We start from the raw sequence: 72,089 nt of genomic DNA, 5'->3' as shown, positions 1-72,089 counted from the left end.
GGGGGGTGGGGGAGAGGAATAGCAGAGAGAATAGATAGAAACAGGGAGGAAGACACAAGAAGAAGGGAGAATGGAGGGCATCAGGAGTTAGAGGTTTTAATATCCAGTTTGATTTGTCAAATATTTTTCAAATGTTGTTTTCAAAATAAAGTATGTAAAGATCCTATTTATAGAACAGGAAGCTGAACAAGTTTAATATCTTTGACAGCTAAGACTCTATCTTTAACTACTAAATAAGACGTTATCTCTAACTAAGGTTAAGGATAAATAAAACTAAAGATAGTGATATAAAGTAATGTCAATGATGTTTTTGATGAGTATCAAGCATTAGTAACACTATTCCCTTTATTTCTCAAATTATCCGCGCATCGCAGGTACTAACACTAGTTATCACTACAAACGGGAGGAATGTAATGTTACATTGTCAAAAAAAAAGGGGGAGGAATGTACGATAAGGGTGTGAATAGTACTTGGGAAAAGCGCTCTACATATTTAAACTTCAATTGAACTGCATTGTTACATGACTTGCACATTTATGTGAAAGACTACTTTGCTGAGATATTTGTTATGCAACATGCTAGTGCCCATCATTTTCCTTAAAATAAGATGGTGAAACCAAAAGAATGCAGATTTGGGATCTTAAGTATGTTTCTGATTTCGTGCCCAAAAAATAAGTATGCTTCTGGATTTGAATTGTTTGGTGTAATACTTATTTTACCTCCTTCATGATACTAATTATAATTATCCTTATATGTGTCCTATTCATGAATTAGGCATCTATTCGCGAATTTGCTGAGGCTGTCCGTGCTTATCGAGCTATTTTCCATGATTCAGAACAGCAACTCTCTAGACTTGCACAAAATTTACCTAAAATGTACGCACTTCTTATTCACCACCCCCTTTCCTGATTTTGTTCTCTCATCATCATTTGTGCTGAATATTGTCATATCTGTGACTAATATTACAATTCCACCTACTTCCAAATTTAGGCATTTCGAAGCTGCCCAGCAGCACATCAAGAAACGACTTGCTTCTTCCAATCTTGTTGCCATGTTAAGTAAGTTTCACTAGCATTTGCCTCATGAACAGATGTAATATTGGCTTCTAGTTTATTTTGCATATTCAACTTTAGTTTTGCATTTCAATTGCTTCTCTTTACCTGCTTCGTCAGACTTCATTTTCATATTTACCTTACAGCATTGCTCCTTGCAATAGATGCTTGATACTATTGATTTCTTTCTTGGTTTCAGTCTTGCTTGTTTATTTGTTTCTTCGGATTTCTAAAATGTCAAGTCCACTGTTTCTATAACCAAGCTTTTCATGGATAGCACTTGTATGAGGACACTGTAACGAGGTCTAATTGTATCTTATGACACCCGTATTTCATCAGGGATTATTTGGACCGATGTGCTTCTGATGGATGAAGTGTTGCCTGAGGCTGGTCTGCGTGATTTTACTATGGAGGTTGCTTATAATAGACAACTACCTCTTATTAGTCTGTAATGTTCTATTGTCGTTGGTGACTGACCGTGTTGTTTCAGGCTGCTCATGTTGCCGTTAAACAATACGTTAGTAGCAGATTTAGCCATCTTTTACTTGATATTTCAGGTTTGTACTGTTAAATTGCAATAAATAGATAACATGTAACTTTAAAAAATATGGATTCAACTTATATGTTGTATTTCAAAAGATATAAGAGTGGAAAATGTTCTTCAGAAGTTTGAGTTCTATCCTTACATGTAAGATGCAAAGCTCAATTTACAATGGATAGGAAACTTACTTTACCAAAGAATTTTGGACTATCCAAATAATTAACCTTCAGAAAATAAATTGTCTGTCAATACTATGACCTTAATATTGAAATAACATGTTTTGGAGGAGTTCTATTCATCTTAATTTTGACTGTTCTTTATTCTTTTGAACTGGCAGGTGCTGTCGTAAAAGTCGGTAATCAAATGGAGGGTACTGAAGAAGAATATTCTTTGGAGGCCACCCTTGAGGCCAGTAAAAAGGCACTAGTTCATGGCAGCATGGATGTCTTACTGGTAAAATAAGTTGCTGTGCAATTATACAGAGTCCTTATATATCCTTGTATCAAATAGTTCATGTATTTGTCCAAAGGCTATTAAAGCTGTTATTTCACTGGTTATAAGAGTGCAGGCTGAGAGATTGTTAATTTGTCAGTATATGATGATCAATTCTACTTCTGCCCTCTAGAGTGTTCAGTATTTGGAAATAAGTTAAGAAATCTGCATGATATAGAAGTAAAATACTGAAAAGTTCTTAAAAGTAATAGGTTGAGAACTTCCGATCAGTAAAATCCATCTCCATGTGAGTTAATTTTCTTGTGAATTATTCTCTGGAATGCTTTTAAAATTTTTGGAATAGCAATGGAATGTATACTGAAAGATTCTACTGATGAAGTTACATTACCTAAAATATAAGCATGCTTTAACAAATTTGTACCGCTATTATATTACTGAAATGCGTCTATGCTCTCTGTTGTAAGAGACATCAATAAAATTGATCTCAAGTAACTGACAGATAGTTACTACTAATTAGGCCAAAACAACTACCTGGAATATAACTCAACTAGACAAAAACTTGCTCCCTATGTCACAAGGAATCCTACTGTCCAACGGACAAAAAGAAGCTATAAAATCACTATCTACAGGCACTAAGTTCCAAGTCAATTGTGTTTGAGTTGCACCTTTGCTTTGATTTCTTATATGACAGGATTTCCGTCAACTTCTTGATGAAAACTTGGAACTGCTTTCTAAGTTGAGAGACTTGATCGTTGACTGGGTACAAGAAGGATTTCAGGACTTCTTCAGGAAACTTAATGATCATTTTCACTTACTTTCTGGAAAGAAATATTCAGCCAGTCAAGACCTAAGCTTTCGGGAGAGAATACAGGGAGACAAAATACTTCCTGGGCTTGTTCTTTTGCTGGCTCAACTCTCTGTTTTTGTTGAGCAAAATGCTATTCCCAGACTTACCGAGGTAAGGAGTTGTCTAATAGTTATAACCAGTGTAATTATATAATCCGCCCCATTTAACTGGGTATTTCTGAACTTTTAAAATCTTTCAGGAAATTGCCTCCTCTTTTTCTGGTGGTAGGTCTCGGGGCTATGAAAATGGTCCAGCTTTTATTCCGGCAGAAATTTGTCGCACCTTCAGAGCAGCTGGTGAAAAATTCTTGCAGCATGTATGTACTATAGATTCTGTGCATTTTCTTTACAGAGGTCCAACACCATTATTCTGTTCCAGTGACTGGCTTAACTACAGAATGTGAATTATTGTACTTAACTACTGAGAAAGTTTTAATGTCTCTGCCGTGGGTTGTCTTATATTGCTAATATGTCAGTATGTAGTTTCTTTAAGAACCATGCAGCCATTCAATGGTAAGAGTTCATGGGCAGTTAAATAGGAATAATGATAATAAGAATAATAAGCTATGTTATGAGGCAGGAGCATACATGATATGATTGTAGTCTAACATCCTAAGGTGCTGGTCTTAAAAAACAGTCAACTTAATATAAGGTGAAATGTATACGAATAAGCTAGAGAATTTCTAACTAAAAATTAGTAAATACATCTACAGTAACATGATCTACTTTTTATTATACTGAGTATCATCTTCTATGACCAAATATAGGTAAAGCATTGAATCAAAAGCATCTTTTTGACATGTTTGCCCATGTACTGCCTTTTTTTATTTTATTTCATTTGATCAGCTTGTTTCGTTGTGTCCGGTTTATGGATATACATAACCTTAGCATCTCTGGGAAAAGTAACATCTTTTTATAATTCTATCTAATAGAATTGCTGAATGTTGGGCTGAATCCATCTTTAAAAAAGAAAAAACAAGAATTGCGGAATGTGATTTTGGTAGCGGTAGGTTGTCAGGAACTCTTTTCTTCTATTTAATTATTTCACATTTTCCGAATGCTTGCTTTTGAAGGTTCTTGATAGATAATGTGCTGCATGATTGCATAGTTATCTTTGTAGCATGTTTGTCTGTTTTGAATTTTAAATTATCTTCTTAGCTTGATGATAATTTTTATAAATGAAACATGAAGCTTGTAGTGTTTGTTTTATTACCTTCATTAATTGATTATGAAATCAAATTCTGATTCTCTTCATCTCAATTTACTCTCAGTATATTAACATGAGAACTCAGAAGATATCAGTTGTGTTGAATAAAAGGTTTACCACGCCAAATTGGGTCAAGGTAAGCAGAACATACGGTGAGGTAGGAGTTCATTACCCGAGCAGACCAATGTGAATGGTTTGTGCTAATGTTTCCCTACCCTTCCTCTTTGTACAGCATAAAGAACCCAGGGAAGTTCATATGTTTGTTGATCTGCTTCTTCAAGAGGTAAACCTTGGTTTTTATCTTCTTTTCCTGTTCTAAGAATGGGAAGTTAAAGTGCAGCGTGGGACAAAACTTAAATCCTCGTTGTAATTATGTTATTGATTATACTTCTTCTCGGAGAAGAGACATGAAATAAGATTGTAGAAGATTAACATTTTCTATTTGATCTCATTGCCAGCTAGATAGTATCGTCAATGAAGTAAAGAGTTTATTACCTGAAGGGCTCAACCGTAAGCATCGCCGCACTGACAGCAATGGGAGCACCACTTCCTCCCGTAGTAATCCATTAAGAGATGACAGAATGGTACGGTCAAATACCCAGAAAGCTAGAAGTCAGCTTCTCGAGTCCCATTTGGCGAAATTGTTTAAGCAGAAAATGGAAATTTTTACAAAAGTCGAACATACACAGGTTAAGTGCTAGTGCTTGTCACTTGGTAAACTGCATTTATCTTGAAACAATTGATTATAATGCCTTTGATTTGCAGGAATCAGTAATAACTACCATCATAAAACTTTGCTTGAAGAGTTTGCAAGAATTTGTCCGACTTCAGACTTTTAACCGTAGCGGATTTCAACAAATTCAGCTGGACATTCATTTTCTTAAAACCACTCTTAAGGACGCTGCCGATGATGAAGCTGCTGTTGATTTTTTGCTTGATGAGGTAAAGAGATAAATGCCTACGCTATTGTATTCTAGAGCTATTATGTCGAAGGAACCTTGGCACTAGTAATATGATAGTATCCTCTTTAATGGCTTCTTTTTCTGCAGTAAGAGAATTACCTAAAAAATTCCTTTCGTCATTATTACTTGCTATTGTTTATGTTACATCTCTCCCTGACTCCCTCAGCAGCATCTTTGTTTAGTTGCTTGCAATTGTACATGATATACTGAATGCTTCTAATTGTTCTCGCCTAACAAGAGTCAAACTGAATTTATCTTTCTAAACAGGTAATTGTTGCTTCTGCTGAGCGTTGTCTTGATCCCATTCCATTGGAACCTCCTATCCTGGACAGGCTTACCCAAGCAAAGTTGGCAAAGACTTCGGAGCAGGGTAATACCTCATAATAATGTGACGGCCGTACTATTGTTGAGCTTGCTGCTATCTGAAAGCGTTCACAGGATGCTGGCTAACAGGTTATGCGCGTATATAAGGAAACACTTTGCCCATGTAAGCCTTTTGTGGTGTACGGATTATATACAACCTATTAAAAAGACGTTAAGTTCCCCCGGAGAACTTCTGTTTCCCGAATTCCTGAAGATGCTGTGTTGCTAGAAGCTACTCCGAACGATTAGAAGGGGAAACCAAAACTTGTTGTTGTATTGAGCAGACTCTTAACATTTGTCTTTGTTTGCCTTTACTGGAATGTAATGAGACTTGTATCCAGAAAGGGCTAGTCAAGCACACCTACAATGAAAGCTGTTTCTTCTTCCCCTTTTGTGTTAATATATGACATTACCAAATAAAAGATGTGTTTAGATTTTAGCTGGTAGCAAGAATAATAGTGACAATTTTAATTGGGCAAAAATCACTTTTAGTCCGCGCCATAAACTATTGACATCCGTTAGCCACAAAAGTATATAAAATTTGTATATTTTTTGTATATGACTTACAGAAATATATATATACAAAAAATATAGTTTTTCCGGCTATTATTTTGAGAGCGGCTATACAGTATCATTTTTACATTGTAATTAGCTTACAGTCCATCTTTATGATAATCAACAACTTAATATATATGAACCCTTTCTTGAGCAATTTCTGGCCTGCCAGAATTAGGTTCTTATTTTTTTAAATCAAGAGGATTGGACTCCTGATATGAGTTAATGATCCAACTTTGAGAATAAATAATGATTGAGATGATAACAGATTTAGTGAGTGCATCAATTAAGGAGGAGAAGACAAGAGGGGTTGCTCCGAGGGTCAGCACACCCCGCCTACAACCCCAGGGTCGTGGTTTCGAGTCACCAAAGGAGCAATTGGATGGCATAGAAGCAGCTAGTCACAAAAATTCAAAGCATACGCAATCTGGCAGAATTTTAATTCTTTTAACAAAAATTGACTCAGTGAAATCGTTGGCCTAGTCAAAGTTATAAATTAATATTTTTAAGAATTAATTCTTTTAACTATGTCTTTTAATGAGAAATAGCACCAGCTTATTCATAAAAATTGAGTAGAAAGTAAAAAATAAAATCGTCATAACCCGGAAAAAATGAAATTGAATGAATGTATGCGAAGAAGGAAAAACAAAAACCAACGAGGTACGTATATTTACAAATGAATAGAGATAGAACTTAACTTAATTTACTCACTCGTTTGAACAACCACAACCAAATCTAGAAATTGAAACCTTTTTATTTATACTAGTCTCATGGTACATGATTTGCGCGTAAATTCTATATTAATGTATACATTTTAATAAAAATACATATATATTATTAAAAATAATGTGTTTTGTGTTATAAAATACAAATTAAAGAAAAAATTGTAAGTTCCTAGAAAGATAACGTTGATTTATTTAGGTACCTCAATATAGGAAGATATTCTGCCCTCAATAATAGTCAGATGTCTTATTTTAGTTACTCGGAACCTTTGTGGGAATATCAATGAAAAATTATTATTATTTTTATAACCTAATAATATTAAAAGATTATATATTTATACTTTCAATAAATTTTTATATTTTAATTTTGAAACTATTTTACTAGACAATCGTAACTCAAAAAATGATATTCGCAATAGAGAATAAGAGAGAAGGTGAAACTTCAGAACATACTTAAAATAATAATCATAAAAAATAACAGTAGATTTTATAACAAAGTCATAAAAGAATTATGCTATTTATAATTTGAATGAAAATTATTATTTATAATAAAATATATTATAATTTATTATTGGTAAATCATCAAAGTAAAAAGAATAAAATATCATTCAAAAATATTACATAGAGAGAGGCATTGGAGATGTGAACAATAAAATATATTCAATATTGCATATGACAAGAGGGAAGAATGTTTTATTTTCAAAGTTAGAGGAAATTTTGTTTTTTAAAGCAAATTGAGGAGTATAAATGTTTTTAACTGTTTTATCGTTTAAATCTTTATTTGTGCTCTTTTCCGTTTTTGTTGGACAGATTTGTCCTCCTTTATTATCTTTGAAGAAATCGAATGAAAGACGGCAAGATTAGATTCATGAGTCAATAAAATATGATTTGTTTTGTAGAAAGCGAAAGCTAATTTGAAAAAAAAAAAAAGAGCCGGAGAAGATACATTTCTGTATACAGTTATTCTATTTTACTGATTTATCGAGAACGGTGTGAAGGATCGAAGATCGATCCCGTAATAGATCAAATCGAGGCACGAGGATAAGACATCGAATTCAGATTCGAGGTACCTAGCAAGATCGAAACCGATAATGATCGAGGTTGAGCAGGACAAACATCGAGCAAGACCGAATGGAAATGCGAGATATCCGTGACTGGTCGAAGATCGTGGCGGAAATCTTGAAAAAGATCAAATCAAGGGCAATTGTTTAGTTAATCATGGAATTTACTACTATAATTAGAATTGTACCATAGATAAGATTCCTCTACTATATAAAGAGGATTCTAACCATTTGTAAGACACATGGTTCTCACGTATCAAAGCAATATAACACTTTCTCTTTAGCTCATATTCTTGTTCATCAGCTTGTTATATTTTAACTGTTCTTGCACCAATAGGTTCGAGGGTATTCAAGCTCGAGGGCTGAATTCAAACACTGGTTTGCTTTACTTTATTATCAATTTCCGTTTTTAATCTTCATATTCATCAATTGGTATTAGGTGAAATCACGTGTCCTTAAAATCACATTATAAGTTTAATTGTTGTCCAATTTTAGGGTAAACAGTTTGGCGCACACCGTGGGCTAAGAATAATAGTGATTGCCTGGTATTAATTCCCATAACACACTGCTTTACGCTTGTTCTCATAAGTGTCTTTGATTTAAGGAATTAACATGTCAAACTCTCAAGTAGCACCCACTCACACAGATAACATCCTTGGTCTTCATGAAGAGAACGAAAACATAGTCGCCCCGGGAAATAGAGTACCTCATGTCAACCCGATAGACCACCGGCCGTAGACCCAGTCGATGTCAGCTCCCATATTGCCATTAATGGAAATTTGGGCGTTGACCCTGAAAATAGCGTCTGCAGAGATGCCCGAGCAGCCGATCAGAACGCTCAGAGCGGTGAAGAAGGCGGAATTAGCCTTCAAATGATATTCGAAATGTTGCAGATTCGACAAGCTGCGATAACGCAATTCAAAATCAGAATCAAGTACCAAGCAGAATTGAGCTCGAAATATCACAAGAAGTTGTTCATAGAGCCGAATCTGTACCGGAGAAATCAAACACCAATGAATCGGGGACTGACTCCGCCATCATGAAGATGCTCGAGGAGCTCACTAAACGGATCGAATCAGGTGAAAAGAAAATCGAGGCTAATGACAGAAAGGTAGAAACATACAACTCACGGGTTGACTAAATACCTGGGGCGCCCCCGATCCTAAAGGGTTTGGATTCGAAGAAGTTTGTGCATAAGCCTTTCCCTTCAAGTGCTGCTCGAAGTCAATCCCGAAAAAATTTTGCATGCCAGAAATCCACAAATACAATGGGACCACTGACCCTAATGAACATGTCACTTTTTATACGTGCGCAATAAAGGGGAATGACTTAGAAGATGATGCGATTGAATCTGTTCTATTGAAAAAGTTTGAAGAAACTTTAACGAAAGGGGCAATGATATGGTACCACAATTTGCCGCCTAATTCCATCGACTCCTTCGCCATGCTTGCAGATTCCTTCGTGAAGGCATATGCCGGAGCAATAAAGGTTGCGACTAGGAAGTCAGGCCTCTTCAAAGTAAGACAAAAGGACAACAAAATGTTAAGGGAATTCGTATCTCGGTTCCAGATGGAACGCGTTGACCTATCCTTAGTCACAGATGATTGGGTTGTTCAAGCTTTTACTCAAGGTTTAAGCGAATGAAGTTTGATAGCATCACGATAACTAAAGCAGAATTTAATTGAATATCAGCTGTAACCTGGGCCGATGTACATAATCGATACCAGCCGAAGATCAGGGTCGAGGATGATCAATTGGGAACTCCTTCCGATTCTGTTTACCCAAATAAGCCCGTCAGTAGAATTCAACGGGACATCGATAGAGAACCCCGATCGAACAGAGATTGGTATTAACCATACAACGCAGATTAGAAACAGCGACCCAAGATGTAACCCTGTTCGAAATGATCGATGGAATGATCGAGGACTAAGCTCTCGAGGGCTCATGAATAAAACTGACTTCGATAAATATGTTGAGCCCACAGAAGCACCACGAATGTCAGAATACAACTTCAGCATCGATGCATCGGGTATTGTATCGGCCATTGGACGGATCAAGGATACTAGATGGCCCAGACCCCTACAGACCGATCCAGCTCAAAGGATCCCTAATCAAATATGCAAATACCATGGTATCCATGGTCACAAAACCGAAGACTGCAGATAACTGAGGGAGGAGGTAGCTCGTTTATTCAACGAGGGTCATCTTCGAGAATTCTTGAGTGACCGAGCTAAAAATCACTTCAGAGACAGGAATGCCAATAGGAAAAGCGAACAGGAATAACCACAACACGTAATTCATATGATCGTTGGTGGGGTCGACATTCCTTATGTACCGGTGTTTAAATGCACCAAGGTAACAATCACGAGGGAAAAGCGAACTCGGGATTACTTACCAGAAGAAACCTTGTCTTTCCACGACGAGGATGCAGAAGGGATCGAACAAACTCATAATGACGCACTGGTAATATCTATCCTTATGAATAAAATTTAAGTTAAGCGAGTGTTGATTGATCCAGGTAGCTCGGCAAGTATTACTCGATCAAGGGGCGTGGAGCAATTCGGTCTCCAAGATCAAATTGTGCCGGCAACTCGGGTACTTAACGACTTCAACATGGCAAGTGAAATCACCAAAGGGGAAATCATTTTCCAGTAAATATGGTCGGGACTATCCAAGAATCAAAGTTCCATGTGATCAAAGGTGACATGAGGTATAACGCGCTGCTCGAAAGGCCTTGGATTCATAACATGAGGGCAGTGCCCTTGACGCTTCATCAAGTCCTGAAGTTCCCAACATCGGAAGGAATCAAAATGATGTACGGTGAACAATCTGCTGCCAAAGAAATGTTTGCAATCGATGAAGTAGTACTGGTATCAACACTTTCATCAACAAAGGGATCAGAGTCAAAGGGAAAGAAAGAAATCAAAAAGCAACCACAGTCACCAGCCCCGGCCCGATCGGAGGAGCAGGAAACTTTCAAGGATGATGATTATATGATACCTCGAACCTTCATAATCCCCGACGATTCTGATGCAACTAGGTCAACGGTCGAAGAGCTAGGACAAATCATACTGATCGAGCACCTGCCCGATCGAAAGTTATACCTGGGCACAGGGTTAACCCCCGAGCTCAGATAAAAACTCATTAAATTCCTTATAAAAAATATGGATTGTTTTTTTTGGTCCCATCTTGACATGACAGGGATCCCATCGGAGATTACTACCCATCGATTGAGCTTGGATCCAAAGTTCCGACCGGTAAAGCAAAATAGAAGGCCCCAGTCCGAGGTTAAGCATGCATTCATCAAAGACGAGGTAACCAAACTTCTCAAAATAGGGTCCATTCAGGAGGTAAAATATCCCAAATGGCTAGCAAACATAGTCGTAGTCCCTAAAAAAGGAAATAAAATTAGAATTTGCGTAGTCTACAAAGATTTAAACAAAACATGCCCTAAAGATTCCTTTCCTTTGCCGAATATCGATCACATGATCGATGCCACGGCCGGCCACGAGATCTTTAGTTTTCGCGATGCCTACTCCGAGTACAATCAAATACAAATGAACCCGTAGGATCAGGAAAAGACTTCAGTCATCACTAAATACGGCACCTATTGATATAATGTAATGCTGTTTGGACTAAAAAATGCTGGTGCTACTTATCAATGCCTAGTAAACCGAATTTTCGAAGAACAAATAAGTAAATCAATGGAGGTTTATATTGATGATATGCTAGTTAAGTCCTTACGAGAAAAGGACCATTTAAAATATTTGCAAGAGACCTTCTACATATTGAGAAAGTACAACATGAAGCTCAACATGGAGAAATGTGCATTCGGGGTCTGTTCGAGCAAGTTCCTCGGCTTTATGGTATCAAATTGGGGGATCGAAATTAACCCCGATAAAATCAAGGCAATCGAATACATTACAATTATTGATAATTTCAAAGTTGTACAAAGGTTAACAGGGCATAGCCGCCCTAGGTCGGTTTATTTCGAGGTCTTCAGATAGGAGCCACCGGTTCTTCTCACTGCTTAAGAAGAAGAGCGATTTCGCATGGACCCCGGAATGTCAACAGGCCCTAGAGGAACTCAAACGATACTTGTTGAGCCCGCCATCGCTTCACACCCCAAAAGCAAACGAGCAACTTTACTTATACTATGCAGTCTCGGAGATAGTAGTAAGTAGGGTCTTAGTTCGAGAAGAGCAAGGTACGCAATTTACTGTTTACTATGTTAGTCGGACCCTAGGCGAAGTCGAGACCCGGTACCCACACTTAGAAAAATTAGCACTTGCTATAATAAGCGCCTCTAGGAAAGTAAAATCGTACTTTCAATATCACCCAATTTGTGTTGTAACCACCTCTTCCCTTCGCAACATTTTGCATAAGCCCAAACTCTCGGGTTGATTGGCCAAATGGGCCATCGAGATCAGTAGGTATGATATCGAGTATCAACCCCCAATGGCCATTAAGTCTTAAATCCTAGCAAACTTAGAGGTCGACTTCACGCCAGCCCATGTGCCCGAGGACGAAAAGGAACTATTATTAAAATCGGGTACATCATGGGGGTGTGGACCCTCTTCACAAACGACGCTTCGAATGTGAAGGTGTCCGGGCTAGGCATCATTTTGAAGCCACCCACAGGTAGTATAATTAGACAGTCTATCAAAATTCAAAATTAACTAATAATGAAGCCGAGTATAAGGCCATGATTGCAGGTCTCGAGCTGGCTAAAAGCTTGGGAGCAGAGGCCATAGAGGCCAAATATGACTCTCAACTTGTGGTAAATCAAGTCAAAAGAACTTTCGAGGTTCGAGAAGATCAAATGCAGAGGTACTTGGATAAAAGACAGGTGTCTCTACATCAATTTAAAGAATAAACCCTGCAGCACGTACCTCGAGAAAAAATAGCAATGCCGATGCCCTTGCGAATTTGGGGTCATCAATCGAAGACGATGAACTTAGCTCGGGGACTGTCGTACAACTTTCGAGGTCAGTAATCGAAGAAGGACACGCCGAAATAAACTCCACAAGTCTAACCTGGGATTGGAGGAATAAGTACATCGAATACCTAAAGAACGGGAAGCTTCCATCGGAACCTAAGGAATCGAGGACTCTATGCACGAAGGCCGCACGATTTCACTTTGGCCGATGATAGAACACTGTACAGGAGAATGTTTGATAGACCGTTGGCGAAATGTTTGGGACCAGGAGACGTCGACTACGTTCTACGGGAAATTCATGAGGGCACTTGCAAAAAACATTCCAGTGCCGAGTCATTGGTTCACAAAGTCATCAGAGCAGGGTACAATTGGGCCAATATGGAAAAAGATACAAAAGAATTCATTCGAAAGTGCGATAAATGCCAAAAGTATGCGCCGATGATTTACCAACCTAGAGAGCAACTCAACTCAGTCCTATCCCCATGGCCGTTCATGAAAGGGGGAATGGAAATTGTCGGCCCTCTACCATCGGCCCCAGGTAAAGCTAAATTCATTTTGTTTATGATTGATTATTCTTCTAAGTGGGTTGAAGCATGGGACTTCGAGAAAGTTAGAGAAAAAGAAGTCATATACTTCATCTGGGACCACATTATATGCTAATTCGGGATGCCTGCCGAGATCGTATGCGACAATGGAAAATAAATCGTCGGTTTCTCAAAGACCACAAAATAAAAAAGATCCTGTCGACACCGTATCATTCTAGTAGGAACGGACAGGCCGAATCGACAAATAAGACCATCATACATAATCTAAAGAAAAGATTGAACGACGCTAAAGGAAAATGGAGAGAAATATTGCCCGAAGTCCTTTGGGCATATCAAACAACGTCAAAATCCAGTGTGGGGGTAACACTGTTCTCTTTAGTCTATGGTGCCGAAGCTCTGATCCCGGTCGAAGTCGGAGAATCTATCTTTAGGTTTCGATATGCAATAGAAGAATCAAATAACGAGGCTATGAATACGAGACTCGAATTTCTATATGAAAGATGGGAAGCCGCCTTCGTTAGAATGGCCGCACAGAAACACCAGATAGAAAGGTGTTACAACCGAAGAGCCAATCTTCGACACTTTAAGATCGGAGACTTAGTTCTGAGAAAGGCCACCCTTAATACTCGAGACCCAAAATGAAGGAAAACTTGGCCCGAACTGGGAGGGACCGTATCAGGTCCTCGATATCATCGGAAAAGGATCCTACAAACTTGGCACGATGGACGACGAGCAATTTCCAAACAATTGGAATGTATCACTCTTCAAACGATATTATTGTTAAGGTATGACCTTCTCTATTTTCATTTATATTTTACACTAACCAATTACAGGTGTTCAATCGGGGACATCAAAGGATTCTTTATCATAAAGTCCTTAGGTCTAAAAGCACGCGTTGCACTCTTTTTCTCTTAGATCGGTTTTTATCCCAAATGGATTTTTCCGATGAGGTTTTTAATGAGTCAACCATTGTTTGTGCTAACTTAGAGAAATTCAACAGTATCTGAGGATTCTTTACAATCAACCTCGAATACTGGGGGGCATCACCATCGGATGCCGTGTCAACTTTGTTACAAGGAAGATACTTCGTGCTAGTTGGGTTTCGATAGGTTAAATTTTGTAAGGGCCAAACGGTCAAACGAACCGTGCCCATGTAGATTACTCGATCCCTAAAGGCAAATATGTACGCATGTATAATCTATTGAGAAAAGTATTTTTCCTTGCCAAATATTTCATGCCTGGGAGAAATTTTTACTTTAAAAATTTCATAATTTTGTTCTATTGTGAAAATAGGCTTAAGAGACGATCACAACTGAAGTTCAAACAACTTACCCTATACTCGGGGACTACCGTCCGAAAATTCAGCGTAATCAAATTATTAAAGTCTCGAGATCATAAGACCTTAAAAAGGCAACCCTCATTTTTATAGGCCACGACCACCCCACTCGGGGACTGACACTTCGAACAAGTTCGTAGTATAATTGAGAAAGCCCAAGAGTCAAATCTCAAGTTAAAGGCTACACTCAAACTAACACGGTTCGGAGATGTTCGAATTCCGTAATAAAGTAGGCCTTCGATATTTTCATAAAACCGATTTAAAAAAGGCTACCCTCAGCAAAATTACAAAGGATTTTGATTACATCAACTCTCGAAAACCCTAAGGGAATACCGAATTGTTCGAACTCTCGAACCATTTCCTCTATTTCATACTAAAGGCATTACGAGACAAAGGGTTTTGACATCATCAACCCTCGAAAACAGTGGAATGTGAATACAGATTTATCTCATGCTAAGGCATAATAAATTTTTTAAGCCAAGAGGGTAGAAAGCCTTACGTATATTAAAGTGATCATTCTACAAAGGCCACATCGTCCTAATACAAAAATCTAAGGGCAATCTTTTGCTTTGAGCTTGAGGGATCATCCCCACTCACTAAAAACCTAAGGGTTACCTTACTTCAAGTTCGAGCAAATACTCACTCGACACCAATTCGGTCTTGGTCTAAAATTACTTAGACCTCGAACTTATGAATGCGAGCTCGTAAGGCGTCAATAAAACAAAGATAAAGCAAGGGAAAAGGAAAAAATGACAAATTTAGAAAAGAAAGGAAAGTTTTTACATATACAAAAGTTTTTTTACAAGGTCCACATGGTCCAATCAAAAACTTTTTACAAAGGCCAAAACAGCCTTAAAAATAAACACTGCTAATCCTAAAAGCCTAGTCTTCTTCGGGAGCAGCTTTTTCGCCCAATGAGTCATCTACGCCGGATCCGCCCTCACCCTTGGAATCCTCATCGAGAAATGCTAACTTCCAAGCCTTTTCTTCCTTAGCCTTGGCGATCTCGAGTTCAGCAGATATGTCGACATTTTGAGCAAGGATCCCCTCGAGAACCTCCTTTCGAGCCTGCCACTTCGAATGATCAACCATGACCCTGGCCTGCTCGAGGGTAGCTTCGGCGTCAACTTTGTATTGATCTGCAGTAGCCTAAGACTTATTATTGGCAGCGGCCACTTCGGATCTGGCAAACTCGAGCTCCTTGGCCAGATTGGCTAAATTGGTTTCGAGCTCCTCGACTTTCTTCACTTGGATCAAGGCATTGTCCCTTCCAGATCAAAGTTGTGACTTGGCAGAATCCAGCCTACTTGAACAGTCTCCTTTTGTGCAGCCAGGATGTCCATACATCCCTTGAACCAATCAGCTTCAGCTCGCACTTCGTCTATTTTCCCTTGAAAACCCTTAATCTATTCAAGCCTCTGTCGAGTCTGCAGAATAGGATTGTTAGTTGTTATCTCCAAATCGTCATCATTATCATGAACAATTTGGAATAGCAGCTCGGCCATCTCTTCATGCGGGTTTCAAGCCTCCACTAGGTCCACCTGAAGCTTCTCACTGAGAATCTTGTAGGTGTTGCACTTTTGGTGAGGTCCTGGACCTCGACCTTGCGTTCCTCTCAGGCTCGAAGAAAGGCCTCGTGGTGCAACACCGAAGCCTGAAAGAAAGGAAGAAATATTAGAGATGTCTACAAGTAAAAAGTCAAAAAAAGACAATGATTATTAAAGCTTACCCGATTCAGAGACTCAGCGCTCCAACTGAATCTTTCCTCGATGCCTCCAAGTTGCTCGAGCCAGTGATGTCTTTGATCCTAGTAAAGCAGCCACGGAAAAGGTCTTCCCCTACGAGGGCGCCTTCCATGTGAGGAATCTTCAGGGCCCGAGCCTCCCGAACTTCTTCTTCTGAGAATAAAGGAAGCGAAGGGGAGTCTCCAATCACTATTGCCCCAAGTGGGTCTGCAGAGGCATCATCTTCGTTCGGGGGAGCCTCGAGCTCGATTTCTACCCCAACCTCGACTGCCTTCTTGATGGCCTCCTCATATCAAGGTGAGGCATTTTAAACTCTTGTTGGTTCGGGCTCATCAGACCGGGACAAAGCAACTTTGGCTCCCCCTTGTCCAGTGGTTCTTTGAACCTCGATGCCAGCCCTCACACGAGGCACCAATCTGTAGTTTTCTTCTTCATCCTCGTCTTCGGTCTCATCCACCATCTGGTGGACGCACTCTAGAGTTACGGGGATAACGTCCCCCTTTGACTTGCAGGGCCTCCCGGCCGGCTCTTCTTCTCGAGGCTCGAGGAACTCGGAGCCTCTTTACTTTTCTTCTCTTTGTTTTGCTTTGGGGAAGACTGAGCAAGATGTGCCATTTCTTTGGCAGAGGGAGGCCTCATTGGCACGTCCTTTTCGAGGCCTACAATATGTAAAAAATAAGTGAGTACAAATAATAGAGTCTACATGGAAACCTTGCCAAGGGAGAAAAATTACCATGGTTTCGAGTCTCCCATCGGCCCCTTGACAACTCGTTCCAAGCGTGCTCGGAATAAGTTTTTTGTGACACCAATCCCTCGACCTATTACCTCATGTCGGGGATCACTTCCGATACAACGACCTTGGATGCAACACAAAAACTTAGATGAGGGGAAAATAAGAAAGCTGAACGGCGATAGTAAATACACGAAAGGTCAAGCAATGCTTACGTTTCATGTTCCACCTTTCAGGGAACGACATATCTTCGACATGGATTAGATCCGAAGTCTTTATTCAGACAAACCTGCCCATCCAACCTCAGTCTCGGGCCTCGTTTATGCTTGAGAACGGGGGTTTAGTGGCTCAACGGTAAAGTTTGATCATGCCTCCCCGATAAAGGCGAAGGCCATAGAGGCGCATGAAGTGATCGAGGGTAAAAGGATGCCCCTTGATCTTACTGACAAAGAATAGGAGGAGGAGCACGATCCTCTAAAATGACAGGTGGATTTGGCCCAGAGTGACATTGTTTTTCTTGCAAAAGGTGACGATGATGGGATCCAAGGGACTTATTGTGAAGGGATAGGTGTAGATAGTCAGATATTTCTCCTTGTAAGTGGTGATGGATTCTTCAGGTCTAGGCACCATGACGTCCTTGCCCACCCAGTTGCACTCCTCTTTTACCTTATCGAGGAGGCGCTCAGTAATCGTACACATATACCTCGACATAGGTTCACATCGGCCCGGTGTCAAGGGTGTGTTCTCCCCCTTGAAATAGGCAGTAGTGGCACACTTCGTCGGAACGAAGTCTGCAAGAGGATATTCCTCCGCGCAGCACCGGTGGACTTTGATGAAGAGGCAGTTTCTTTCTGCAGCACGGTTTTTGATGTTTTTGCCATTTTTTGGTTTGAGATTGAAGAAGAAGAAGAAGATAATAAGACTTGGTGTTTTGAGGGAAGGTTGACAACAAAACCTGAAGATTTTGCAGAACGGGAAAACTTAAAAGATGCAAAAAGCTTTGGAGATTGGAAGGAATTGAAAGTAAAATTTGAATTAATAAGAAAAGGGCTTATTTATGGGTTTCACGGTGACAGTTCGAAACCACTAGTGGACGACCATCAACTGCCACATATTAAATACATGGGAAACTGCACCAACTGGATGTTTCGGTCACCTATGTCGCTTACGTCACAGAGGTGACGTCATGATAGATCGAGATATAGGTCGAAGGTTCAATTCATTTCTTGTCATTACACTCCAAAAAATGAGAGGATTATCTGTATACAGTTAAAATCGGGCTCACCTGATTTTACTTATTCATCGAGACCGGTGTGAAGGATCAAAGATCGATCTCATAATAGATCAGATCGAGGCACGAAGATACGACACCGAGTTCGGATTCGAGGTACCTAGCAAGATCGAAACCGATAATGATCGAGGTTGAGCAGGACAGACATCGAGCAAAACCGAACGGAAAGACGATATATCCATGACTAGTTAATCATGGAATTTACTACTATAATTAGAATTATAATTCCTCTACTATATAAAGAGGGTTCTAATAATTTGTAAGACACATGGTTCTCACGTATCAAAGCAATATAACACTTTCTCTTTTGCTCATATTCTTATTCATCAGCTTGTTATATTTTTAACTGTTCTTGCACCAATCAGTCCGAGGGTATTCAAGCTCGAGGGTTGAATTCAAACACTGGTTTGTTTTACCTTATTATCAATTTCCGTTTTTAATCTTCATATTCATCAATTGGTATTAAGTGAAATCACGTATCCTTAAAACCACGTTATAAGTTTAATTGCTATCCAATTTTTAAGGTAAACAATTTCTACGTACTTTTTCCGATTTCAGATATCAGTTTCTTAATTTAAAAAAAAATATAACTTAGCATGTTTAAAAGGTACATAAAAGTACTATATGTTGCATTTTCTATTCTTAAAAATAATTTATTTTATAAAATTGTAAGTTAAAAAAATATTGTTTGGCTTCACATATAAGTACTAATTATGTCCTATAAAATGAGGGTTCTTTTGCAGTAATACTCACACATGCTATTCTCCTTGCTTTGCATGCCATTATTTCCTATCGTCTGATCTAGGTGTACATAGGTCGGGTTGGTTCGAACTTTACAATTACCAAACCAAATTAACTGTGTCGGGTTATTAAATTTAAACACCAAACCAAACTAATAAAACTCGAATTTTTCAATCTCGATTTTCTCGGTTTTTCGGGTTATTCAGGTTTTTTCGGATTTTTTTTTTCGGTAAAATCTTCGTAGCACAAAATATATAACTTATGCTCAAAATATTTCGTTAATCCTAGTAAGATAAAACTATATAAGGAATGTTTCAAGAAAATAATACAAAATATGAGATGTGTCATGGAATTATCCTAAAATATTCGACAATAAAGAAAATAAATTATGTAATATAGATATTGCTAATTAAAAAGTCATAATAAAAATAAATATAATCTAAAAGTACTAAGTCATGCTAAAATAAGTAGATTAATAAGGGAGTATTAATTACATGATTAATCGCTAAAGAAAAATAAAAATAGGTTATGCATTTTTATCTATATTATTGCAAAACAAAAAAATAGATATTCAATACATTGTCGTTCGTAGTATTGAATTGAATGTCTTTTGTTAGCATTAGTATTCATTTGATTTTAGTTTGGGCTTTTATTAGAATTATTTAAGTTACTAATATTAATAACTATAAAATTTATTGGAACATTCAAAAGTTCTAAGTCCAACCTTGAAATAATACTTTAAAAGATAAAATTATGAAAAAGTTTAAGAATTATTTATAAATTACATCACAATAAGTATATTTATATATTAAATATATCTAAAATTTCTATATATGTTATGTCGGGTTGGTTTGGTTTCGATTTGATTTTCTTTAGTCAAAATCAAACCAAACCACTTATGGTCGGGTTTGTTTTTCCAACACCAAACCAATCATAGTCAAAAAATTTTCTCGGTTTGACTCAGATTATCGAGTTGGTGCGGTTTGTCGGTTTTCTTTGTACACTCCTAATCTGATCTATCAATACAACAAAAGTGAGGCAGCTTAATTGTGACTATATCATTTAAAATCATGAGGACATGGATGTTAGATCAAACTCAACCCTAAAAGTTCGCTTTAGAGATTAGAATGGTTCAAGTTATATAAGGAGACCAACCGTCCAAATTTAAAGGCCTGCCCCCCGTATCATGGTCGAGACGGGTACAAACTTATCATAGAGTTTAATTTTAAGCATAAAATTCTTACTCGTTTAATAAAATCCAATGGACGGGTACAAACTTATCCAATGTATTAAACCAATGAATGCAAAACAAGTGTCTTGCATATACTCCTTTAACATAGTATTATGGTTAAGTAATATGTATTTTTACTTTAATTTTTAACTGTTATGGTTAATCTGTATAATTTGGTGCATATACCGGGTGTAGAGTAAGTCGTTGGAACGAATGTGTATAAGTCTGGAATACAATTTAAAGTTTAGAGAAGAATATGCAATTAGATGCTCGATCGACTTTTTAGTTGTCTTTGTCAGAGTTCGATAGAATATTTTCCGAATCCTGAATAAAGAAACAAGTTAAAATTTCAGATTGTCTTACAGTACTAGTAACATTAAATTGGGCACGACTAAATTTGTATTTATACAACAACTTCGTCTTGTTTTTATACAACAATTGCGTCTCAGTCTCAAACAAGTTGAAAACTGCTATATGAAGTCTCAGTGTCCCACTTCTTTCTTTAAACTCAACTCATATTATTCATCGCATTATTTTTTATAATCTGCAATTTTCTTTCCCTCTCTCGCTTTCTTTTTTCTCCTTTTGTTCTTTTCTTCTTTCTTGGTCCTCTGTTTTCTAGGTCCTAGACAAAAAATATACTTCATCCGTCTCAAACTATCTGTCATGATTCTTTTGTACACGTCTCTTAAGAAAAATTAATTAACATACGATTTTGACTACTTTACCGTTATTCATGTCTTAATATTTAATCTTTCTTCATTGGTATTTGAACAAAGTTATCCATAATTGAGGTATTTGTAGTCTTCAAGGATAATTACTACTAAGGGTAAAAAAAGGGAAAAAAATAATTAATTTTATCTTGAACTTCAAAAATGACAAATAACTAATTTGAGATAATTATTTTTAGTAACCAGGACTGACAAGAGAGTATAAGAGATAAGAGAGAATCAAAGAATAAACCAAGATTTACTCTTGTTAGTTTAAACTCATTCATCCTTAAATAAAAGATTCGGGTTGAGTCTTGCAGTCGAAGTCGAATTTAGTTGAGCCCCAATATTAATACCATATATATATATGTACATATGTCATATGTGTGTATATATATATATATATATATTCCGTCTTATTTTGTATGATGGTATTTGTCCATTTGACAACATTTAGTATTCTAATAAGTAGTTTAATTTCTCATAGAAGTCCATACTGCATTAATTAGGGCCGCTTAAGTTAAGCTATACAGTATTTATTTAAGCTGTGGCTCTCTCTCTAAGTATAATTAATGATTAAATAGTTAGAAGAACTGTCTAAGAAGTAACTAGATACGATAATGTATTTGTGTTAAGAGAATATTATTAAATATGTACAAATATTAAATTTAAAATTTAATTAGGACTTGAAATTATCGTTTTAAAAATTCAAAATTCATATAATTAAAATCCTGACTTAGGATCTGAACCCCAAAATAAATAATGTCAAATAGGCATTGTAGAATAGTAATTGCATGCATGTGTGATTGGCAAGTCGTGAAGTCAATATATGGGGTTTAGATTTGGATAATTTATTGCAAAAATCATAAACGTGGAAATTGAATAAAGGTTTTATTGGTACGAAAGGAAAATGTTTTCAATGTTTCCTGGAATTGTTTGGTTGGGGAGTGAAAAACTTTTTCTGGAAAATATTTTCTAGGGTTTTGGTTAGAGAGTATAAAATATTTTTAGAAAAATAATATTTATGCTACTCTCCTCAACCCACCTTCCCCAAAATCTCGTTGTTTCCTGTAATCCTGCCCCTCCCCGGCTCTATTGTCTTCAAGAATTTAATTATTCTTTTCAAAATTCACACAAATCTAAAGGAATTAATGCGCTACTTTATTTTTTCACACAAGAATAACGTTGAAATTATTGCTCAATAACTAAAAAGATACTCTATCTACAACATGAAAAGAAAGTATCCTTTATAATAGTTCTATTTAGGGTAGGTGGTGGGCGAGATTGACATGTGTAGGAGTCGGTGGGATGTGGGGGTAGGGGTTAGGGTGGGTGGGTAGGGGTGGTTTGGGGGTGGGGTGGGTTAGTGAGGATGAGGAATAGGGTGAAGAAGATTGAAAAAGAGTTTTGAAAAATGTTTTCGCTTCTTTTGATAGGGAAAACATTTTCCTTAATTCCAAAAAACACCCTTTATCTATCTATCTATCTATCTATGTATCTATCTATCCATCTATCTATCTATCTATCTATATATGAAAAATACATAAAATACTATCTGAACTTGTACCCAAATCTCTCTTACACACCTGTTAATTACGGGGATATTTTGACACACCCAAACCTTTCAAATGTGTATTTATGACACACCACTTTTGTATTTGACCACTCTTTTCAAATAAGTGTATATCACGCACCAATGAGATGACGACACGTGTGTTAACTTAAGAAAAACAAAGAAAATATTTAAAAGTACTCCTGTTCTTCTTCTTCCCAAGCATAGACTCCACCGCCGCCCGGCCGTGAACCCTCAATCACCCAAAATCCCTCTCACTATTTGACAAAGACACGCTTCATTTTCCATGTGCATCAAAACAGGAAGAAAATTCATCTCTCACCACCCAATTAACTCTCCACCACCATGAAATCCTTACTCAGCCAATCCTCTGCCACCCATCCTCCATAGTCGTCGTTCGACACCACCATACTCCTCTGAAGAAAATATTCCCAAATTGGCACCTTTCGCTGCCAACTATACTACTAAGCACAAAATTCCCCCACTGACAACTATTCTTCATTACTTATCCATGAATCTACATCCACTTCCTCTATTCAAATTTATATTTTCGTTCGCAGTCCCTACTTCACCATCATCACATTAATGCTAGAATAAAGTTAAAGGAACCAACCCATCGCCTCAAGCAATTAGAATAAACAACAAAAAGATGGTGAAGGTCTGATAAATTTTGAGGCCGAAATCTCTGATTTTTTTAGATTTTTTAAGAGGGGTTTTTGAGAATAAAGAATGGAAGGAAATATAGGAGAAAATATAGGATAAAAGGGAGAGGATGAAATGTTTTCTGGTGGGATTTTGGAGAAAAAAAAAACGGATTTTCGTTTCTCCATTGTTGTTGGAGAGTTGTTTGCTTATGTTTGACAAAGAAGATGATGATTAAAAAAAAGAAAGAATAAAAAAGGAATATGTGGCATATAAAAATTCAAAATTCACTCGCCTATTTTGTGTGAAAAGCATGCGCATGCCACGTCATAAAAGTAGTGTGTCATAGACACACATCTGAAAGGTTTGGGTGTGTAAAAATATTTTCGTGATGAAAAAGTGTGTAATGGGGATTTGGGGTACAAGTTCGGGTGGTATTTTATGTATTCTGCCATCTATCTGTCTATCCATCCATCCATCTATCTATCCATCCATCTATCTATCTATCCATCCATCTATCTATACCATACTATATTAAAAGCATGAAAGATCTTAGCGAAATGGCGTTCGCTTTTATTACCCTTTAAAAATAGAGTTCATATTGGTTAAAATATACATTTAATTATTATTTTTCCTAATATTTAAAGATTTGAAATCAACTAAAATTTTAGTTATTAAATCCTTCCTTATTTGAATTTAGTAGAAAATCATAATATTTAGAAGTTCAAAATCAAGTAAAATTTTACCTTATGTAATTTATTTCGCTAATTGAACTATGTGCCATAACTTTAATACCACATAATATATTTCTTTTAATGATTACACAAAATAACCTCAAAAATTTTCAAAACTAAACAATTCAACCGGCCCATATTAACATCTAAGAAAATAAATATTTAGTCTAATTTAGTATTTTTTTAGAGCAAAATTCATTTCCAACGATAGGCGCTTTCCTCTATCACTATTAGCAACCTTAGGTTCATTGCATCTCTGTTTTATTATAGCAACTAGTAGCAGGTAATGAAGCTTCTTTGTTACTAATTGTACTTAGTGAAATGTTGGATCTCTAGTTTAGTTCATATCATTTTCTTTTCTCTCGTAGATAACAATCAATAGACCGGAAATTTCAGTTACAAAACAAAAATTTCAGCTCTAGAGCTGAAATTCGCCAGTTACAAAATAAAAACTTCAGCTCTAGAGCTGAGCTTCAGACCCGTCTACTAGAAATGCTGAAGTTTTGCGTGATTGTCTTTGTTACTTCAGCCCCGTATGCTGAAGTTATGCGAAAAAGCCGGTACATTTGTAATTTTTTTTGCAAAGCGGGCACAAGTTAAAACGTGACACAAAAAACGGGTATAGATGCAAATACCCCCTATAAATTTATCCATACAAATCATAGCCTAAAAACAATAACGACGGCTAGCAACTGAAAACGAGAGCTTTTACTTTTAGACCAGCAAGTACTTCTTCCAAACGTGACGAAGAAGCATAAGAGGATGTTTGGCTAAATTTACAAGCTGGTTAAACTGGCTTATAAACACTTTTTGGCTTATCTATGCGTTTGGTAAAATTAAAAGTACTTATAATTTAAGTGCTTATAAGTCAAAAGCCATAAGTTGGTCTCCCCCAACTTATCAAATTTTAGCTTATAAGCAGTTTAAGTTTGACCAAAATATTTACTATTATATCCCAAAAATACTTCTTTTTAAAACAAAACTCTTCGTATACCCAGTTCTTCAACTGCTTATTATTAATTTCAGCACTTTTATCCAAACACGTAACTGTTTATTTTTCAAATCAGCTTCAACACTTAAAAGTGCTTTTCAGCACCTAATGCTTATCCACTACTCTAAATCAGCTAAGCCAAACGGGCTCTAAAATGTACAAAGTTAAAAGTCTACCGTGGACCTGAAAGTTCTACTCCATCGGTGAATTTCTCTGGCAAATCTCGAGTTCCCAAGCAGTTTAATTCGTTGAAATTGAAGAGAAAAGATGTGTTCTCCACTAGAAAAACTACAACAACAACCCAGTATAATCCCACTTAGTGGGGTCTGAGAAGGGTAGTGTGTACGCAGACCTTACCCCTACCCTAGGGTAGAGAGGCTGTTTCCAAATAGACCTCTGACATCCTTCAACTTCCCACCTTACTCTTGGGGAGACTCAAACTCACAACCTCGTGATTGGAAATGGAGGTTGCTTACCATCAGAGCAACCCCTCTTGTCTATACGTAAGTTGTCCAAAAGCTCCAGATTTACCGTACGTTGTGATGCTTCGAGTGGAAAGGTAACCAACTTATTCCTGTACTTGTGCATTTTTACTTCTAGTTCTATTTTGAATTTTACCTCGATGATTAAAAGCTACTAATTGTTTTATATACAAACATAATTCTGAACAAATAAAAATTTCCAAATACTAGGAAAAAAAGGAACTGAAATTTAAAGGGGTTTCTCCAAAAAGAAAATAGAAACTCATCATTATCTTTTTCTTTTCTTTTTTCTTTGTCTTTTAGCGAATTAACGATGCATTGATAAATTACAGGAAGAAATGGGAAAGTAAGAAGCTTTTAGGGTGTGTTTGGTATGAACGGAAAATATTTTCCAATTTTCCCATGTTTGGTTGGCTTAAATGTTTTGGAAAATATTTTTCACATGAACTCATTTTCCTCTAATTGGAGGAAAATATTTTGTTTATCAAGAAAAGGGAAAACATTTTCCAAAACTCTTTCTCAACTTTCCCCACCCTCACCAACTTACTCCACCCCCTCTCCAAAACAAAGGTTTTTTTTTTTAAATTTTAGTTTTCCCGTTATCACTCACCCTACTACCCCTCCAACCCCCCTCCTTCCGCAAAAAAATTATTTTTTTTTACCTTAATTTTTTTTTTACAATTTTAAATTTCTGTTTTTTTTGTTTTTCTGCACCACTCACCCCCCCCCCCCCCGAAAAAATATATTTTTTAGTTTTAATTTTTTTATTTATCGGTTTAAAGTTCAAAATTTTACAAGTTCCAAAATTATGAGTTCGGAGGTTTATGTGTTTGGAAGTTTACGAGTTCGAACTTTCGCGGTTTTGAAAGTTTAGCGGTTCGAAAGTTTATGAAATTTGTGGGTTCGGAAGGTTGTTGATTTGAAAGTTTATGGCTTCATGTTTATTATATCTATATTATTTATGAATACTCTTAAGAAGTCGTTTTCCTTAATTTGCGTATCAAACACCGGAAAATGAATAAGATTACTACTTGTTTTCCAAGAAAACATTTTCTTGGAAAATATTTTTCTTTATATCAAACACACCCTTAGTGTTGTGTTTCAATGCAGTTGCAGGGTTTTGAGTTGTGCGTTTGAAGTCACGGGAAATAACAGGAAGTTTTATGACTGTTCTTTCTCAGATAATTATGCATAAAGTTGAAATATATATAAAATACATTGTTATTATACAAAATGGATTGTCACTGTATAAAATATATACAAAAATAGAATGTCATTGTACAAAAAATACACTAAATAGACTGTCACTATACAATATATATATACAAAAGTGACTCTCACTATACAAAAATATACTAAATAGACTGTCACTATACAATTTATATACAATAGACGGTCATTATACAAAATAGACTGTCACTATACAAAATAAACTGTTACTATACAAAAAATATACAAAATAAACTATCACTATACAAAAAATATTGAACAATAGATATTGAAAGTTTCACCTTCTCTCTTATATTCTCTATTGTGAATATCATTTTTCGAGTTATGATTGTCACTAATAGAATATTTTCTAAACTAAATATTTATTGAAAGTATAAATAGATAATCTTTTAGTATTATTAGGTCATAGAAATAACAATAATTTTTCATAAATATCCCGACAAGGGTTCTGAAAAATCAAAATAAGACATCTGACGCAAAATTTCTTGCTATATTGAGCTACCTAAATAAATCAACATTATCATTCTAGGAACTTATACTTTTTTCTTTAATGTGTATTTTACAGCATTAACACATTATTTAATAATAATACTTATGTTATTCTTAAAAAATTGTATACTCATTGGTATAGGATCCACGCGTAACACGCTTACGCGCTGAGACTAGTTTAGCTTAAAAAGGAGAAAATAGAATTAGTTTATTCGGTCAAAGAAATCTTTTGATGTATATACAAAATCCATTCGTTTAGTTTATATGAAATATCTGATATTATTTCACTAATATATGTTATAGGACTTCAGAATTCTCATTAAGGAAAATTCGTTTAGAACTTTTATAATAATTTAAGGGTTTCATTTGATACTTAGCTTCCTCAAACTTTCAAGCATTATTATAATATGTTCTTCACTAATTAACACTAATATATAAGTATGAATTAAATTAATATCTTAAACTTCGTAGTCATGCGACATTTTCAGATAAATAGGACAGAGGGAATACCATTTGTCTATCGCTTTTCCCTTCCATTTAACATGTAATTAATTATGTTATACTAATTATTCTGGATACCATACTTATTAAAATAAATAAATTGTACTAGGTGTAGTGACCGAGGTTACATGCTTAAAGGAATAGGAAAAGTTAACATGTAAACAGAATTTCTTGGAGTCAGGGGTGTTCATGGTTCAGTTTGGATCGGTTTTTCCCTAAAAAGAAACCAAACCAAGTAAGTCGATTTTTCAAATATTAGAACCAAACCAAACCAACTAAGTCGGTTTTTCTCGATTCGGTTTATGTCGGTTTTTCCGGTTATTTATCGATTTTTTCTTAAATATAAGACATACACTACCAAACACATATTCCGGCAACCACATTTTCAATGTAACACTATCAAATCAATTGCCCTTTGAGAAATCTATTATTTACCAAAATATATTGATGATAATTGAATCAAATAGTGATGAATAATTTAAGGACTCAATTAAAAATATGTTATTTTTAACACGAAATGGACTCTTACCCTAAACAAAAGAAAACTATCAATCAAACTAGAATGTAAAGGTAAAGAACTATATTAAAAGTGCAAACTATTAACATTTGCCATAAAGTTTTTGAAACTTTGTATAACAATATACATACATATATACATACATACATATATATACATACATATATACATACATACATATATACATACATACATATTAAAACCAAAACCAAATTTGATCGGTTTTTAAAATTCAAAACCAAAACCAAACCAAACCAAAAAGTATCGATTTTTTGGTCGGTTTGGTTTGATTTTCTTGGTTCGGTTTTTCGGGTTTTCGTGAACACCCCTGCTTGGAGTCATGTTGCTGTTTGCTTGAATTGTAATGGGTGCCTTACAATTCATGCCTTACAATTTGTACTAGGGTGCCTCACAATTGCTTTAAAAAGGAAAAAATCTATCGTTCGACAAGTCGACAATACAAATACCTAGGAACAAATTAAAAGCTAAAAAGACACACAATTCATAAAATAAAAAGAACCAAGTTCACACAATATCTGCAGGTGTGGGTGGGACATCTAGTGCCACTCCGTCTTCAATCTCACCCCACCCAATGAGACGCCAGTGGCCACCAACTCGACGGCTGAGCACCACCTTCTCGCCTATGCCAGTGCATACTGGTGCAGTTAGTTCCAATTTCGCGCTGTTATTTCTGGCTTTAATGACTTGAGCCCCAGTTGCCATGGACAATATATTCAGCATTAGTATTTCACCCTTCACCAGATTCAACACCTGCTTTTCTGACTCTTTTTTCTCAACCCCTACAAGCCGACGCATCAGTTTAATTTTCTTGATCTGCAGATAAAAGATGATGAGAAATAAGTTGCCAAGAGGATTTATTGTACCACATATATTCCTAGTGATTTGGCCAAAAAATAAATGGTCAAATGTATCAGGAGGAACTATAAATGGCTGGCATGATTTAGTAAGCAATAAAAGATATTACAACGAAAGCTAAAAAAGACTAAAGAATACGTGCTAACCTTAAGTTCAATATAGACTTCAGGGAGTGTACCAAGTTAAGACAAGAGGGGTTGCTCTGATGGTAAGCAACCGCCACTTCCAACCGAGAGGTTGTGAGTTCGAGTCTCCCAAGAGCAAGGTGGGAAGTTCTTGGAGGGTTGTTGTTGTTGTTGTGGAGTGTACCAACGTCTCCAAGGACTTGACCAACAAGCATATCGCTGCGTGATAGGGAAGGATCCATTGATGTGCCAACCCCAATAAGGCCTCCTGGCACAGCATACTGAAGCTTATTCTGTTCTGCAAATAATGACATCACTCTGGAATATATTGGTCTACAGATGATTTTTCCATCTGCAGTTTTGTCAAGGATGCCTGGACGAAGCTCAACCATCTGATTTACTTTTAAAACACCCTGAGAACAATGATATATACGTTTAGACATAATAAAGAATTTAAAGGTTAAACTTAGATTTAAATACCATACTTGGTTACCAACAAATTGATCAGTGGGAATTGTCAAAAGACAACTTTCATCAGATACATGTAGACACATTAATTAAAAGATGTTCTTTGTAGTAATAACAGTTATGAGAACAATTTGCATCAAACCCACACAACAGGAATATATATACCTTGAAGATACTTCCACCTACAACACCACCCTTCATGTCATCAATCCCACAACCAGGCTTATTCACATCGAATGATCGAATCACAACCATACGGGGAGGTGATACAAAATCTTTCTTAGGAATGGGAATCCTTGCAATATATTCACAAACAGCATCAATGTTGTAATTAAGCTGCGCGGAAATAGGTACAACTGGTGCACCTTCTGCAACTGTTCCCTGAAAGGCATAAGATGAATTTCTTCTTTAGCAAAATGTTTAAAATACTAGGTAATCAACTTGCAAAACTTTTTGGAAAGACTAACCTTGAGAAATTCACGGATTGCTTTATACTGATTTCTAGCTTGATCCTGCTGTATAGTGTCAACTTTGTTCTGAAGAATGATTAGGTTTTGGAGCTTCAAGATGTCAAGAGCAGACAAATGCTCTAGAGTCTGGGGCTGAGGACAACTTTCATTGGCAGCTATTAGAAGGAAAGCTCCATCCATAATTGTTGCCCCGCTCAGCATTCTAGTCATCAGTATCTCATGCCCCTACACCAAGTCACAGCCAAAGCTAAATATAGTTACAATGTAGTAATGCTCTAGAGGGGTTGCTCTGATGGTAAGCAACCCCCACTTCCAACCGAGAGGTTGTGAGTTCGAGTCTCCCCAAGAGCAAGGTGGGAAGTTCTTGGAGGGAAGGATGCCGGGGTCTATTTGGAAACAGTCTCTCTATCCTAGGGTAGGGGTAAGGTCTGCGTATACACTACCCTCCCCAGACCCCACTAAGTGGGATTATACTGGGTTGTTGTTGTTGTTGTTGTAGTTGTAGTAATGTCACTCATACTCATAGATTAATGGGACAACCAAAATTTTGAGGAAATATATGTGGCAAAAACTACAGATGCTTTGCCATGTTTCAAGTAGTTAAAAAATTGATTTATCACCTATAATCCCAAACATACTAACTTCTAGAAAGATAAAAATGCAGTGTGACTATAAAATAAAAATAGAAATAAAAAAAGGAAAACAATTTCAAGGCGGGGATCGGGTTACTATGTGATCAATCCTAAATTATGTTGCCAAAATTCAGAGAAAGCATTTTTATAAGAATTCTGTAGCAATGCAAAGAACAAATTCTACTGGCTTGTCTCCATGTGCAGCAATGTTTTAAGGTTCCAATGAATGAAGTAGCCATACCGGGCAATCTACAAAAGAAATGTGTCTGACCAGTTTCATCTTGCAATTGTTGAATCCAGGAACATCGCATGGAGGATTATCTACTTTACCACTTCCATATGACCTAAATGCAAGTTAAACAGATATCGCTTTTTCAACCTTGTATTTCTCCTTCTATATCTAGACAAGAGGGGTTGCTCTGATGGTAAGCAACCTTCACTTCCAACCAAGAGGTTGTGAGTTCGAGTCTCCCCAAGAGCAAGGTGGGAAGTTTTTGGAGGGAAGGATGCCGGGGGTCTATTTGGAAAACGTTTAGATAGATTGTATCGTCTGTAAGCCATCGTTTCATGATGTAAAACACCAGCAATACGAAGAATAAACTTGCAAGTAGGATACATGATGGAATTATTATATAAAACGGAATATAAGCGGGCAAGACGAGAAAACAAAGCAAACCAAATCGATCAGGATACGACAAAATAGAATATAGATAACAATCAAAATAAATATTATAGTTAAAGTAACAGTATGATACAATACAATAGATGACAATCATCCAAACAATAGTTGTTATTCCAAATAAATACTATTGAGATTCAATCATGAAACCGCCATTAACACTATTTACTACCCAAACACCATAATACACATAATTGATCCTTGATTATACATTCAAAAGTTGTTTCAAAAGTTGTGTTTCTGATGGGCACTTGTGAATATGAAATTGAGATTGGTAAGGTTGCTATTAAAAAGAAGAAGATCGCCATGGTTCCTGTAGGCTAAAACTCCCATTCTGAAGTGAATTAGGATTTTATTTTATCTATATATATATTAAAGAAAAAAAAATTAGCATTGCGGTTAAGCGACTAGCTATTAGGAAGCCACTTAGCAAACTTAGAACAAAGAGATTAATTACTGAAATCAAAATGGAAATAAATTAATTCAAATTTTGATTTACCTTTCTTCCCTTTAACAATTAATGGAAATAAGGAGGAAAATTAATTAACGCAAGTAATCTTTAATCCAAATCCACGTCTTTTTTAAGTAGTTCAGATTAAGTTTTACACTGTAAAAATAAATATAATAAATATATTATATTGTAAAATAAGAAATATCTCTCTCTCTCTCTCTCTCTTTCTATATATATATATATATGTTAAAGCAAGAAAGTTTGCATTGTGGTTAAGCCAAGTGGCTAGTGGCTAGCAATTAAGAAGTCACTTGGCAAACTTAGAAGAGAGAGATGATTATATACTGAAATATCTCTCTCTCTATATATATATATATATATTAAAGCAAGAAAGTTTGCATTGTGGTTAAGCCAAGTGGCTAGCTATTAAGAAGCCACTTGGCAAGCTTAGAACAAAGAGATGATTAATTACTAAAATAAAAATGAAAACAAATTAATTAATTCAAATTTTAATTTACCTTTCTTCCCTTTAATCTATATATTATATATTAAAGCAAGAAAGTTTGCATTGTGGTTAAGTCAATAAATATATTAAATTGAAAAATAAGAAATTTTGAATTAAAATAAAATAATTTGAATCTATATATCTATTAAAGAAATAATGTTTGCATTGTGGTTAAGCAAAGTGGCAAGCTTAATAAAGCCATTTGACAATTTAGGATAATATGTTTAATAACATTTAATTTAAATTGAAAGGTGAGATTTTTTTAATTTAAATGGGAAGATAGTGAATAAGAGTTTTCTAAAGATAGGACATGCTGATATCTATTAAAGGAATAACATGTGCATTGTGGTTAAGCCAAATGACAAGCTATTATAAAGTCATTTGGCAATTTAGGACAATATGTATAATAACATTTAATTTAAATTGAAAGGTAAGTGTTTTTTTTTAATTTAAATGGGAAGATAGTAAATAAGATTTTTCTAAAGATACGACCTACTTCCCTATTTTAACTAATAATTTTTTTAATAAAAAGTTGAGTTTAAAGATAAAAATAATACCCCTATTTAACTAATTTTAAAGATAAAGATGTACGTATTATAAGCTCCCTCCTTAAGTCAAGTGGCAGTTACAAAAAAGTCACATGACATAAAAAGTTAATAATTAGTTATTTAGTTATTGATTATTGTTTTTGAATTCAAATATCTATAAAATAACAAAATAAAATATTTAATAATAAAAAACATAAATTAAAAAACAACTATCCATTCAAATCTATATCTATACATAAGATAAGCATATTATATACATAAAATAAATTAATAATTCTTAAAAATATTGTTAGGATTTTTATACAAATAATAAAAGGCTTATATCTTTGTAGTTTTGATGAATTTAAAATTTTAATTTAGCAAAATAAATATTATATTATTTAAATTATCAGCAACTTACAAATTGAGAAAATTAATCAACTATTATAGTAGAAAAAATGACGAAAAGAGGGGATAAGGATAATTTTATGATAGTTATATTTTGAATTAATTAAAAAATAAAAGATAAATAAATAACTCTAAAAAATATTATTGATTAATTTAGACAATTGGAGAATTTTGAACAGTATAACATAAATTTTAAGAATAAAAATATTTCTAGAATAAGAAAATATATATCAATATTATATAAAAAGAAAAGTAGTATCAAAATATTAAGTCAATTGACAAGATTATAAAAATCGCATTAGTAAATAGAAACTTGCTAATTTAATAAAACATAAATAAGGGACAATAATTTATTTGATTACTATATGATGTGTCCTTTGATTTTGTATAGATTTGTTATATTTCTACATACTACATTAAATAAGAAAATAAAAATTAATATTTATTAAAATAAAAATATATTAGTTCATAATTTTATAAGATTAATATTCTGTCAAATCATCCGCGCATCGCGCGGGTACTGATATTAGTTAATAAGTAAGATGACGAGTTCCTTTGTGGGACCCAACCGACTTCAATTCGATTCTACTTTGGAAAAAAACAATAAATATTCTTAATATATGTCCTAAAATCAACTATTTTTTTTTTATTTATATAGATTTATTCCTTATTTGATCTATCATAGTATATTTCACGTTACTTTTCCTTATATGTTTTTCTTTGAAAATTGAACCTTAATACTATATTCAATCCTAAGGGAATCGAAATATTACTTAATTAAAACGCGAACGTATTTTGAATGAAACATAATTAAACTATGTTAAGACAATATTGAAACATTTACATTAAAACAATATCAAACTAACAGAAATATTCTATTTATCTAGAATCTGCAAGGTCAATTTTTGTATGTAAATAACAATTAAGGATTTATTCAGCGTGATGTGATGACTCACCATGTCATCATGTCACATAGGCGTCATTTGGCATATATTAATGTCATGTGGAAGCTTACATAAGAAGAAGGCTAGCATTTGTGAGAAAATTCTAGAGAAGTATGGACATTTCCTTAGGAAGAACCTAGATCCTTATGGATTTGCTAGGAAAGTCCTTGGAATCTTCTAGGCTTGTAGAGAATTCTAGAGAAAGCCCTTATCTTGTAAATATCAAAGACTTATGTAATAATTAATATTTACACACTAGCCCCTAGTAGACTAGTATATAAAGGGGGCCATTCATTTGTAATTCACCAAGCAAACAATTCAAGTTCTCTCTAATACAAAGCTTCCTTTAATAATTCTCTTGTGTTCTTTCTACCATTCTCTTAGCGATCTTGAGTGTAATAAGGCTTACTTGACATAGCAAGAACGTGAGCAAGCCGTGCAAGATCGTGAGCAAGTTGTCAAGTGCCGCACATGTACTTAGTTAACAACTAAGGACGTGACAACGTGGTATCAGAGCAAAGGTTTCAACTAAGGGAATGGCGAACGACGGAGAAATTAACGCTGCCAACACCCAAGCCAACGTCACCCAGGATGCTGCTGGCAAGAGCGGGTAATGATGTTGATGTTAGTTGGACACTAGGGCTGTTAAGAGGCAAACTTTCGGTATGTTGTCACTACAGAGTCTATACGGATTTATAGATTACGGGGATAATGGATGGACAAGGGCGGCTCCGTAAAATTGGTGGCCTAAAGCCAAATTTTAATAAGAAGCCTTATATTTTTTCTATTAGTACGTATCCACACATATATGCAAAAAAATTAATCTTGCCATTTTTTTCATACTTGTTGTTTATAGAATATCTTCTTAAATGACATAAAGTCTTTAACTTCACATAGTAATATTATTATTTATATTAAAAAAGGGAAATTTAAATAAATGAGATATTAGACATGTATTTGCGATATGTTACCTTTGATGTTGTTGTAAAAAATATATTTACTAATATGAAGATTTAAGTAGTTTAATTCAAAGTTTAAAAAATATTTTTCCTGTTTAAGAGTAGACACCTTTCTTTCTTTTTTACAATTTTTTTTGTACTTTTTATTTTTTCTACAAACATTAATATTGTCTAATTTGAAATAAAATTATGTAATCCATTATTAAAAATTTTGGGGGACCTAAATCAAGGCTTTACTAGTCTCCTACTAGAGCCACTTATCTGCCCCGTACATTCTCACTTAAAATAAGGCAACTATGACAAGAGCATTAAAGGCAGCGAGTTTGTCATTCAGTTACCAAATGTGAATGAAGCTGGTTGAACATTACGTTTATAGTGGGGCAGTAGTCTGTAAATAATTGTTGATTGTCAATGAGGGGCGGCTCAACAGGACTGATGGCCTGAACCAAAATATATTAAAAAGACCCTGAAACGTCTTTTATAAAATTCATATAATATTGAGATACAAAAAAAACCTTCATGACTTTGATATAGTGGTGAGAGCACAAATCATGATGTATGAGTTAGGCGCACGTCATATGGTATTGAATTCTTCCCTTAAGTGAAAATAGTAAAGGGTGAGCCAATTATAAGATGAATGATATTAGTAAAATGCTTGAATGCATGCAGAACTTCAAATTACCTGGATTGTCTGCTAGAAATCGAATAGCAACCCAACCACCAGAAGGGACACCCACAGTGTTCCTCTCAATAGGATCAACAAGGTTGAAATTTGCTGGATTGAATAATTGTTATTCTCTTCCTTTTCATCCTATGCGAGGTTTATTTTGCCCTTGATAATTTTCATTCCCCGCATATGCGATATTTCTTTATATTTTACGTAGTATTTAAACTACTAATTTAAATAATAGGGAAAATAGCACTTTTAGTCCTTGTGTTATCCATCTTACCACTACTAACCTTCAATTATATCATGTGAGTAGTTTTAATCCTTCAACTAACATACCTAAAAAAATTTAACGGAGAGTTCACTGCTAAAAAGGGCAATTCAGGTATTTAGAACATTATTGTTTGAAGAAATAAAAATTTCAAGAAAAATATCGTCCTGAACATCACGTACCCTAGTTGAACCCTAGTTCTGCAATATTTGGACGCTTCTTCATCACAAAGAAGTCCTTGATCTATTTGATCGGAAAGCAACGATGGAATTGCGTTCTAAAAGTGGGTTACAATCCACCCCATCATGTGAGTATTCTTTGAGTTAATTAGTTAAAGATTTCATGGGACAATCAAAGCGAAGTATCACGGCATACATACTAAAATACTTGGAATTATTGGCTTGATGATGTGCCAATTATGAACTCAGTTTCAAACACTTTAAGGAACTGTATGCTAACACAAAATGGTATTCACTATCTATAAGAAATTGAAAAGGTTTCACTAAAACATCTTTGATGCATCGCCAAAAACACCACATACATTCAATGCTCTCAAATGAAGACCTAGGAATCTCACAAAACCCTTTTACATGGACTTTTATTTCTGATAAGCAAAAGGGTCAACTTCCAGCTTTTGATGAGGTACTTCCAGATGTTGCACACAGGTTTTGTGCGAGGCACCTACACAACAACAACAACAACAACAACTACTCAGTAAATTCCCACAAAGTGGAGTCTGGGGAGGGTAATACGTACGCAGACCTTACCCTTACCCCGATAGGGTAGAGAGGTTATTTCCAATCGACCCTCGGCTCAGAAAAAATAATAAAAAACAAGAACAAGAAAAACGACAATTCATTAGTAACTTCAATAGAAATCGTAGAAATAGTAACATAAGCAATAAAGATAGTAAAATGCATGACATATAATGATATCAGCCAGAATCTACCTCCCGGGACAAAAATTAACAGCAATCTCAGTGGAGCTAAATAAAAATCGTACGCCATCTAGGGCAAACCCTATCCAACCCCACCCACCCAAAAAGCTCTAGTACCCTCTTCCCTACAACTCTTGTGCTTGACCTCCAGACCTCCCTATCAAGGGCCATGTCCCCGGAAATCCGCAGTCTAGCCATGTCATGCCTAATCACCTCTCCCCAATACTTCTTAGGCCGCCCTCTACCTCTTCTCAAACCTACCGCTGCCAGTCGCTCGCACCTCCTCACCGGGACGTCAAGGCTTCTCCTCCTCACGTGCCCGAACCATCTGAGCCTCGCTTCCCGCATCTTATCATCTACCGGGGCCACGCCTACCCTCACCCGAATATCTTTATTCCTAATCCTATACATCCTAGTGTGACCACACATCCACCTGAGTATCCTCATCTCCGCTACCTTCATCCTCTGGGTATGGGAGTTCTTAACCGCCCAACACTCCGTCCCGTACAGCATGGCCGGTCTAACCACAACCTGCCCCTATACGCTGAGTGACGTCCTCGTCGATCTCTTCGTCCCCCTGAATCTCTGACCCCAGGTACTTGAAGTTGTCCCTCTTGGGGATGACCTGAGTTCCAAGCTTCACGTCCCTGCCTACTCCTCTCGGCTCAGCGCTAAACTTGCACTCCAGGTACTCTGTCTTCGACCTGCTCAATTTGAAACCCTTTGAATGCTTATGGAATGCTGCAAGGGCAACTACTGAAGCTCAATTCCACAAGTATATGGAAGAAATGGAGAAGCTGAATTCGGAAGCCCCTCAATGGTTCAATAATAAGCCTCCTATTCACTGGTCCAGAGCTTTTTTCTCTTCTTTCACAAAGTGTGATATGCTATTGAACAATTTGTGTGAATCGTTCAATGGCGTACTATTGCTTGCTAGAGACAAGCACATTTTGGCAATGCTCGAGTCACTTAGGTTGTACATGATGTCAAGATTTTAGAAGAATAGAGATAACATGATGAGGCATGAGCACACAATCTGTCCAAAAATCTTGCTGAAGTTAGAGCAAAATAAATCTAAGGCTGCTGAATGTATTGCCACTAAAGCTGACCAATTCCATTATCAAATTGAGGACATCTACCTTAGACTATTCTCTGTTAATCTTAAGGAGATGACATGTTCTTGTAGGAAATGGGAGTTAACTGGAATACCTTGTCATCATGCAATTGCGGCTATTTGGGTTAAAAGGGATGAACCCGAAATGTATGTCCACGAATGCTACACAACTGAGCAGTATATGAAGAGTTATGGACCCTCAATCCTGCCAATTAATAGCTCTGCACAGTGGCCTAAGACAGGAGTAGATCTAGTGCTGCCACCCATTTACAAGACTCAGCCTGGTAGACCGAAAAAATTAAGAAAGAGAGGACCCGATGAGACATCTCCAAAAGAACCAGATATTAAAAAGCATAACTCATTAAAAGCATCCAGAAAAGGAAAAAAGAATAACTATGGTACATGTGGAAAAACATGACATAATAGTAGAAGATGTCCTATTATCATACTGAGCCACCAAGAAGAGGTTCAACAACAACTTAGGAGAGAAGGTCCTTCTAGCGAACCAAGCAATGTAACACAAGCAAGTACTCCAAATGTACTTTTTTATTTTATTTTTTTTATTCTTTGCAGATGAGTTGGTTAAATTTATTAAGACTGAAACCACTAAAGATTTTGCTTATGCAGGTTTCAAGTATTATTAGTGAGAGTCAAGCATCAATGCAAATTAGTTCCTCGTTTATGACTAAACAAACAGTAATTACATTTCTTGAAATTTATTCTTGTTTTAGAAAAGATTTTTTTCTTACTATCTGTGCAGTAAATATTGGAACTCTTTTTTTGATTGTTAAGTGGTAAATATTGAAACTTACCACCATACAATGACTGCAATCATAAATTCGGTCTATTGAGCACGTTAACACCAAGTTTATTGCTTACTGCCATAAGGATTGAATGTAGTGAATTATTCACATATTTACCAAATCATAAACTTTGGGGAAACCGACGGGGTGAAGTAGACTTAAGTTGGAAATAGATGTAACTATATTTTTTTTCATAAAAATATGTTACTGTAAGCCATAAATAAGATTCATACCTTGGCTCTACAATATTCAGTACAACAACAACAATAACAACTCAGTATAATACCACTTAGTTGGGTCTGGGGAGGGTAGTGTGAACGCAGACTTTACCCCTACCCTAGGGTAGAGAGACTGTTTTCAAATAGACCCCCGACATCCTTCCCTCCAAGAACTTCCCACTTTGCTCTTGGGGAACTTACAACCTCTCGGTTGGAAGTGGGGGTTGTTTACCATCAGAACAACCCCTCTTGTCAGTATTGATAAAATTTTACCAAATCATCCATGGGAACAAACCCTGCCCGCCCTTAACTTATAGCCGTTTGGCCAAGCTGCAAAAATCAGCTTATTTTGAAAAGTCTTTTCTTTCAAAAATGCTTTTTCTTAAAAGTACTTTTGGTGAGAAACAATTTATGTTTGGCTAAATAGTTTGAAAAGCACTTCTGAACAGCAATTAGTGTTTGGCCAAGTTTTAAAAAATTGCTTCTAAGTGTATTTTCTCAAAAGTGCTTTTCAAAAAAGTGCTTTCGAAGAGAAGCTACTTTTTTCTGCTTCTCCAAAACAGTTTCTGCTTCCCCTCAAAAGCATTTATTTTCCTTCCAGAGCTTGGCCAAACACCTCAAATTGAGGCCAAAAGTGCTTTTGACAACAAAAAAAAAGCACTTTTGGCCAAAAATAAGCTTGGCCAAACAGGCTATTAATCTAATTAGGTTGGTATTATTACGCCTATACTCGAGTAAATGCACACACAAGATTAAAAGGTAAAATCATGCAATACCAAGTGATGTAAGATCAAAAGAGTAAACTGTAGATACAAATCAAGAGTGACCATAAGGATGTTCTTTGTCGTTGGGAACCCTTGCAGCTTTAAACGACATCAATGCCACTCCACTCAGAACCTGCAAAGACGAGAACCGAACATTAGACATTAATAATAAAGGAAACACCAGAATTTACGAGGTTCAACTAATTTTGCCTACTCCTCGGACACAACCAATATTTTATTCCACTCCAAAAATACAAGTGAAATAATACTAAAGAGAGAAGATACAAATGTCTTAAACAGATGAGAAGGCAAATGAGAGGTGTGAGCCAAGATACTGTCTAAGTATGCTCTGTGGTTGCAGCATAGTCTGATCTTCCACATCAGAAAAGATTTATCTTGGTAACTGAGTCAAGGTTCTGTCTGAGTATGCTCTGTGGTTGCAGCTTAGTCTGATCTTCTACATCAGAAAGGAAATAATCTTGATTTGTGTCGTCAGCTATTAAATAATATTTGTGTCAAATATGGGAGACAATAAACAAGAAGAATCTACATCAAGTGTCAACAATACGTCATCATTGGCATCTTCGCTTATGACAAGAATTGTGTCAAATGCGAAATTTGCGGTAGAAATATTTGACGGGTCCGGACATTTTGGGATGTGGCAAGGCGAGGTTCTAGATGTCCTTTTTCAACAAGGGCTAGATCTGGCCATTGAAGAAAAGAAACCAGATGTTATTGGAGAAGAAGATTGGAAGATTCTCAACCGTGTTGCTTGCGGTACCATTCGATCCTACCTTGCTAGAGAGCAGAAATATCCATACACAAAGGAAACTTCTGCAAGTAAATTATGGAAAGCACTGGAGGATAAATTTTTGAAGAAAAACAGTCAAAATAAATTGTACATGAAGAAGAGACTGTTTCACTTCACCTATGTTCCTGGTACCACGATGAATGAACATATCACCAGTTTCAATAAGTTGGTCACAGATTTGCAAAATATGGATACAACTTATGATGATGGTGACTTGGCCTTGATGTTGTTGGCGTCACTTCCTGATGAGTACGAGCACCTTGAAACTACTCTACTCCATGGAAATGACGAAGTTTCTCTCAGAGAAGTTTGTTCGGCTTTGTACAGCTATAAACAAAGAAAGCGAGAAAAACAGAAGGGCGGAGATCCAAGTCAAGATCCAGACCCAGCAAAGATGAATGTGCCTTTTGTCGAGAAAAAGGGCACCGGAAGAAAGACTGTCCGAAGTTGAAGAATAAGGCCAAACGCAACAGCAGGTCCATTCCATCCCAACCCACTAGATTCAACTCGACTACTAAATACACAGTTAATATTTTGTTTAAAATAGCAGGTCTCTCCAGCCTACTACTGCTTCTGTATCTTACTTCCACGGCTAGTGCTTTCATTTCTAATCTTCATTAATCAAGTCATACCCCTATTTTCTAACGAATTTCAGGCTTGTTCCAAAATCTTATTCTGGAAATCCTTAGAATCTAAAGTCAAGAAAGAAGAAAAGATATATTTTGTTCGGATGAGTTTTGTTCTTCAAAAAGAGAGAAAGATAGAGAGAGAGAGCGCTAGTAGAGGCTAGAAACAAATTTGATCATATTTTGTGTTTAAATTTTAAATAACCTGAATAAAAAAAAATTCTTAAGAAAAATAAAAATAACTTAAATAGCCGTTTACGTAATCGGTTAAACTAAAAATAATTAATAATTATATGTATAATAAAAATATAATATATACTATATTAAAAGCACGAAGGCTCTTAGCGAATGTCATTCGCCTTTTTTTACCTTTTTAAAAATAAAGTTCAGACTTGAAAAAATGGTTATTTAGTTAATCAACCTAATATTTAAGATTTTAAATTGACTAAAATTTTAATTATCAAATCTTTTCGTATTAGGACTTTAAAATCCATGAAGATTTTTTTATTTTATATAAATTCTTTCTTTATTTGAATGGTATAACATAACTATAATACCTACATATTACTCGATTTTTATTTGTCATATCTTTCTACTTTATAGGCAACTGGCTTTTGTAGCATCAGTAATATTTTACCTTTAAACTTTTGAATCCCAAATATTTAAAATTTTAAACAGTTCATCAATTTGTTAAACAAAATGGACAATAAGATGTTTATAACAATATATAATTCAACATATATTTTTTAGTAAAATTATTATTTATCTATTCTATATTAAAAACATGAATGTCCGTGAAACGTCAACTTACTTTTTGCCCTTTAAAAGTAAACTTTACACTAGACAAAATAGTTCTTTAATTTATTTTTTAAAACCTTCTTTATTTAAACTATATAAAAAGTCATAGTGTTTAACACTTTAAAATCGATTCAAATTTTATCACTTCAATTCGAATAAATACATAAAAAGGAGCACTAACGTTGTACTATTTACATTACATATATAAACAAATTGATGATGAAATCTATATCTATATCTATATTTATATATATTTATACTATATTAAAAGTACAAAAACCCTTAGTGAAATGTCGTTCGTCTTTTTTACCCTTTCAAAATAGAATTCACACTAGATAAAATAGTCATTTAATTATTTTTTAAATATTTAATACTTTAAAATCAACTACAAACCTTAAGTATTAAATCTTTCCTTATAAAAATATTTTTCTTTTGCTTGAAATTTACACCATATAAAACTTTAGAAATTTTACTTTGTGAGTTCGAGTCTCCCCAAGAGCAATGTGGGAAGTTCTTGGAGGGAAAGATGCCGGGGGTCTATTTGGAAACAGTCTCTCTACCCTAGGGTAGGGGTAAGGTCTGCGTACACACTACCCTCCACAGACCCCACTAAGTGGGATTATACTGGGTTGTTGTTGTTGTTGTTGTTGTTGTTGTTGTTGTTCCTTGTTTGAAGTGTGAGCCATGTGAGGCGTTGGGGGTCTAAAGTAAGAGCTGCAATTTTACATGAAATACTATAAATTTACATGTTTCCAGATTGATTATCAATATTAAAAGGAATTTAGAGAGAGAAAAAAAAGATTTGCTCTATTTATTTTTTACCACAGAACAAGCGTATATCAAATGAAAGAGTGCTATTTTATATTTATTCCTACAAATAAATAATTCCATACTAGATTTAAGAATTTAAAATAAATTAAATTAGTTAAATTTAATATTTTAAAATTTAAATTTTCAAAAACTATACGAGAAATATTATAAGTTATAATTTTTCTCATGTTAATATGACAAAAAAGAATATTTTAAAATATTGGTCAAATGTCAGACAATTTGACTTCCGATAAGCGAAAAGTGTCATCAAAATTGAAATGAAGGGTGTATAAGATATGTATATTACAAAATAATATACAACTAATTTATCTAAATTCCTCATATATGCGTTTTTAGAAGATATTGAATACGATTACTCTATTAGCATGAGAAATTTATTTTCATCATTTAAACAAATATTGTATTATATATATATATAGGTACATATTAATTGATAAATATCATACGCGTGCAACGCACGCACACTAAAACTAGTCATATATAAAAAATATAAATTTATACTGGATAAAAAATAAACCGTCTATCTAACTGGCTATTTGCGTAAAAATCCCTTACAAAAATAAAAATAATAATAAATTACACAAATAACCGGTCAGATTAACGGTTTACTACTTTAGCCTTTATATATACACATGATGAATATATATACCTCTAGTGGCTATTTGGGTTAGTAACAAAAGGACAGCAATGAATGCCAGTTCAGATCCATCCACATATCACAGCAGTACAGCACGTACAAATTTGTCTTTTTCCAACAACAATTAGCTTTTCACATTAGCTTCACCTAAATCCTTAAACAATTCTTTAATCATCTAGTTATAACAATGAAAATGTCACATATATAAGCACCCCCAGATCTGCTTTTGCAGAAAACTAGAGAAGAAGATGTTTCTGTGGGATTGGTTGTATGGAGTTTTATCATCTCTAGGTTTGTGGCAAAAAGAAGCTAAGATCTTATTCTTAGGCCTTGACAATGCTGGCAAAACCACTCTGCTTCACATGCTCAAAGATGAGGTACTATTATTAATCCCTTTATTTTTCCCATAACTTGTGTTGTTGTTTGATTTTTCCTCTCCTTGAGCCGAGGATCTATCGGAAACAGCCTAGGTAAGGTTTGCGTACACACTGCCCTCCCTAGACCCCACTTGTGGGATTTAACTGGGTCACTGTTGTTGTGATGTTGTTTGATTGAACATGGAGTTTGTGAAGGGAAGAGTTTTGAAACTTGTGGTATAAAATAAGCTATAGATATTTGTGTGATACAATGTGAAGTTTAAAGTTAAATTATTTGTAATATAGAAAGCTAGCATTTTGCATCACATAAATTGAGACGAATCTTTGAGAAAAACTTGAATTGAGTTGAAATGAGCAAATGGATGCCGACGATTCATATTGTGTCTTGTTGATTGATTGTGGTCTAATACTCTTGTTTCTAAGTATAGAAAGCTAGCATCTTTTTTTTGGATAGGGCAGTAGGCTAAAAAAGAAAGTGCATCACATAAATTGAGACGGATGGAGTAATTATGATGATTCTTTGAGTAACATTAGAAAGAGTTGAAATGAGCAAATGGGTGTTGAGGATTCATATTGCGTATACTTTATTGATTGATTGATTGATTGTGTTCTAATAGTCTTGTTTCTAAATATAGAAAGCTAGCATTTTTTGGGATAGGGCGATAGGCTAAAAAAGAAAGTGCATCACATAATTTGAGATGGATTGAGTAATTATGATGAATCTTTAAGAAAATTTGAATTGAGTTGAAATGAGCAAATGTGTGCTGAGGATTCATATTGCGTGTAGTTGATTGATTGATTGTGGTCTATTAGTCTTGATTTATCATAAAATATTGTCTCCTTTTTGATTATTTTTAATTGCATTTCATTTGCAGAGGTTGGTTCAGCATCAGCCGACCCAGTATCCTACATCTGAAGAGTTGAGTATTGGGAAGATAAAGTTCAAAGCTTTTGACTTGGGAGGTCATCAGATCGCTCGTCGGGTCTGGAAAGATTACTATGCCAAGGTCTGTTTTGTGTATCAAATGTGCATTTTCTGCATAAAAGGATTGAACTTGTCTTGCTCATTTTGTTGCATTATTTATTCTCCGCCTTCTCCTATCTTGGTTACTACTTATGTAAGTTTTCAGGATTGTGCTTAATCTCTCTGTCCAACTAGAGTTATATTAATACTTGGATTTTGTACCTAAGCATTTTTTATGCTTTAGTTCACTGTGGGATCAAAAGAAATAATCAAAAAGAATCTCTTTTTGATAATCCAAAAGTAAAGAAAACTCGAAATTGCCTATTAAATCATGTGATTGCATCAGATCCATGTAGTCTGTATTGCATGTTAATCTTTTTGCTTATCTTGTTGGTCTGAAGTTCGTCTTGCTGAATTTTCGTGCTATAAAGTATGTGGAGCTCTTTTCCTTTGTAGAAACAATCAAAAAGTTTGACTAGCTCAACTTGGTTAGTGCAACATTATATATCCGCACACTTATATGCACACTTATATATTTGCACCTTGAAGAGGAGCCTTGGAGCAATGGTAAAGTTGTCTCCGTATGACGTATAAGCCATGGGTTCGACCCGTGGAAGTAGACACTAATGCTTACATTAGGGTAGACTGTCTACATCATACCCCTTGGGGCCCTTTCCCCGCCCCTGCGTGAATGCGAGATAGTTTGTGCACTGGGCTGCCCTGCCCTTAAACATGCCAATCTTGGAAAGCTACTGTAATAGGTTATGTTGCAAATTGAATACCTTTATCCTGTAAGGCAGCTGGATTTTGGAGATGATCACCATAATATCTATGCCTATTGCTATATTCTACATATCCAGAGACTCTGCTTTTCGTTCTCCCTTATCAAGATGACTTGTCTTTCTCTTTAGTGGCCCTTGTAGTTATTACTTATTAATTCCTCTAGGTTGGATGTCCCTTGCAGCAACTATGCAACATTAGTTTGGTGACAATTATCTCCGTCAATATAAGAGCTTCAGAAAATATTCATGTCACAAGTTAAATTTGTTGGAAGTGTAGTAGGTCTATTGCAGCATCGTCTTTACCTTGTTTGCGCTAATTTGTTGCTTTGTTAGCATTTGACATGTTCCTTTTATTTAGTTTCACTTGTAGGCTTCTAGTATTGCCAAAATAACATTTCTTTACTAGACATGAAGAAAGATGAAAGCCTTGTTCTTCCCGTCCTTCTAATGTTAGGAAGTACTCGATTCTTGTGAAGGATAATATTGCCTTTTTCCAAAGAAATTGTTGTTTCAAAGTCAAATCGGGTTATGGTTAATATTTATGCCAGTTGACTATATTTTACTTAGGCAGATACTCTCCTTATCTTTCTCCCTCATCGAGATGACTTGCTCTTTAGTGACTTATCACTTAGTAAGGCCTCTAGAATGCTTGTCCGTGCAGCTACATTTGAAACAATGTTGTGCTTCATTTGGTGACATTTATATCTGTGAAAATAGGAACTTTAGAAAGTATTCATGCGACAAATTAAATATGTTTAAGGTGAAGTTGGTCTCGTACAGTATTTTATTTTTGTTAGCTTTTTTAGCACTAATTTGTTGCATTATTAATGTTATCATATATTTTTTGAGTCATTTTAGCATCGCCAAACTAAAATTTCTTTACTAAAGATGGATAACGATGGAAATCTTGTTCTTTCCATCCTTTTGGCGCTAGAAAGGTATCAATTCTTTTGAAGGGTGATATTGCATTCATCAAAATAAATGTCCGAGATGGTGTTACCTTACTCAAAAATAAATGTCACATATGACTTAAAGATACTTGAAATAAATTTGATATTTATCAGTGATAAAGGAAGGAAATGATAAGTTACATAGTGACTTATACTGGATACTGTTTGATCAAAACTTTATTTATATTTTGAAAGGACTCATTCAATTCTTCTTTTTGAATCCCGTTATAGGCTTGCAAATTTTTAAAGAAAATAGCAAACGAGAGTAGCGTGCAGTTGTTGTCCTATAGGTTAAAAGGACTAGACATTCTTGTTCCTTTATTTTAGGTCTCTGGTGTGTCATTCCCCTCAAGGTTACAAGCTTGACTCTGTGATACTTTTCCATCTTTGATCTTGGTCTTGATTGCTTTATAGCCTCATACTGTTTGCCTAACTGTCTTACAGTTTTAGCCATTTTGCCATTATTTTCTGTTTTTCTAGGGGTGGCTAACTAAATGGATCCGACAATCCTTAATATTTTTAGACAAATTCTCCTTACTCTCACCAAATGCCAAATTTGGCCATTTTATATCCGTTGTTTAATGGACATTTTAGTCAAATTTGATATTTTTGCTTTTTTGGTGACTGTTAAACTGGCCAATGAGTATTCTGGAGTTTTGTATCAATTGGCTCGAGTTGCTGTTTATGCAGGTTGATGCAGTTGTATACCTAGTTGATGCATTCGACAAAGAGCGGTTTGCAGAATCAAAGAAGGAATTAGATGCGCTTCTTTCTGATGAGGCCCTTTCTACTGTCCCCTTCCTCATTTTGGGTAACAAGATAGACATACCATATGCTGCCTCAGAAGATGAATTGCGTTATCATCTTGGCTTGACCGGTGTCACTACTGGCAAGGGTAAGGCGAATCTTGCTGATTCAAATGTTCGGCCTTTAGAGGTATTTATGTGTAGCATTGTACGGAAAATGGGTTATGGCGATGGCTTTAAGTGGGTATCTCAATATATAAAGTAGGTTTTCATTAGCCTGAGAAGTTCAAAGATATTGCATCGTCGATATGCTATATATCAGCTAATGTTTCCTTTTCTGGAAAAGATGAAAAGATTGGTTTCACCAGATATTTGTTCATTTTATTTTGGTACCAATTTTGTACACTTTGGTGTCTATGTAGTTTGATGACAAGGTATTCTTATTCTGTAATATTTACGTGTAGCTCGAAATTGCCATCTACATATTCTTGACTTAAATTCATACCTGTATTTGTCATCTCCCATTCAGTTATATTATGAACTTATATTAAAGTTGTACCTATCTTTGTTGTCTCTTCATTCACTGTATGCACTGTTTCTGTATGCAAAAGTTGACCTTTTGGTTTCTAAGTACATCATTCAAATGGAACCTTAGATGCTTTCGGAGTAAAGGATCGTCAACCTCTTTTTTCTTCTTGAGAAATAACTAAAATGACAGATTTTTTACGACAAAAGGATTTCCCCTTTCTTTATTTTACAGATGGATTTTATTGGTATTTGGACTGAATTTCTTTTTGAAAATATGAACTTCTAGTTTTATACAACAATAACACACTAGTGTAATCTTGCAAGTGGGGTCTGGGGAGGGTAGTGTCTAGTGTGTACGCAGACCTTACCCTTGCCTTGTGAAGATAGAGAGGTTGTTTCCGAATCAATTCATATATTGTTAATGTGTCCTATTATTTTCTACAAAGCTATTACAAACTTCACTCGTTCATTATAACGTCAAGTTCACTATTATGTCCATTCCAAAAGTCACAACGACGATATTGTAAAATCCATGTCTCTAGTTCCACTTTGCCTTTGTGGATGTTCTCGTGATTTGTATGGTGTTTGGGTCAGCTTTCGTACATCTCGATTATTTTACCATATAGTTGCTTGCTACCTCTCACCAGTATACGTACTTGGTAATTCTGTCCACAAGGATACCTTAGTCTCCGATGATTTTCATCCACTTCGTTGATGCTTTTATCACGGATAAAGGTTTTACACTAAATTAAACCCGAATGAGAAAAGGTGCTAGACTGCTAGTAGATATATTAAGTACTGAAATTAACTCTGTACATTGTGGTGCAAAGCTAGAGGAATTTTTTGAGAAGAGAATATGAAAATACAAAAATAGATTAAACTAGGTAACAAAACTTTCCCAGCTAGCAGTGGTAAGTACATTTTTCCCTTAATATTCAGCAACTCAATGCTTCATATTTCACTGGAATTGGTTGATTAAAACCAGCTGCTTGACACAACAGATTCCCAACTATTGCAATGTCTCTGCAGAACACCCCTTGGAACACTGTCGCGTTTGTGTTTGTGGCGTTTGTGTTACTACATGATGTAGTATTACACATATCTGAACCAAGAATTTCAGCTCTAGATTGTTGAAGTTCTTGAATTGGCTGAACTTGTTGCTGCATTGCAGCTGTGCCAAAAGTGACAGCTTTTGATTGTTTGAGTTCTTGATTTAGCTGAACTTGTTGCTGCATCAGTTGCAATGCAGCAGCAGCCTTCTTTCTCTGCTGCTCGGCCATTTCTTCGTCCTTTATTATCGTCATCAAACTAGCATAACCTCTCTGCATCATTCTATACAACAACAAAGCAGACATCTTTGCTCTATCCCTTACAGAATCTACATCTTGTTCATCTGCAAACTCGCATCTTTCTATAAAACTCGTCGATTTATCAGGCTTGTGTCGTAAAGTTAGCAACAAATGCGCTCTTTCCAGTTCTGATCTTGAACAACCCCACTTCAAACCAATCAATGCATAGTAATCTACATTCCCCGTTTCGCCATTTGCAACCCTCTTCTTCAATTCTTGAATCTTAGTAGCCAAGGAACAAAGCATCCCTGGAATTTCCCTGTATTCCACGTTTTGACGCTTCCATATTGGTCCTGATAATTTCCTATCGCGTAGAATTGAATTGTACAAGAGTTTTAAGTGTTCCAAATCGTGAAGACTATCGGGCAAGCATCTTATGGTTTCAAATAGTGCAGCCCTGGTCCTAAGAGCAGCTATGCAAGAAGGGTCCAACGCTAAAGTTCGATTGCAATCAGCTATTGCCTCTGCAGTTCGACCAGAGGAACGATATGCTGATGCTCGATGCATATAGCATTCGGCCATGAATCCCTGAGGGGCACCACGACGACCATCCACAATTTTTGAAAAATGTCTAATAGCTTCTGAGTAAAGACCGGCGTCAAGAGCTGCAATAGCAGCAGTTTTTCGTCGTAAGAGTAGCTTGATATGACTGAGAAGTTGAGAGATGGTTTCTGACTCTGCAATCGGCAAAGTTGTCCAGTGCTTGCCTGAGAGCGGAAATTTTGCAAATGAAAAACTATCGTCCGACCAACAAATGCTCTCGCGTCTGAAGGCGTCTGTAGCAAGGCGTTTTCCGGTTTGTAGCAAAACCATCGCGTCTTCCATTAGACCCAAATGGCAACAAGCTTGTCCTAGGACCAAGTACCTGTCGAGACATAATATAATTACGTAATCGAAAGCATGTTCTCTCTAACAACTTAAACAAATAGAACATAATTCAACATGGTATCAGAACAAACAATAGATTCTGGGTACAAATCTCATCGCCACCCAAAAAGCAATTATTTCCCCCGTCCCATAAACAAAGAATGTCACATTTCTATATTTAGTAACAATTTAACTTTAAAATGTCCATTGTACCCTTAATGAGATGATCTATAGCGCCACAACTATTGCTTATTCTACACCACAAGTTCAAAAATCTTTCTTTCTTTGTTTAACTCTATGTCCAGTCAAACAACGTCACATAAATTGGGACAGAAGGAGTAATATTTTCATGTGTTTGTCCCATGAAAAAATTCAGGCTCACACGTGAAGAGGCGTGTCTAAGACATAATATAATTAAGTAACTAAAAGTTTGTTCGATCTAACAGCTTACCTCCATTGGCCTTCTTTATTGCAATTCTTGTAAAGGCTAGCCATAACTTTCTTCTTCAAATCAGAAACAGAGAAACACTTGAAATTTGGTTCATTACCAGAGGAAATGAGCCTAATTTGCTCCTTTGAATTATCAAATGAACCAGAAGAAGAGGTTGAAGAGGTGTCATCACTTGGAATTCTTAGACTAGGAATATAGTCCTGTAACATATAGGCTACATCCTTAAAACACCTTAAATAAAGCAAACATCGAGCCTTTAACTCAAGTGCTATTTCAAGTCGTGGAGAAAGTACAAGTGCAGCTTCAAGAAGTCCAAGAGCTGAAGCAATCTCATTTGTTTCTTGAGTGGCAATGAGAATTTTTGCATCTTTGATATATTTTTCCACAATCTGAAAAATAAATATAGAACATCAGTTCATGACTATGTATAAAACTGTCTATGAAAGTTTTGTCGTATTTCTCCACGACGCGAATATGAATTAGTCGGATCAATGAGAGTGCAGCCCGGTGCACAAGGCATTCTGCATTCAGGCAGGGCCCGGAGAAGGGCCGCACCCAACGGATGTGATGTAGACAGCCTATCATAATACAAGCAATAGTGGCGGATTCCACAGCTCGAACCCGTGACCTATAGGTCCCACGGAGACAACTTTACAGTTGCTCCAGGACTCCCCTTTAGCCGGATCAACGAGAGTGCAGCCCGGTGCACAAGGCATCGATCCAAAGAAGGAACGCACCCCAAGGGGACGTGGCGTAGGCAGCTTAACCTAATGCAAGCATTAGTTGCTGCTTTCACGGCTCAAACTGGTGACATATAGGTAACACGGAGACAACTTTACCGTTACTCCAAGGCTCCATTCAACCGAATCAATGAGAGTAAAAATAAAGAATATGTGGTTACCTTTTTGTTGCTAATCCACCAATGCTTCTTTTCTCCACAGGAAAGAGTTGGAGATGCAGCCATTGTTGATGTACAAGGATCATTAACCATCAAAATGCTGCAAATTTTCTTGTTTTTTGGCCTAAAGGGTGTCTGTATTTACATTAATATTTTCCTTTTTTTGATGTTTGAAATGAAGAGAGAGTACTAAGATATGTAAATATGATATAGAGAGGTAGAGGGAATGAAAGGGAAATGCATGAATATACAGTGCCAGCTTTGACCTAATAAACTGAGAGAAAAATTTGGTCCTTCTGTTTCATCGCTGGCAAACCACGCACCCACGCCAGAATCTCTGTAAAGACTACTCTCCCTCTCTACAGTCTATATTATTATAGAGTTATGTAGATGTATTTAATTATACATTTAAACTAGACATGCCAATGCTGTAAACAACATCTTTTTTATATATATAACCTTAGTGTCCGACCATCTTGGGCATACCTCGATTATTCTACCGAAGCTATGCTACCTCCTATTAGTACAGTATCGGATAACCCTATCCATCAAAACTTAAATAGATAGAAAGAAATTACTGATAATTTTTCAACCATTGCTTTAGAACCCCCCCCCCCCCCAATACCACCAATAATACACAAGTCCAAGCGGATATATTACCATCAAGATTTGTGGTGGAATGGATAGGATTCCTCCCCCTTAACCAAAAGCTTTGAGTTTGAGTTCTCGAATGAATTTTTTTTTGGTAGGGATTGCTTTCTCCTTTAATGGGCGTCACTCAACAGGATTAATCAGGGCTTCAAAGTGGAGACGGAACGGGCGATGATCACTTTAAGCTCCCGACTGAAACTATTTGCATTCAGAAGCTGAAAAGTATATCAATTTGTATAATTTTTGTATATAACATACATAAATGTGTGCGTATATATATATATATATATATATATATATAATATATTTATTCGGCTATTATTTTAAGAGCGGCTATACAGTATTATTTTTTCCTACCGAACACCGATTGGAAAACCAAAAATAATATGTTTAACATTTTATTCAACTAACCACTGCCATATGAACGGAATAAAAGGGTATTAGATTCAATATCCATATATCTATTTTAGATTGGCATTTAATAACACAATAAATTTTAAGTCGTTTTCAACAAATTTAAACTACTAGATCCAAGGCTATTATGTCCCTTATCTAGATCACGGGTCCTCAGATAAAGAAAAGTGCCTGAATTTTCCTGCCTTTATTTATTTATTTATTTTTGCTGGAATATTATATAATATTTAAAAGTGCGTATATATAAGTAGTACTTATTGCACCTTTGAGACAATAAATGTGAACTTATATAACCATGTATATTTTTGTACACCTGTCAATTGAGAAAACAGATCCTATGTAGGCTAGCTTGCAAAAATATTTAACAATATTAGGAGATGGTAGGATATTTTTCAAGTCGAGAGTTTATTGGAAATAACATCTTTATCTTAACAAGTTAAACATAAAGTATACGTATACATTATTACTCCAGACATCACTTGTGAGATTATACTGAATATATTATTGTTGTTGAGGAGATGATAGGATAGAATAATCATCCGACGGTTGTCATAAAATGAATATATAAGAGTCTTTCATCTTTAATTGGAGGTTTCAAATTTGAACTATCAATATGAACAAATCCTATAAGGAACGATTTTTCCTTTAATCGGTCTTACACAGCTAGAAGCGGATTTAGGCCGTGTTTTTAGTGCACGTGAACCTATAGCCTTTTTCTCAAACTAGATATTTTATGTGTATATTTCGTAAAATCGATCTAATATTATCTGTTGGAACTCATGCTTCAAAAAGGTTGAATGGTGTATCTGGTTGAATGTTGATCGTTATTTATCCAAAGGAACATGGATCGATTATCACTTAGCATTTTCAATGGTGCACTCATATTCTAGAAATTCTAAATTCGTCTTTAAAATAATACCGTATAAACTAAATTAGTCAGAGTTCAAATACAAATACCGAGTATCGGATATGAAAAAAAGAAGAAGCTTGAAGATAAGCAGTAGATAGAAATTGGGGTGAGAAAGTGACAAGTGCTCTCTCTCGTAAGGTGTAAGGCAACAGAATCATGCTTTTTTTTCCCTTTGCTTTACATTTCACCCACATTTAATTTATTGAATGCACATGAAATATTGAGTCGACAACAAGATTGGTTTGTCTTAAAGTCTCTCTAAAATAATTAATAAACTTCCCTTTTCCTTTTCCTTTTTTTCCTCTCACATAAAGGTTTCCCCTCACCCCTAGGCCTCGAACTTTATCTTTATCTAGGGAAGAAAGTGACGAGTGTTATGAAATAAAAGCAATTTAGTAAAACATGAACAAGAAATAGAGATAGAGAGAAGGAAGAGATTTTCTTCTTCAATTGTGTGTATTTTTCTATCTATTACAAGGCCTTTATATAGGCATGAAAAATGAAGAAAATATGTCATAGAATATGTCATTGAACATAGAAAATATGTCATTGAATATGTCATTAACCATTTGAGAGAAAGATCGTAGAGGAAGAGTAGACATCCACCATATTTTGATTTTTATCATAACAATGAGTTCATAATTTCTGTATTTTTAGTTTATTTTTTTGAAGGGGAGTTTTGGAAAGCAACGGTATAGTTATTTTTGTGTGATTTATAGATCATGGATTAGACCGTAAAAGTAGACATTAATGCTTGCATTAAGGTAAGCTATCTACATCACACAACTTTAAGTACGATCAGAGGCGGACCCAGAATTTTTATGCGATGGGGGCACATTATTTCGCTCAACCATTGCCCCTAAAGGCTTTTAGTATTCAGGGTACCAACTGCTTTAAATTAACCATTTTCAAGGTATACACACACACACACACACACACATATATATATATATATATATATATATATATATATATATAGGATTTCGGCCGAATTTTATAGTGTCCGGTGACCCCTCGCCCATACACATGGGTCCGCCTCTGGGTACGACCCCTCTCCAAATCCAGCATAAACGAAATATACTTTGTGTGCTGAACTGCCCTTCGTGTATCTAGACACTAGACTATTTTATAGAATCTACTATCTATCACCAACTCACATTGCCCACTAAAATTAGACTTATGATAAGAAATTAACCTGCGTCTTTATTTCTATGGATGAGAATTAAACTTTATAGTTTTCCATTTTATATTTTTAATCTCTTGTCTCTTATATATTACCTTGTTGTTGCTATAGTGTATTGCTTCTTTTTTATTATTTTTTGAGCCGAGGGTATATCGAAAATAATATTTTTACCTTCACAAAGTAAGAATAAGGTTTACGTACACATTATCCTCTCCAGAACCTACTAACCTACCGGTGGAATAATACCTAATTTGTTGTTATTGTTAAATTATTAATCTCTTGTCTATTGCCACATCACTCTTACATTCATCATCCATGTGTCCTGCATTAAGAAACTGTCCCACACTCCAGCTCACCTGGGCAGTTGGACTTTGATCATAAATAGAATTATTAGTGCACTTATATATTAGTCCTGTTTTATTTTATATGGTACTGATTTTTTATCCATTTGTTCTTAAAGAGCTAAAATTATATTTAAAATAATTTATTTAAAATTTTTATTTTATTTTTATTGAAATTAAAATATCGCTACATAAATTAAAACGAGAGAAGTATATAGTAATCGTTTCCTATGACTTATATACAAGGTAAGATCTATAGTATTGGTTACGAGTTCACATGACCACCTAATAACTTTTCCTCAAATTCTGTATATATATTAAGAGATTTATTAAATATTTATAAATATTTACTGCGAACTTAGTTATTTATTTTAATAATAACTTGAGGTCATTTAATAACTCACAAAGTTTAATAACATTATTTTAATATAATGTTTCTTTTCTTTACTTAATTATTATAGATAGAAATCTCATGACATAATCTCGTGCTCAATCAAACACCCAACATAATTTAAAATAAAAAGGTTATATAAGTATATATTAATCGTTTCATATGGCATATACTCCGTATATTGTTTTTCTTTACTTATTTTTTTTAAAATAATAATCGTGTTCGAACCAATTTACGCCCGTCTATGTTCATTTTGTTGGATATCTACTACCGCCCACCAATACATATATCAAATAACTTTGTTCACTAAAATTTTCTTTTACTTAATTATTATAGGTCTATCGAGATTATTGTGGCACATGCTGACACCATAATTCTTGTCCAACATTAAAACAGATGTGACCTTAGACAGATTATAAACCCCTTATTATTTTCTTCTTTTTATCCATGAAACGTCTTTTCAAACTAACTTCCTCGTCAAGTCCATATAAGTGGGAAGAAGATGCCAACGAGAACTAATCAAATGACTTTAGCACAAAACCTAGCTCCATGTGATCACACATATATATTTGGTCATCATCTTCTTCTTTTTTGTTTTGTTTTTCCGTTCGGTGTTGTCTGGCATACACGTTGGGACCTGATTAAATTCATATTCGTACCCAAAATAAAATTTTATATTGAAGATAAAGCGCTCTTTAACTAAAGCGATTATATACCCAGAATTCGAACTCAAAATCTCTAGTTATGGATGAAAGAATACTGATCACTCTATTATAATTCTTGTTAGTTATATCTGGTCATCATCACCATTAGTTCCAGGGGCGAAACTATGTGTGATCAAGAGCGGTCAATTAAGCGTCCTTCGCCGAAAATTATACTATATATAGAGTAAAATATTACTTGTTATTGATTCAAAAAATAGACTTAAACATCCTTATTGAATATTTTGGCTGAGCCATTTATTGGTTTCATTCAAAATCATCATGTGCATTCAAAAAGAAAGAAGAATAGGAGTACGCCAATAATTCATGACACCAAGGTGATTGTACCAAATAGTGCAAGATATATTACAACAGCCCATATGCTAATCTAATGTGTGCTGCTTATAATTACCTCTTCTATCTAATTTCTTTGTTTCCCTTTTTCATTTGACTTTCTGATGAGTTCGTTTTGGGAAATAAACATGGCTTTCGTATATGTCATTGGTTTTTGTTTATATTCACCTATCATGGTTCGAATAATATTTACACAAATAATATGTGTTAGGATTTTGCCCGGAATTTCTATTTTATTAGGATTCTCTTTCTTGAGGGAATGAAAAAAGACTCGTAAAAAGAATAAATCTCTTTCATATGCTTTATTCTATTTTTGGAGGAAAAGTTTTTTGCTTCTATAAATTGACATTTTCTCACACAAGAACAAGTGAACAACGGCCTCCACAATGTAGTTCTTACGAGAATCATGTTTAGGGGAGATTATTCTCTTTTTATATTAATGAGAGATTATATATAAGTCGATTGACCAAATCATAATAAATTATTATGCCTAGTTTAGTATATTTTTTTTATACTCTAATTTATCGTTCATCAAGCTTTGCATTGTTAGCTTCCGCACGTACCATATTATTTCGATATCAACATAATAAAATATAGCATTTTAGAAGGTTACTAATTATTCTGAAAAAGGACCAATTATTCTACATAACATATGAAGTATATATATATTGTGTTCCAGCAAATATATACTCAATAATCATGTGACAGTTTTAGGGGCCAAAAGAAAAAGAATAAAAGGAGAAAAGAAATGTCCAGCCGTAGTAGGAAAAACGAGTTGACCATTTCGTGGTTGGGGCTAGCTCATGAAGGTAGGCAGCTGTTTATGGTTTATTATTATTATTATTATTATTATTATTATTATTATTATTATTATTATTATTATTATTATTATTATTATTATTATTATTATTGTTGTTGTTGTTGTTGTTGTTGTTGTTGTTGTTGTTGCTATTGGTGTTGGTGTTGGTGGTGGTGGTGGTGCGATCATCGTCTCACCACGCTCAGCTAAATTGATACTCCTAGTTAGGGATGACAAAGGGAACGGATGGGGCAGGTGAGACTTTAACTCGCAAAAAAACGTCTCAACCCTCTCGCCCTGCTCTGCATAACAAATACTATATCTTTTCAATAGTACAGAGCCAAAATTTTCATTAAAAAATTAAAATTACAAAAAAGTAAAAATACAAAAAAAACTAACAAATTAAAATTCAACATATAATATATATAAGAAAATATTTAATAGGCCTACATTTATAGCATAATTTTCGATGACATAGTGTCAATCGACTTTCCTTGAACAAGGGTAGCTCCGCCCGCATAACAACTTTTGCTGTTTGATTGGTCTATATATAATTATAACAATTATCTCCTCCTTATTTATTAATTTCTTGTATTAATCACTTGCTCCCCATCCATATCGTCAAACATATACTGAACATTGATGCCATTCACAGGGTTTGACTTGCGATAAAAATAAAAATAAAAATAAAAAATAAAAAATAAAAAAAGTTACACCAAGGGGAATACAAGGCTTGCATTCGTTGTTTAATGTGAGTTTTACATTGAATCATAGAACCAAAGTAACACGATGCGGTGTTCTTTAATGAGGTGACCAGTCAATTTTTTATTTTTTATTTTTTAGGAAATAATACTGAGAATGACGCCAATAACAAAATAAAGTGAACCTTTTAGCTAGAATTAGTAAAATCATGACGTACAAAAAAATGATAAGATTGTAATAAAACTATTTACGTAGAAACAAGGGGCTTAACTAGATGATTGATAACCTAGATTAAAATAATAACTAACCTATCGTATATAATAGGTTAAATTAAATTGATGAAAAAATTCACTATTTTATTCGTATATAAGTTAAGTCCTTTTTGTAAATGCCAATATATGTAAAGATAAGGTGTAGTATAAATGAAGATTGGGATTATAAGAAGAGAAATCTATACTATATTAAAAGCACGAAGGCCCTTAACGAAATGTCGTTCGCCTTTTTTACCCTTTAAAAACATATTTTACATTGGACAAAATTGTAAAATAAAAAAACTTTCCTTATATTTAGGAGTTCTAAATAAAAAAAATATAATATAATTAAGTGTTTGATATCTTCTCCTAATAAAGATACAATATATTAAGACGTAAAAGAATACAAAAAGTAGGAGGAAATTTTTTTGTTTGTTTCCAACAAGAAAACTTCACGTTTTGTGTGATATTTTTGTTCTTTGTCCTTGTTTAATCATTAAGACCAATTTTACCTTTATTTTTCTTTCATATGATTTATTTGTTTTTTGAAAAATTAAATCATAAGTATTTTCTTAGAAGCTTGGTTGTTAAATTCGTTAAAATTTACTACGGCATTAGGTTTTGAAATAATAATTATTGTTGAAAAATATAGTAATCATTAATTTGTGATAAAAAATTAATTATCATAATTTAATTTACAGAAATACCTAAATCATTGCATATGTTAAAATAAATAAATGGAAAAGGACTTTTATTTTTTGGTAAAAAAGAAACCAATATTATTACTAAGAAAGTTTATTACATAATTTAACTTTATAAAACATGAATTAGTTACTACTAAATTCATCTTATAGCTAATAGGATTTTTTATAATATATAATTGATTATGTCACTAAGTAGGATTAGCAATGAATTTTATTATTTAATTACATAATTTATCTATCGCTAATTTTTCTTCTCTTTGTAGATAACTTGTCTTAGAATACATGGTACCTAGACGACTACTTTGATACGAAATTAATGTAAAAGAACGAGATACATAATAACATCAAACTTTCAAGATTATCTTGGTTGTTGTCATGCTTAGATAGGCTATCCGTTACTTTTTTCGACTAAGTATGCTCAATATTTATCATATTCAAGAGCTTATATTTTTAAAAATCTTATTTTCAGGGGCATATGTTTTTTTTTATAATTTTGTACGCATCAATAAAAGGTACAGGCATCGCGCGTATCCTGGCACGAAGCCTCTTAGCGGAATGTCATTCGCCTTTTTTACCCTTTAAAAATAAATGTTATATTGATTATAATTAAAATTTAATTATTCTACTAATATTTAATACTTTAAAATCAACTAAATGTTGGTCAAAAACTCCTAAATTTTAGGAATTTAAAACCAAATAAAAATTTACTTATAAATCCTTACCTTAAATAAATTGTGTAAAGTAATTATAACTTTTTCTTATGATTAATTATTAGACAAAGTGTATATAAACGTGTTAGAAATCTACTAATAAAATTTTAGATCTAATTTTAAGTCTTCAAAAATTAAAGATTATTAATAATATGTAAACCAAACTTACAATATATTAGGTCGAGTATGAAAATATATATAAATAAGTTTAATATGATATGCTTACGTTTTGAAAATAATAGTAGTATTTTAATTTAAAGTAATAAGTACTTTAATGTACTTTGAGTTAATTATTATTTGACTAAGTTGAATACATATTGAAAATTTATACACATATTAAATTACAAATCCAATTACAATACTCGAAAAGTAAAACATAGATAAGATAAATTTATATATTGAAATTAATGAAAATAAATTAGAAACATTTAGTCATAAGTAATTTAAGGTAGTAGTTAAAACAGAAAAAATAAAACATAGACACCTTTTTTTTTGGTCAAAAAAACAGACATTAAAATGTATAAATTGATATTCCTTATTGAAATAGCTATACAAAATCAATATCTTTTGTTAAAATAAATTTACACATTTATTTTAATTCAAAAAAAATATTTATATAAATTTTTAAAAGTTTTATACTCATTTAGATAGGTTACACGCGCAACGCGCGTACCATAAGACTAGTATAATAAATAGCACGTATGTGTTACGTGGTTTGTTTTGGTTACGCTTGCACATCACATATTATATTAATCAGCGGCAAAACTAGAAATTTCTTTCAATATTTTCGAACCTGAAGTAAAAAAAAAAAATCCGACAAAGTTGTTCAATATATGTTATATACCTTTAAAAGCTAATATTTACCTATATATACAATGTAATTTTTCGACGAAGGATGATTAATTGACCACCCTTACAAGAGTGTAGCTTCACCCCCGATGATATTAATTATTTAAAACATTAAAATTAATTATCTTTTCATTTCACTTTATATGATTATTGTCCAGAGAGTCAAATAATTTTTTCTTTAACCACAACCTTTTTCACAATAATGTCCAAATTGAGTAATAATTAGTGTATACAAGTGAAATTCGGGATAACGCACACCCCGATTTTTCGGTGAATAAAACGGAGTGAGGGGATAAATGTACGAGATCGAAATCGAAGCTGGAAATTCTTTGTATCGAGGCCCGTGAAAAGTGACGAAGTACTCGCCATCGGGCCTGATGAAATGACGCACCCCGGACTCGGGACGAGTTCTAAGACCTTGGAAAGCACAATGAACGATTATACACGACAGATATAGGGCCATAATATTCGCAACCAACCGGATATCACGGCACGGATTTCGCTCGATGACGGTCATGAATCATTAATTGATGAGTATGAAAGATTTTTATTAGGGATGAAGCTCTCCTACTATATAAGGGAAAGCTTTTCTTTAATAAGACACATTGTAACATGCAAATCAAGGCAATACAAATACATTTTCTGTTTTCTAGCTACTGCACGAGTTCTTTTTTAACTGTTTGTTCTTCATCCATAATTGAGTTCGAATCAAGGATCCGATCGAGGGCAAAATCACTGTTCAAACTAGGTTCAGGCTAGGCTGTGACATTGCCACTGGTTTGATCATTCATTTTGTCCTTAACTCGTTTACCTGGTATTTCTGATTATTTGTATTGAATCAATCCACATATCCTTAAAACCACGTATAAATTTTAGGGTTTGCCTTTATCCGATTTTAGGGTAAACAATTAGAAATATTAGAGGATTTGCCTTTATATTCCGAACCTTCATTATTTTTAAATCGCAAAGAGTAATACATTGATTAATTAGGAATTAAGTAGAATCAATTATAAATAACCACTATAAATTATGAAGGGGTTGTTAGTTGTAGGCTTCCATTTTCTAGACATGTTGGACTCCAAGGAGGCATAATTATTCGTTCGATGCGTATGCTCCAAAAGATTCTCTTATCAAATGGAGTATTAATTAAGCCTTATAATACAGTATTAATTATAATCGTAATTAGCATTATCGTCATCATTAGTATTTTATTATATCTTTAATTCTGCCTACTGACTCTTGTAATTCTGCAGAGATCATGACTATTGCTTAAATAATTGCCCTCTGCTCTGCGTGGCTTTTCATTAAGAAAATTTAACCAATGAGATTAATGTCTAATCTGATTTCTGAGAGGAGTGCACGTGCTTTCACGTGGAAAGAAGGATGGCCAAAAAGAAATTATATATATATATATATATATATATATATATATATGAGTTTAACTTATATATATTGTTAATGTGGAAAATTTTGACAGATAACTTGTCTTATTTTCAAGATTAGAAATTTTATATTTTATAAAAGCTTATGTGTAAATATCTATTGGTTGATCTGTAATATTAAAAAAATACATTATATTGATGATAAAATAGAAATTTTATGTTTTTTAATAAAATAGATAATTTTTCAAGTTGCAAGTGGATTATGTAGAAAAACAGAAATATTTTATGTCAATCTAAAGGGAGGGATCGAAGGGGGATTTGCTATTTTGTTTCTCGTGATCCAATGGATCATAGTATAAAAGTTGATTTTTTTATGTTCTAGTAATTTTCATGTGGCATTAACTTGACCCTAATATTATTGAATATAATTCACAAGCTTTAAATTATAATTTCGTCTCAGGGAGAAGGATTTATTTTTATGATTTATTTTCTCGTGATCCAATTAATAGATCAACCGTGACAGGGGCGGATCCAGCTTACGACCTACAGGTTCATGTGAACCCAGTAGCTTTTGTCCAAATAGTATAAATGTGTTCAAAAAATTCACTAAATATCTTTAAATATTTTAATGTGAACCCAGTTACTATTGAAAATCTACCTCTGACCGTGAGCCCGTTATCATTATATTGAAAAAATTAAAATTGTCAATATTTTTTCACATGGAAGCCGTACGGTAGCTGTTGCATGCATGTAGGAGGATTCAATAGCTTTGACCGCAAGAAACTATTACTAGTAAATCATCATTTGCCACTCCATTAAATTATAATCCAAAATAGATTTATAGAATTGAACTTTAATTCAAATGCCAAAAAAGAGAAAACTAGCTCTCCACACTTTTTGGCAAAAATCAAAGCCAAATATTTTACTGGTAGACGATTGTGTTTTTCACAGAATTTTTCGTTACTCATATTAATTTTCTCACTTACAATAATTTCAGGGAATTGTGGAGATCGAGCATTAATGTTGTAGGTTAGGGAATTGCGATGTCTTTTTTACAGCGCACTAGAGTGAGACTAGCCAGTTAGGAATTAGTCTTAGGATGCTATTGATCAACTACTGATGATGGGCTTTATCTTCTGTGTATTAATACCTTACATCCTTCTCGTATTTCCTATATCTCTTATATTGCTGTTACTTTGTTTTTTATGGTATTTATGTTATGTTATGGATTTTATGGTACTTTATGTTGTTCTATTATGAGTCTATTGATAGTACTAATATAGTGTCTCTTGTTGCCTCTTTGAGCCGAGGGTCTCCTGGAAACAGCCTCTCTGCCCCTCGGGGTAGAGGTAAGGTCTGCGTACATATTACCTTCCCCAGACCCCACTTGTGGGATTACACTAGGTTGTTGTTGTTGTTGTTGTTGTTGTTGTTGTACTTACAATAATTTCAGGTCTTACCACAAAAAATCTTCCTCGATTGATAAAATATTTCACTAATATATATACTAATACTTAATAAAGCAACAACAACAACGACTCAGTATAATCCCACGAGTGGGGCCTGGGAAGGGTAATAAAGCAACTTTCAAAATTTCGTCACTTCGACAAATTACCTAGTTCTAATACATTTGTTAATTTTTGCTCTATTAGATGACCAAGTAGTGTTGTAGATTCCGAGTATTTAAAATTTTCAAGATGAAAACTATTGAGCCTACTATGCTGGTATAGTTGTGAAAATTGAAAATGGAATCTTGGATTATATATCCTTACCGAATTAAGTTATAAACATTATAAAAAAAATTATACTATTAATGTAATTTAACACGTATTAATATTTTTGTTTTATTTTTCGAGTTATCATAATATGGTATATATTTGTTATAAACAGTTAGCAATATCACTCTTTTTCCTTTGACTTCTTTTAATGGAGAAATTAAAACACTGGTAACTATTTTTATATTAGCTATTGGTGTAATTTAACATGCACTAATGTTTCTATTTTATCAGATCGTATTTATTATAAACCGTTAGGAGTATCTGTTATTGCAGGAATGCAGGTACTTGTGATATATATATATATAGTGACGGAGCCACCTTATAGGAAGGGGTGTCAAATTGACACCCCTGTGCGGGAAAAATATATTGTGTAGGTAGGTAAAAAAATAAATTATACTCCCTCCGTTTCAATTTATGTGAACCTCTTTCCTTTTTAGTCCGTGCCAAAAAGAATGACCTCTTTCCTTATTTGGAAACAATTTATCTTTATGCAATGATTTATAGCCACATAAAATATATGTGTTTCATTTTACACCACAAGTTCAAAAGTCTTCTTTCTTTTCTTAAACTCCGTGTCCAGTCAAATGAGTTCACATAAATTGAAACGGAGAGAGTATGTATATATATATATTATATATTGACTTCCCTTAATTTTCTGGTATGTTTACTTTTATATATTTTGACACCCCTTAATGAAAATTTTGGCTCCGTCACTTATATATATATATATATATATATATATATATATATATATATATATATATATATATATTGCTACAGCTGACAATTGATTTATGATGTAACAAAATAACTAATTAGTACGTACTCTCCTTTTGTTGTTTTTTATACTTTTTTTAATGGTGAAAAACACAAATTTTCATTTAAGTTTTTCTCTTAGAGATGCATTATCGGTATTAATATAGTATATTGATAATTTATATTGATAATTCTGATAAGTATTTTTGGAAAAGTGAGCAAATGGCATCTCAATGCTTGGGTGTCAGTTTGTACGTCTGACTCTGATAATAATCAGTTGGAAATGCCTTACAATTTTCAAATTATCTCATTCTAGGAGGCCGTAACTAATAATGGCGGCCTCATTAAATATTGAAATATACTCATTTTTTGCTCCCATTCGGTGTCAGATATTTGCATTAGGGTTCCGACTAATCTGGAATCGTCTCGTGTAAAGCTCGTTAAAGTGGGAAATGCTTCTACCAGAATTTTTTATATTTCCCTCGAGCACGAAACCACTAACTAAGAATAAAGGGTTCTTGTTCATCTCACCACAATCTTTAGCGTAAAAATCTTTATTAAATTTAGAACGGATCATAAAAAGTTTATATATATATATATATATATATCCTTTTTTTTTTCTTGCGTTTTTTTTTCTTGCGTTTTTGGTTTTCTGGTTTTAATGTGATACATACTTCTTTACTGCTCATTCCGCTATCCACAATGCTTGGAAAATGAGAAAGTAAAATTGGTAGAATATCATCATAGTATGCTCTTTAGTCGCCATGAATAGTCTTTTGTGACGACTTTTTCACAATTTTGTGATGATTTTAATTGCCTCAAAAATACTCATTTGTAGATCTTGGGCATGGGACATCAACTATATCTTTCTAATTTTTAAATGATGGCGTAGATCCTACCACTTCCTTATGAATTTATCTTGAATCGAGTATTTTTTGGCTATATAGTAAAAAACCGAAAGCTTGGAGCAATTTCTTTTCTCCAAAGTTGGTTATGAATTTATACAAATTTTAGAAGATTGTTAATGATGGATTATACAAACTTAACGCATAATATGAATAATGATTAAATTAAAAAGGCAACAACAACAACAACAACAACAACAACAACAACAACAACCCAGTATAATCCTACTTAGTGGGGTCTGGGGAGGGTAGTGTGTACGCAGACCTTACCCCTACCCTAGGGTAGAGAGACTGTTTCCAAATAGACCTCCGGCATCCTTCCCTCCAAGAACTTCTCACCTTGCTCTTGGGGAGACTCGAACTCACAACCTCTCGGTTGAAAGTGGGGGTCGCTTACCATCGTAGAAAAACATGGCCTAATTATATAATAATAGCAAATTAAAGTTAAGGTATTAAAATTTTCATAATTCCCTGGCACTGTCTTGCAATAATGCAACCATTGGACAGCGAGAGCTAGCAAGAAAAAAGAGAGTCACGTGAAACCCATAAAGAATAGTGTTAGTGTTATCTTTATCTATCTATCTGGAAATGTGAGTGACCACTAAGGAAAGTATTAACGAATCTATATGATCACCAAAAAATTTAAAAAAAAGTTTCTACATTGAGTGAGTGTTGGTAATTAATGGCGAATACAGGATTTTTACTAAGGAAATTTCGAGAAATAATTTTCTCCGTCTGCCCCCTTAGCTCCGCCCATGACTATAATTAGTATGAGTTCAACAACTCTTAGCATTAGTATGAGTTCGTTGACCGCGTATAAGATTCAGGTGTAAAGAATCCTCGAGGTGACTGCAATAAGCAGAAATCTCATTCACGGGCCTAAACGACGAGCAAACACTCTCGAATGTAAGAACTAGGGATCACCCAATGGATGGATGAGCTCAAAGGGGAGAGGGAGGCAGTTCCGCTTTTAGAGATCTAAACCAAGAAGACTACAAACACCTCAACTATGAACAACTTTGTTCAAATACCAATGAAGAAAGATTAAATATTAAAATATGAATAAGGGTAAAGTAGTCAAAATTCCATTTTAATTAATTTTTCTTAAGGGGCGTGTACAAAAAAATTATGACACATAATATGAGACGGAAGGAGTACCTAATTGATAACAATTCTGAATGAATATTTTAGGTCCAACTAATCCATCAAATTTTGTTAAGGCAATTCTTACTTGTTCAGGGGTGTAGGAAAAACAAGCTTTTACATCTTAGAGCCCGTTTGGATTGGCTTGTTTTAAGTATTTTTAAGCCAAAATAGTTTTTAAGTGTATTTTGTAGTGTTTGGATAAAGTAAAAAAATAATTTTAAACACTTGTTTTTAAGCTAAAATGACAAAAACAAGCCAAAAGCAAAAAACTAGAATTCCTAACTTATGGCTTAAAAGTCACTTAAAACAAGCCCATCCAAACGGGCTCTTAGTATGTTATTACCTTATTATTTAGTACTCCCTCTGTTTCAATTTATGTGAACCTATTTTCTTTTTGGTCCGTGCCAAAAAGAATGATCACTTTCCTTATTTGGAAACAATTTACTTTTATGCAATGATTTATAGCCACACAAAATATATGTGCCTCATTTTACACCACAAATTCAAAAATCTTCTCTATTTTCTTAAACTTTGTGCTCAGTCAAATGAGTTCACATAAATTAAAACGGAGGGAGTATGTACTTCCAAGTCTGACACTGAAAGCATGTAAAAATATAGTAAATTAATTCCCCAATCTCTATGTTGTTTCCCTTTCTTTCTAGCCTTTTATTTTATGGAAACTCTTAATGTCTATTTTGTCAAGAAAATAATATCCATATAACGAGGTAAAAGCATGATAATATTGATCAATAGATCTTTAATTGGGGATATGACATAGGTTCATGGGATCATATTTAATATTGTAATTAAGATCATACTCTTGAGGATATTTAAGAAAGAAAAACTAGTAATCTCTTAAGGCGAAAGTGAAGGTATAAACAATTTAGCACAAATTCTTATGAGATACTCCCTCCGTCTCATATTATCAGTTGTGGTTACTAAAAATAGTTATCTCAAATTATTTGTCATTTTAGAAGTTCAAGACAAAATTGATTATCTTTTTCTTTTTTACCTTAGTAATAATTATCCTTGAAGATAACAAACATCTAACTTTGTTCAAATACCAACGAAGAAAGATTAAATATTAAGATATGAATAAGGGTAAAGTAGTCAAAATATCATCCTAATTACTCTTTTTTAACGGACGCGTATAAGAGAATCATGACAGATAATATGAGACGGAGGGAGTAGCAGTGAGTAGTAATGACTTTGGAGTTTGGAATTGGGAGCTTGGATGCATCCAATCCACATGCCAGTTATCTTTCTGCATCTCACAAGCTGATTGAGTTTAAGACATTAGACGAATATGTTCCAAGATATTTGAAGTTTTCGAGAGAAAAAAAAAAAAGGAAAAGCATTGCTACTTGTTCCAAATTCACACCTTAATTAATTGACATGGTTAAGAGACAGATAAAGGATGTGAAAAAACCTTAAAGTAAGGATAGATAATATAGACAAGAGGTAGTAATTTTGTAGAGTGAAAAAATGATGTATATGTCCATATTTTGATGGTTGAGTGACAAAGGAGAAGAGAGAGATAGCATCCTTACTGACTAACAAGGGGAATAGAATCTCAATGTATGGTCGTAATTTAGACATAAGTACTTGAGTGTTAGCAAACCAAATGCATGCTCCCGCAAAGCTTCCCTGGCAAAGGCGAATTCGGGATTTGAAGTTTATGGGTTTCTGTCGCAATCTCAAATTTATATACAATAATAATAACTAGGTTCACTGTTAGATATTTACTGATACTTAGTAAAAATTTTAATAAAAAATACATGATCCACGCAAAAGTTACTAGGTTCTTGAGAACCCATATACTATACTCTAGATACGCCCTTGTTCCCCGGTTCGTATTTTCTTCCAGGAACAAGATTGTTCAGATGGGTATTTTTGTGTAATGATAGAGAAATGGTGTAATGAACAATTCAAAGTATGGAAGATTGCACAATATGCAGAATGTCAACTGTCACAAAAGACAGTGTTGGCTTAAATATTATGGTTACAGATTCAAACATGAAGGGGATGAATTCATAGGGCAAATGTGACAGTCTTGGCCCTGCATTGAAGATTTCAGGTTGTCCAAGAACCTTCAGAAGCTGATTAAAACTAAAACTTTACTTGTTATAACAACTAAAAATAAAAATAAATAAAAAGGCAGCGAGCTGCTACAAAAGGAAAGAAATGGCTATCGTACCTACTTATCAAACTTATCCTGAACTAATAGTTATTTTTGTACAATTCACTAATCTAAATATACCAAACTTATTATACAGACCTAAACCAAAAGGCAGAATATCACTTCTTCCTCTTGGAAGTAGAGGTCCCCTTTTTGGACTTCCTTTTGATGCTTGTGTTGCTTCTATTCTTGCTACATTCTGGGCAAAACCAGTCTTCCTCTGGTACACATTCAAGGGGAGGATCACAGCAATCTACGTGCATGCCAATGCCACATCCGTGAGAGGCACTTTCGTCACCACAGATCAGCATTACTTCCTCCCTGTCAGGCGACCCGCATACTTGGCATGCTAAATCATTCTTATCGTCATTCGACCGTACCATCTCCTCAACAATCTCTTCCAAGCGATTGACATGTTTTTGCAGCGCCCTTTCTGCCCAAGCATGAGTGTTGTATTGTACATAATTGTTGAGGGGATAACCAGGTTTGCACACATAAGTCACCAAGTAATCAGGCAACACACAAGGTATCTCATGCCTTAAGAATTCTTGCACCCACTTGTCACAACGTGGCATCACCTCACTAACAATGGCAAAGTCAACACCTGACTCAAGGAAGCGACTGTATGGAGGAGCAGTTGCTAATATAATGCCATCTCCAGCCTTGACTGCTCGCTTCAATGTTTCCTGATTCAACAAAAAGAGAGCATCTTGAAACCAGCTGGAGATACAGACGAAGTGCAATCCGAGGAAATTTAATGTTCAAGATATCACTTGTATTTGGAATGCAGTAAAACTGTTTCCATGAAAAACACTTTCCACCAAAAATGCTTCATCTTAGGAAATCATTTCCAGATCATTTTCCAATTTTGGTCGGGTATAAAAGTATGCCACATTAAGATCATATAAGGTGTAGGATAAAAATATAGAAATAGTGTTTTGGTGGTAATTCTTTAGTACTAAAAATTGACTATAATGTCTACGTGTTGATTGAAACAACTGATATAGAGTAAGAGTTATGCTTTCTAATAAAAAAGTTGAAGGAAGTTATGCTTTGTAAGGACTTGGGTTGGGGGGGATCCCATAATGCAAGGAGGAAACCAAACACTTGAAATGATTTCATCAAAGAATTTCCTGAAAATATTTTGTCATCATTAAAAACACAATGTAAAAGGAGTTCACGGCAGAGAGAGAATCTTGCAAATTGGCAACATAGGAACTCAATCTTCAAGAAACCTACACAACAAACACCAAATTACCATACCAATGGTGGTACAATGCAGTCTCCATATATGATTATCCTCATCCCATATAATGCGCCATGTCCAGTCCTCTCCCTCAGAAGTCTCCACTTTCTTGGGGCCTCTAAGTTGATAGCTAAGTCTTCAGTCAATCCCTTTTTGTGCCATTCATATGGCTCCTCATCTAAGAATTTTCCAGCCTCGACACAAGCAGTTAAATAATCCGTTTTGAGGATCCACCTGTAAAAATCAGAAAATACTAAACAATGTGTTTACTTTTGATAAAGGACATAACTTAGGGATGTAAAATTAGCCATACCTTCCAGAGGATGCAGCAGCAAAAAACTTCTCTGTTCTTCGCAATGGAGCAGGGACAATGAAATCTGTTGCCTGATATGACCACTGGTGAGAATCTCTGCACACTTTTCCTTTCAATCGCTTGATAACTTGCTGAAACTCCTTTCTTTGTAGCCGATGCCCACTAACTATAAACCACCTTGGCTCACTTTGTACTTTTGTAACCTGCACTGAGCGAAGTTTTTTGTCGTAAGGAGAACTTCTGTCAGCCCCATGTTTAGCATGACTCGCGTTCTGGCCTCCCACATCAGGTATATTCTCCTTTTCCACATCCATGGATCTCTCAGATTGATGCTCTGTTGCAATTACTGTGGTTTTACCTGTTTCAGATGGAGGCCCTTTTCCCTTTTTTGCATTTGCCTTATCAGGTCTGCACTTCTTCCTTTCTGCACCTTCTGTAGAAACCGCAACTCTTTTAGTAGCTAGGTTAGTTTTCTTGCTATTCTTCATCAGATGTTTTGGACCTTTGGAAACTTTCTCCTCTGAAGCTTCCACAGAAGTTGATTCACTTAACTTGGTTTTCTTGCCAGAAAGAGTCTTTGGAGTATCAGATGTGTTGTTTTCAATACTTTGTGTCTTTGCAACATCAGTATCCTTCATATCATTCTGATTTACAACATTATTCACATTTAACCTCTTCTCCATTGATCGAAGCCTAGAATGCTGCGCTTCAGTATCAGAAGACTTCTCTCTTAGAACATTTAACTCCTCATCTTCTTGATCCTCTGGAGCCTCAGTATCATCATTTATCGATTCAGTAGTTTTGGCAGTTTCTTTTTCAGAATCCAAAATTTTATTTCTCTCAATCTCTTTGCTCAAATCTGCAGGCAGAACCTCACCCTTTTTAGATGGAGACCCTTTTGCCTTTTTTGCATCTGCCTTCTTTCCATCAGTTCTGCACTTCTTCCCTTCTACTCCTTCTGTAGAAACCAGAGCTCTTTTAGTTGCAACATTAGTTTTCTTGCTATTCTTCATCAGATAATTTGGGCCACTGGAAACTTTCTCCACTGAAGCTTTCCCCACATAAGTTGATTCACTTAACTTGGTCTTCTTGTCAGAAAGAATCTTTTGAGTTTCAGATTTGTTGTTTTCAGTACTTTGGCTCTTTGCAACATCAGTATCCCTCATATCATCCTGATTTACCACCTTGTTCACATTTAATTTCTTCTCCATTGATCGAAGCCTAGAACGTTGCGCTTCAGTATCAGTAGACTTCTCTTTTAAAACGTTTAACTCCTCATCGTCTTGGTCCTCAGGAGCCTCAGTATCATCATTTATGGATTCATTTGTTTTGGCAGTTTCTTTTTCAGAATTCAAAAATTTATTTCTCTCATTCTCTTTGCTTGAATCTGCATTATTTGCAGGGAGAGCCTCACCATTTGTAGAGTTTAAGTTATTTTGATGCTCTGTCTCCTCTCTTCCGCCGCCACTGGAAGCAGCTGAATCAGACATCAGAGCAGTCTTGTTAATGGATAAAGACCCTTTCTGATTCCTATCATCCCCTCTACGGAAACTTTGTCTAGATCCCAGTGTCTTCTTGGAAAGCGATCGTTTCTTCATTGGTTTAGACCCTGACATCGAATCATCTCCAGCCTTGTTAAACTCAGCCAGCACATTAGACTTCAGGGTATCTCTTCTTTCATTAACTGGAGAAGGGACATCATGCAGTTCATCTAATGGCCCATTAACATCAGAGGTGGGTATCTTCTTGGAAAGCGATGTTTTCCTCAATGGCTTAGACCCTGACACTGAATCATCTCCAGCT

At 34.8% G+C, this 72,089-nt stretch overlaps 4 protein-coding genes, 1 long non-coding RNA gene and 1 pseudogene across 8 annotated transcripts in view; 2 read left to right on the top strand and 4 right to left on the bottom strand.

Annotated features, from left to right (window-relative positions):
• The window catches only part of LOC104238010 (vacuolar protein sorting-associated protein 51 homolog), a 12,208-nt gene extending 6,346 nt beyond the window's left edge, over positions 1–5,862 (top strand). The window contains exons 9-20 of the mRNA XM_009792264.2: positions 774–874; positions 990–1,057; positions 1,391–1,464; positions 1,542–1,608; positions 1,930–2,045; positions 2,737–3,003; positions 3,092–3,208; positions 4,163–4,234; positions 4,331–4,381; positions 4,557–4,787; positions 4,864–5,040; positions 5,328–5,862. Of these exons, the coding sequence (XP_009790566.1) occupies positions 774–874; positions 990–1,057; positions 1,391–1,464; positions 1,542–1,608; positions 1,930–2,045; positions 2,737–3,003; positions 3,092–3,208; positions 4,163–4,234; positions 4,331–4,381; positions 4,557–4,787; positions 4,864–5,040; positions 5,328–5,444 (1,458 nt within the window). The 3' untranslated portion in view covers positions 5,445–5,862. The remainder of the gene's footprint in view (positions 1–773; positions 875–989; positions 1,058–1,390; positions 1,465–1,541; positions 1,609–1,929; positions 2,046–2,736; positions 3,004–3,091; positions 3,209–4,162; positions 4,235–4,330; positions 4,382–4,556; positions 4,788–4,863; positions 5,041–5,327) is intronic.
• A 22,851-nt stretch (positions 5,863–28,713) lies between these two features.
• Positions 28,714–31,320, bottom strand: LOC104238012 (uncharacterized; annotated as a pseudogene).
• A 5,305-nt stretch (positions 31,321–36,625) lies between these two features.
• On the bottom strand, positions 36,626–41,588 carry LOC104238007 (uncharacterized). Of its 4 annotated transcripts, XR_011405608.1 has the most exons (4): positions 40,935–41,582; positions 40,019–40,139; positions 36,938–38,502; positions 36,626–36,851 (listed from the first exon to the last, which is right to left on the bottom strand). It is a non-coding gene; the product is annotated as an uncharacterized lncRNA (long non-coding RNA). The 4 variants fall into 4 exon arrangements; XR_011405609.1 differs by having other exon boundaries at positions 36,933–40,139; positions 40,935–41,588; XR_011405606.1 differs by having other exon boundaries at positions 36,938–40,139; positions 40,935–41,588.
• Positions 41,589–43,744: 2,156 nt separating this feature from the next.
• Positions 43,745–48,090, top strand: LOC104238006 (small COPII coat GTPase SAR1A-like). The gene is made up of 3 exons (XM_009792262.2): positions 43,745–44,086; positions 44,962–45,093; positions 47,473–48,090. Exons 1-3 carry the CDS (start codon positions 43,958–43,960, stop codon positions 47,791–47,793), a joined length of 582 nt encoding a protein of 193 aa, XP_009790564.1. The 5' UTR covers positions 43,745–43,957; the 3' UTR covers positions 47,794–48,090.
• A 725-nt stretch (positions 48,091–48,815) lies between these two features.
• LOC104238005 (uncharacterized) lies at positions 48,816–51,962 on the bottom strand. The gene is made up of 3 exons (XM_009792261.2): positions 51,625–51,962; positions 50,724–51,112; positions 48,816–50,270 (listed from the first exon to the last, which is right to left on the bottom strand). The coding sequence occupies exons 1-3, from the start codon at positions 51,712–51,714 to the stop codon at positions 48,992–48,994; spliced, it is 1,758 nt and encodes a 585-aa protein (XP_009790563.1). The 5' UTR covers positions 51,715–51,962; the 3' UTR covers positions 48,816–48,991.
• Positions 51,963–68,626: 16,664 nt separating this feature from the next.
• LOC104238004 (BRCT domain-containing protein At4g02110-like) overlaps positions 68,627–72,089 on the bottom strand; it is an 11,274-nt gene continuing 7,811 nt past the window's right edge. The window contains exons 8-10 of the mRNA XM_009792260.2: positions 70,287–72,089; positions 69,991–70,207; positions 68,627–69,413 (exon numbers count right to left, since the gene is read on the bottom strand). The exon at positions 70,287–72,089 is cut by the window's right edge and continues 1,047 nt beyond it. Of these exons, the coding sequence (XP_009790562.1) occupies positions 68,847–69,413; positions 69,991–70,207; positions 70,287–72,089 (2,587 nt within the window). The 3' untranslated portion in view covers positions 68,627–68,846. The remainder of the gene's footprint in view (positions 69,414–69,990; positions 70,208–70,286) is intronic.

Source organism: Nicotiana sylvestris, chromosome 2 (genome assembly GCF_000393655.2).
Source record: "Nicotiana sylvestris chromosome 2, ASM39365v2, whole genome shotgun sequence".
Taxonomy (NCBI): Eukaryota; Viridiplantae; Streptophyta; class Magnoliopsida; order Solanales; family Solanaceae; genus Nicotiana; species Nicotiana sylvestris.
Note: the sequence above shows the minus strand (reverse complement) of the source record. Positions and strands in the feature narration are given on the sequence as shown.

Bases quoted from the DNA above. Each gene is read 5' to 3' on its own strand.
- LOC104238006 (XM_009792262.2), top strand. From the start codon at position 43,958: ATGTTTCTGTGGGATTGGTTGTATGGAGTTTTATCATCTCTAGGTTTG. The intron at 44,087-44,961 runs GTACTATTATTA...TTTCATTTGCAG, and splicing joins TTCACATGCTCAAAGATGAG to AGGTTGGTTCAGCATCAGCC. The intron at 45,094-47,472 runs GTCTGTTTTGTG...CTGTTTATGCAG, and splicing joins GGAAAGATTACTATGCCAAG to GTTGATGCAGTTGTATACCT.
- LOC104238005 (XM_009792261.2), bottom strand. From the start codon at position 51,714: ATGGTTAATGATCCTTGTACATCAACAATGGCTGCATCTCCAACTCTT. The intron at 51,113-51,624 runs GTAACCACATAT...TTTATTTTTCAG, and splicing joins GGTGGATTAGCAACAAAAAG to ATTGTGGAAAAATATATCAA. The intron at 50,271-50,723 runs GTAAGCTGTTAG...ATGTCTCGACAG, and splicing joins AATAAAGAAGGCCAATGGAG to GTACTTGGTCCTAGGACAAG.